Here is a 72,089-nt window from a genome sequence, read left to right as displayed (position 1 = left end):
ACTTCCCCAAATGGCCTGCTTCTCCAGGCAACTCCATCCAACTGCTGCAGACATCAGGTATGCCTGAAACAGCAGGCCAGTCCCAAGGGAAGCATCAGATAGGTGAGCTGGCAAGAAAGCTGGAAGCTGGAAACGTCCTCACAAGCTTTACACCCTGCTAATGTTCCTCCAAAGCTAACACATTTCCACAGAGAACTTCACTTTCACCCAGTCAGCGTTTTCCATGCTCCACGGAGAAACTTGTGACCAGATCTCCTTGTTCCTATAAAGGGCCAATTCAGACACTAGTAAAATTAATTTGGGTTCTTTGACGGTGGGAATTCCATAGGGACCAGATTATTATATATATATATATATATATATATATATATATATATTTTTTTTTTTTTTTAAGAGGAAGTTCCCATTGACTTTGGCTGACCTCAGGTTTCAGCCCTCAGAGAGGGCAGTATCAGTCAGAAAGTTCTCAGTTACAGGGTTTCCCACGTGCTAGAAAGATAGCCTGGAAGGAAAGGGTGGATAATTAAGGAGGGGATGGTCCTAGCTGTGGGGTAGATGTGAGAGGAAAAAGAGAAGCAGAATGAGCGGGAGAGTAAGCTACATACAAGGGTCTAGAGAGTAAATGCTGCTCCCCTGGGTGATTTGGGTGAATCAGTGCTACATAAAATGATCTAAAGAATAAGCACTGCTCTCCTGCTTTACGTGAAATCAGTGCCTAGGCCTGTTCCCTGGGATACTGCGTCCCTACAGCATGTTCTCTAATGGACCAATTTAGCAATAGTCTCAAGTTTTCAGTTCCTGCAAAACAAAAAATCTCATAGATTCCCAAACCCACAAGGGCCAGCGAAGGGTATGGAGCCGGCAGGAGTGTGTAATATAAGAGAGTGTTTGTTGGTAGCCTGGGATAAGCCCAGACCTTAGCCCAGCCTGTCAGCTCGGAAAGCCACGTCTTTGAACACAATAAGAAAGAGTGATTCATGGTGTATTGATGGTATCACCAATCCGGTGGGGGAATCACCATGCCAATTTGGAATCCCTCTCTCCCTGCCAGCAAAACATTCATTTGCAAGCTTTCAAAGCTGAGGAGGAAAAAAAAAAAAAAGAAGAAGAAATACAGTACGAGGTGCCGGTGCCAGGAGCTGACGCTCGGGGTTGGGCTCGGGAAGCTGGTGGTAGGCGGTGTGCATGTGTGTACAGACAATGACGCAAGGAGGCAGGAGGCTGCGTCTGGGCTCAGGAGCCGTGATACGGGCAAGACGTTGAGCTGTTGAAGAAAGGGAGGAAACCCCATTCTCCCCCCACTTGTTTTTCTTCTTCTGACGTTCTCACCTACCTCTCAGCATGTCAGCCCCAAATTTTGATGAGAGAGAAACTCCTGGCAGGCTCTGGTAGGAAATTATTGACCTTCATGAGTTGTTAACAGCTCCCAGTGTATTTGCAGGCTACCCATAATAGTGTGGGGCTTGGCATGAAGGATTTGTCTCCTGCTGAGAGAGGAAGGCCCACCGTAGAAAGTTTTGTGTAACTCTTTTGACTGACCATTAAGCCACATTGCCTTTAAAATGCAACCTCTGGAGCTCCTTTCTCGATTGGACTAGCTGACTCCAGACTTTTCTTTTCCTGAATTCTGCCTCAGAGGCCCATGAACATTGCCTTTCTGTTAGGAAAACAAACAAACAAAAAAAATCAAAAAAGAAGTAAGTTAGTAAGGAAATTCTTCGGCATTCTTCCAAACACTTTTCATCCTCTAAAATTGTCCTCCCATTAATTTAGATCAGAAGCACTTCTGGAGCAAGAACCGCTGGCACAAAAAAACAAAAGGTGGGATTCATTTTGGCTAAATTGAGTAATCCCACTAGTATTTCACCTGTAAGCTAGTCATCTGGCACTCTCCCAAGTCAATAGAGAGAAAGGAGCCTCCAGAGAAATATTCATTTGAAGTATGTGGGGGTAAAGTGGGTCCTCTAAAGACACCTGTTTCTCTCCATTGACTCTAGAGGGAGCTTAGATGATTGAATTGGCCTTAGGCAATTGTTTATGCTAAAAGAGATTTCTGCATTTGGTCAGCTGAATCACTCACCATGCTCCATTGACTATAATCATTAGGAGCTCAATTCTGTTGCCTGCACAAAGGCCTCTAGTGGTATTTTGGTTGCCCTATGGATTCCCACATGGCAACCAGCTGGCACACCAGGTGTGCCTGGAAGCAGGTCCTGTGGTAGATCTGGCAGGCCCATGTGGGTGTTTTGGGCACTGGTGGCACTTGCATTGTCTCAAGTGCCACTGGATGTCTGTATGTGTACAGCTAGATCAAGCTCCTAGGTCACATATGGACACCAGCTGTAGACATGTATATTTAAGCTGCTTAAGTCGTTAACTAATTAAACCAGTTGCTTTGAATCCCACCTTTACTGAGAACAGTATGCACACCCAGTGAATACATAGTCCCTTGAATTATTCATACATGCAATTACTTGAGGTCCTGGAGAGTATCAAAAACTTTGGGAAAGCATAGGATAGCAGAGGGAAAGGAGCTTATGGAAGTTAGGAGCTGGAAAACTTTGAAGTTCACCTAATCTATGCAAACACTACATCTCACCAATGCTCTATATCATGCTTTCTTGGTTTGGGATTCCTCAGTAGACAGGTTTCTGTTGGCTCAGAAGAAATCAGAAAGTAAAAATATGTCAAAAAAGCTACTGAATACACTAACCCATTTCCATGCATCCAGGCAAACAAAGAAGTCAGAGATAAATTAAAGTTGTAAGTGGCCATTCAAAAACAAATCTTATTTTGATTGATTTGTAAATGAAAAATGTTGTTGTAGCATGGGATGAGACAGTCTGTGGATCTGTGTTAAAAAATGTTAGATGGTCCTTGAATGGAAAATCGAGTGGGAAAAGGTTAACAGGCACTTCTGTGCAGAGAGATTTTCTGTTTCGGCATGATTTGGCTAAGTTCTGTGTGAAGGCTCGGAAAACGTAATGCTGGACCTTGAGCACCGGCTCAGCTCCAGGTTCAAAAAAATGCAGATATTTGATCTGATTTCTGCACCCTATCAGACGTCCACTGAACTGAGATCCTGGTTTGAATCCAACATCTCACTTCAGCTTGTTCGGTGACATTAAGACATTTTCACACCAAATAACAGATAAAGGTGAGGAGAATCCCCTAATCTAGGAACAACTGAGCAAGTACAGCTATATGGCTGAGTGAACACATTGTGGAAACACTGTTAGTGCCAGTACAGCCATATTTAATAGACCTCCACTGCTCCAGGGCATGGAAGAGTGCAGGCATCTCTTTAGGCTCCTCATCACTGTTTGCTGTTGTGCATCCTCAGTGTCTCTTGAGTGTAGATGTCACAGCAAATTCGAAGCCTAAGTAAGGCACCTATATAAAAAGTTGCCATCCGCCAGCTAAACTAAAATAGGTGTTTTGTCGGTTTACTCCTAGACAGCCCTAACTGTGAGGCGAAATACTCTCTATTTTTTAAATATCTATTGCAGTTGATCGTGTGTCTATGGGATAGCCTTGCACCTGGGGCAGATGACAGAAGCTTCTACAGAGGCACACAAGGCCACCTTGCAAGCAAACTACAGCTGTCTGACAAGGAAGAGGCTCTGCAAATAGTTCAGTGTTACGTGACACAGCAGGCACATACTGCACACATCACGGGTCCACTTGTTGGACTGAGGCTTGTCAATTCATATGACATGGCAAGTTTGCAGGGCCTAGAGAAGCGGAGGACCATGAGCAACAGGAACAATTAAGCTAGCCCACAGGTTGCTCCTTGCTTTTAGGAAAGGCCCTTCAAGGGAAAAAGCAGCAGACAGCAAGCTGTGCACCTGAGAAAAGATTTCAGTGATCCAGAACTGGCCTGTAGGATTTAGCTCAGCTACCCTCATATGAAGGTGTAGATGTAGTTAGTTCAATGGAAAAACAACCAATAAAAATAAAGGATTAAATGGATGTAAAACAGTCTATCCTTAAAATATATAAAAGAGTGTCAAAAAGGATTTTTGATAACTCAACTAAACTGTCTTAAGAAGACATGATTTATTTGAAAAGAAAAAAAAAGAAATATTTATGTGGCTTCACATTTACAGTTTTATAATTATTTGAGTTTTATTTGTGCTACAAATGTTGCCATAAGAACATGGAGTCTTTTCTTTTTTCTTTTTTTTTCTCATAGTCTCAATTGTTATGAGATTCAAATATTGATTTACTACAACAATGGGAGGTACAAGACTTCTGTGTTACTTATGTAATTCTGACTAAGGTTCCCTTTTCTTCTGTGCAGCCAAAAGCTGGAAAAGTCACTTCCCAGGGTTGTCTGTGTTTGACATGTCTGTCAAAGGCACTAACATCCCCAAACTGCTACTGTCTTCAAGCCATCCATGAAGAATTAGGTTCAAGATATTTCTAGTAGGCATTTGAAAATCAAAGCGTTCCAAATTAGGAATAGCTTGGGAAAATCTAGCAACCTACTTGACCAAAACCACTCCTTAGATCTCAATTTCGAGACATCAGGACATGGAACACTATGCCCATGACTTTAAATTCCAATTATTTAAAGCCCCATGGCTTCGATTTCTAGAATTTCATTTCTGCTATGTCTTTCTTTTCTCAGTTAAAATGTCACGGGGTGTTTGGGATATGAAAAGTTTCTTGACCTGGTGCTACAGAATATGTCTTTAAGCACATATTTTAGGTCACACAGGCCTCTAGACAACCTTAAAGCTGTAATAACCTTTCATCACTTCTTTCTGTTTCCATTTAGGGGTATGCCTATGTGGGATATTGCCGGCACACAAGAACTTTCCCTGCTTACTCTGTGAGCCAGCCAGATGTGAACTGGTTCTGATCTCAAAATCATGTAACTACACTTATTTTGATACTGAACTTGAAATATTTTGGCTTGCTGAGCTATATCATTTGTAGACTCGCATATTACTTCTAGGAGAAGTATATCTGAAAGCAGAAGAATGGAAGGAAGAGAGGGAGAGAGGGAGGGAACGAAAGGGAGAAAGGAAGAAAGGAAGAGAAAGGAAGATAGGAAGGGAGGGAGGGAAGAAAGAAAGGAATGAAGGAATGAACAAAGGAAGGAAGGAAGGAAGGGAGGAAGGAAAAAGGGAGTAAGAAAGAAAAGGAGAAAGAAAAGGAGAAAGAAAAGAAAGAGAATGAAAAGAAAAACTAAAAACAGTCTTGTCTAAGATATTTTGTCAGTTAGGGATTATTTTTGGTCTTTTTCTGCCTGGCAAAAGTAAATTCCATTTGACGTTATTTTGTTTTTCTGTGTATTGGTCTTTCTCTCTTTCTCTCTCTCTCTCTCTTCCCTCAACTGTTAGAAATAACAGATTTTTTTCCCTCTAACTAGCCTATGAGAATCTAATGGGAACATTAAATACCCTTTGCAGGGTGATTAGTCTGAACAATCTCACTTTTCTATTTCTGCTGGCTTACTATGTGCTGCCAAGTGGAAAAGGGAAGGATCAGTCCAGGGGGAAGAGCAAAGAAAGCCCTGTCCAAGGTTCTAGCCCAGCTTCCAACTAGCTGTGTTCCAGTATTTCCTAGCCCAGTGCCGGATAATATATTCAAGCACCATCTCAGAAGTGTCTTCAGGGAGCACTGTGGTTTCAAGACAAACATCCGAAACATAGTTGGAACCCATGTTCCCTCCGGGATCCCAAAAGAGTGTTAATTTGTTGTGAGTTTAGCTTAGTAAGAAATGGTGGTGTCTTCCTTCAGTGAGCTGGCTAAGAATAGGCAGAGGCGGGCAAGGAATTGAAAGCAGAGCACATTGGCACCCCTAATTTCTGCTGCATCACAACCGTGTTCTTGCAGTATTTTCAGGAGATGCAAAATCAGGAAAGACCCAGTTCAAAGAGAGGGCAGAGATCTTGGCAAAAGACTAACAGGACAAATTTTAAAAGTGCGAGCAAGAAGAAGCAAGTAGCATCTCATCGCAGATGGTCACAGGGTACTTGAGACATGGATAGCCAGGAAGTTAAATTGGAATCATATACAGAACTAGACGTGGAAAAGGTTGTTCAGAAAGAAGTCGGAGTGACTTGGATTTAATGATTAGCATTAAGTGTCTAATAACTGCATGTGGTGAGCTTGCTTTTGGAGACACCAAAGGCCTTTCAGTGACTGAGTTTTCAGCAGGGAGAACCTCTGTGGGTGCGTCCCTATTCTGTTCTAGAGAGGGGTCTGGTATTTCTTCCTCATCTGGCAGCTGCTGTTTGCTACCAGCAGTTCCTTGGTCCAGCACTACCCCCTGCTTCAGCCAAAGCCACCATGAAGATCTAGGCATACCTTCTCTTCTCTCTGCTGAGGTCGCTGACCCCGGCTCTACTCTTTCCTCATAATTGCCATCTGAGATGTTTCAGTGTGTGCTCCATAGCCTCTCTGAGGCAAAGTAAGCCATTTTACCAAACTTCTACTGCTTAATCTGAGCCAGCTCATTTTGAGTGGAAGTTATAAAGTGATAGCGTGGCCAGGTTGGCTGGCAAACTTGAGAGATCAGTAATAGCCGAGAGGGTAGGACAGATTTTATCCTCAGGTGGCAGCACTGCCCTTGGAAGAGCCCATGTGCCTGGGTCCTGGAACACCACCCAAAGAGAGTGGAGTGAAGTCCCCCCTCTATACCTTAGCTCACACATTTTGTGTCCTCTGCTGAACAGAAATGTCCTACTGTGCTCATCTCCATGGATCACAACAGTAAAGATAAACAGAGACTGCTATTGTCCCTTCCCAACCTCCCTGCTTCCCTGGATGAACAGAACAGAGGAACTGTGGACCATCAAGGCATCTTCGTCCCAGATGCATGTAAAACATGGAACAGAGATACTCTGGGCAGAAGTCCCCCTAGGATTACCACACTACCAGCAGTGGAGTTGATTATGCCAAAGTCTCCTCTCTCTGGAGTGAGACATGCTCAACACAAGGTGACCCAAGTCCTAGCTTCATTGCAGACCTGGTTTTGAGCAGGAGGATGGACTAGATAGGGCCTCCTGAAGCCCAATTCAGTCTGGATTATGCTATGGTCTTAGATGCAGCTGGGGTGAAGGGTTACTTAAGCGAAAAGAGGGGTCATGTGACTACTTAATGTGGCAATTGCAACCTACCTGCAGGGAAAGAGGGAGGAGCAAGAATAGGGAGGCAGGTCTGAGCTTTATACTCTGTGTTTCAGAGTTGGTGTCTCTGGAGTTGTCTGCACCTGTGGGAGAGCTACAAGGAACAGTAGTCTGTTCTGGAGAGAGTAACATTTGAGTAAAATTGTGGCTTCATTAAAGCTTTCTACCAATGCTTAGTAGAATCCAATAGGTCCTGATTTTATATATATATATACACCACAGCAAGAATGCATGAAAGATTATTTGTTTCTAACTAGGCCTTCTGTTTAGAGGATTGTCTTTTGTGTAATTAACACGTGCTTCAGTAGAAACCCCTGCTTATATGAGAATAGACATTGTCAAGGTTTCTGGGGTATTTCAATCTCCTGCTCCTTCTAATCTCAACTTTTAGGTATAATATGCATAGCCACGTTCCAGTAGTTCCCTTTCATTGTGTTGGTCTTTCTGGGCAATTTATGAGGAAAGGAAGTAAAAAACTACTGGGAGTGCCAGATGTTACTCAGAATAGTTGCTTTCATTGGTGGCAACAGCCGCAACCAACTTTTTTCCACAGCCTGGGGATAGACGAACTTGGCACAGCCTGTAGGCAACTTAACCACGATAATTTTCCTCTTTGAAATAACACTGAGCTTTGTCTGTTCCTCAGGCCAGCCCATCTAGAATTTAACCTGTGTTTTCTTATAAATGAGTAACACCATACTCTTGAGTTGACTGCAGTCCATTAATAAAGGACATTTCACATAAGGCCAAAGCAGTCCAAGTCTGGTATAGGCTGATACATTGAACTTTCTCAGTGGGGACTTGATTTTAGGTGGACATTCTTGGAAATGCATGGTATCACTAATGAGATACGGAAGGTAATCCCTCTTAACTAACAAACCTGTAAGAATTTGACCTTTACGCCAACAGAGGACAAATAAGGGCAAAATGGACGACTGCATTTCATATTTGTCTCCCATTTATTTAGGTAAGAATGTCAAATCCTGTACTGGGATCAAGTCCTTGAAGTGAGCAGAGCAGAGCAGAGAAGGATCAAAAGCAGAGCCATGTGTAAAATGGTAGCAGTAGAGGTCTCCTTCATGGTGCTCTGCTGACTGTGGGCCAGAGGGACTCAGCTGAAGACCTGAATGCACCTCTTGTGCTTACTGGTATGGAGTCCTCCTGCTTCCAATTCACTTGCACATCTTTCCTTAGCATCTCATTTCCAGCAGTTGTTTTTCTTCTGCTGCACTGTCTGCTGCTGAGATGATGGCAGTTGCAGCCTGTCCCCAAGTTGTCCCTTCTTCCTGCTGGACAGCACACTCTGAGTAGCAACAAGCACCTGAATTAAATGCTCTGGTTAGTATTGGCTGTGTTCATTTCCTCTCCTACTATGTGGAGCAATTGATTACCTCATCACTGAGCAGAAACAGCCTCATTGCTGGATTTACACAAGCAAACCTTTCATCGTGCCTGAAGGTACTGATGTTCAGGGGAAAGGGCCAAAGCTTTCTTAGATTTTCCCCTTTTCTTCCATGTCTTCAGTGGTGTTCTGATACACGGGTGATGGAAAGGGTGAGGCCTCAGGAAACCTTCAAACCTCCTTGCTGCAAAGTCATCTTCCCAGAATCATCTCCCTGTTGCTGCAATGTGAGAGGGAGCAAACATCCATTTTACAGAGTGGCACTCTAGATTCAGGCTGATTGGAGCTTTGGGGAAATGAACAGAAGTCCGTGAAAGACAAAAAAGTGATTTATGTCACTAAGGACCACCGTGGCAATCTAAATAAAATGGCTGTAGCCTGTCACTGTTTCCCAGCTAAGAGTTAGCATCCTTTCTTTTCTTCATAATTCACTTTAATTTTATTGTAGTATAAACTGAGTGGTTTTGGATTAGAAGTCATAGAAATGAAATCTTTTCCTTCATGCAACTTGTGAGAGCATGGTGTTCTTCTCCAAAGTCCTGACTGAGTGCTGCAATTTTCTTTGCATGATTATTTGTACTAGGACAAACTTAATGTGTAATGCTGCTAAGCATTACATAGATGATTACATTATTGAATATTTGTTAAACCCTTCACAATCCTTGACCTTCCAAGAGTCATAGCCATAGCTAATATGTCTAACTGGAAGGACAGCTTTAATGATTAGTCATATTACCTACCAGGAGTATGTTGGTAATCACCTTCAGAGATGAAAAGTGGTTTTATGGTTTGTAGATAGCATGGAAAGTCAAATGACTTTTATTCTGAAGAAGTTTCCCATGGAGAACCACAGACAAGCCAGACTGTTTCTCAGTCTCCCAGCAGAAGAGTAGTTTGGAAATCATGTGGTATTAGATGTCTCTGATTCCCAGCATTTCTCACCCTCTCTCTGTACATCATGCCTTTCTGGCTCAGCTACTATCAGCAGCTTAAGCATATGCTTCCTCTTTGCTCCAGCCTTTAGGATACTCTGGTTGATTTGTTACCTCCACCAGGATGCAGAACTGTTGAAGGTCACAGGTTTTGCAGAAGCTTCTAGCACAAGGATACTTCCTATTAAATAGGAACATCAACAAACACACACACACACCAACAAATGAACTATAACTCTTTCCTTCCTCAAGTTATTACCCATCTTGAACACACCTTAAACTCTCTTTAAAGAACAAATCTTTTAAAAATTCCAGGATATTTCATCTTCCTCTGCTTTCCCCACATATGACGTATTTGAAAGTTGAGAACTGAGACTCATTCTTTTCAAACATATAGAGATTCTTTCTTTAATAACCTATTTCCTCTTAGATTATCTTAAAGTCAAGTTCCCTAGGTGCTCAGAGACCTTGACCAGTTGTGGCAGCCCTTACATTTATTTCTCTTAGTCTGCCCACAGTTCAGTCTTCAAAAACCTGCTTGTGATGGGATGTTCCACGAGAACTGATGTGCCCTAAGGCCTGATGATCCCCTCCCATAAGTTCTGTTTATGTGTTTGTTTGTTTTTTTCCCTCTTACCTTGAGTAAGTGTGAGTGTAATATGAAGACAAAGCACAGCACAGGAGCCAAGAGAGATTTTAAATCTCTGTGAATTTCCCAGTTTTCAAAAAAGAAATAGAAAAAGTTCTTTGTGTATTTACGAATATTTATGAATTCCCATGTTCCACACAGCCTGCTAACCTGAATCTTTGTGAGATCATTTTGCAAAATGGTTAACAACTTTGTGAGGCATGGGCCAAAAATGAATTGGATTCTACAGTTTTATTCATTTACTAGTTTGTACATCATGACAGGAAGTTCATTTGCTGAGCTGTGGAGACCTGGTAAATGAAAGACCTGCTTCTTTGCTGCCTTGGTGAAACGCTACGGCTTTTCAAGCTTGGAATAGTGTAAACAACTCGACAGCCACCATTTCTGCTGACACTCTGGGAACTGAACAAGTGGCCTCTAGAACTAAAAGCAGAAATTGCTACAACATGAGCTAATGCTCCCCAGGTAAAACTATAATGAACATACATTCTCTAAGAATCAGGCTTCAATAAAGACGTATATGACACACTTACCAACAAGATACGTGAAGGAAAAAGGGTGAAAGGGAATGATGACTAACAACATTTTCTTTTGCCTTGCAACATTTAGGAAACTAAAGTAGTGCTGTGTTGGAGACTCAGAAGTGCTTTCTCTACATAAAGGAGATGAAGAACAGGTCCAGTGTCATAAAAGAACGAGTAATTAATCGGCTCAGAGTGTTTTATGAAAGCATTAAAGTTTTAAGTGCTTCGTGTTTGTAGGGCTTGTTATTCCTGGATATTCCTTCCAAACCTGTTGAGAGACATGAAGCAAATTTCTGGAAAGCTTCCCTAGTTTTTCTTAATGTAGAGCAAACCTTGTTGTGTGTCTGCTTGGCTTCAGTAACCCAAAGATCCTGTGCTGTGGCAACATGAAAGGTGACTGGATTCCAACAACTTCTCATGTTTGTTTAAGGTTTGGGACTAACACACCCATCTGACTTGACTTACTTTTTACTCATCTGTCCCTAGATGTTACACCCACCTCTTGCATTACACTCTCTATATAGGCCAATATTGCTTTTAAAATGTCCATTTTAAAAGATATAGACTGTGTTTTATTTTTCCTTTTCCCCAGTGACACTCATCAGACAGAGACTGGCATGCAACCCCAAGCCTGAACACATTGGAGCCAGAGAACTGTGCAAGGAAAACCCAGAATGAGTAAGCCTATGACCACCCAAAAAGTAAGGTCATCGATCTTTTGCAGGGTTGAGGTGGAATGAAAGCCAGTCCATGAAAGTGAATCGCAACTTAATTTGGTGGAATGGGGACACCAAAGAGCGAAGACAGCAGTGAGGCTGTATGTTCAAAATGAAGGAAACAGATGTGGATACTGAATACAGAAACAAGAAAAAAGACGCTATTCCCCAGATGCATTCAAGCAGCCAATGCCTGAAAAGATGAGGGCCTCGATTCAATTGCCTGAGCAGAGGCAGTTGCCTGTGGTGCTCTGCTGTACCTGACCTGGCTTCCAGCTCCCCATTTCTATCCCTGCATCAAGCTGTGAACTATGGCCAATCCCTACTGCATGCTGGGATGAAACGTAGCTGCACACTACTCCACCTTCTTTTATTTCCATGAAAGGGAAATGGCACAGGGCAGAAAGGGTGATGAGAGGACCAAGATTTCAGGTCACACCGTGGAGTGTGCCAGCTGCACATTTTAGGCATGACCTGGATGGCCAACTTGGTAAGTCCCAGGAGGAAAACTTGTGGTTTAACCCTTAAAGGTTAACAAATATCATTTTTGGAGGTTCCTGTGCAGCCTTCACTTATGGATTTATTCTTATATATTATGATCAAATCTTTTATTATATGATCACAAGCTTTCCCTCTTGCTTGTGGGATTTCTGACTTGTTCAGAGAGCAGGATTCATCTAGATATTGGGAGGAATCAGGTCTGGTTAGTGAAGGAGGTTACTGTTAATAAAACCATAATCCCCCCCACCCTTTTTTTTCCAGAAACTGGAAAGTGTACAGAATTTGAAATGGGGGAAAAAAGCAGAACACAGTTTAATGGTTGAAAATTTTCTCCCTGTCTATGCCTAGAATTCTGATATGTTGATAAGTAAGTAACTTAAAACATTTTTTTCCAAAGTTGGAGATTAGTATTTCTCACTTTCTTGTTAAAGACCTAGGGCTTACTTTGCAAAAGCACCAAACACTCTTAGCTGTGGATGATGCCAAGGAGAGATATTCTTGGAACAGTGCTGAAAAATGCCAAAGATTTTGAAAAGTCAAGCTATAAGGTTCAGACTAGTCTCATCTAAATAGAAATAACTGAACTAGAGAGTCTGGTTGTATCAGGATCTCTCTACAGTCAAAGGAGAGACACAGACCTCCAAATTCAATGCACCTCAGCCTGTAGAGGTTCATACATCCCCCACGCATCTATGCATGCATCTGCATGTATGCATCATCTATGTTTAAATTGTCTCATTTTTATTATTTAGGAAAATATCTGTGCCCCATCACCATTGACTGCAGAGTGCAGCCTGCATGCACATGTCACAGCTCTGTAATGGCAAGCTGTCGGGAATTCCTTATTCAGTGATCCATATATTTCCATTCTAGCTGAGCTGGAAAGGCTGAAAAAACCTTCAGAATTCGTACCAACAATCACACTTTCCTGATGTGTTTACTCCCACTTATCAGCATATGCAGCCTCGTCTCCCCAGAAGAGTATTTTGCTGGCTGCTTCTCCTGTTGAGGGAATCTCTCTGAACGAAGGTTTATTTTTTTCCTTGATGATGACATTATCTCTTGACCGTTGTTGTGCAGAAAGGGTCTCTGTTTAAGGCACATTGTTTCAGTAGAGCTGAAAGAGGGTGATGGTTCTCATCATGAAAAATGTTCCACTAAGCAAATTATTATATTCTTAAAATAGCTTTCAGGAGCTCACTGTCTAATGGATTACTCAGCACTTTAAACAAAATCCTTTTCACAAAAAGGAAGCTCCAGTAAATTCAGCTGCTGCTGCTTCTTTGCAAGCTTACACTAAATCAAACTCTCTGCTGCATGCATCAGAAGTCCTGGACACTGCCTCATGCAAGGGTTCAGCCACTGCCTTCGGAGATAAAATTCCTGAAGCTGTATTCTCTGATACAATCAAGCCTATTTATATCAGTTAGCTGGTACAGAAGAGCTAGCTGATATAAAGAGCTGAGTCTTGGCTGTACTCATACAAGCAAGAGTAGCTTGCAAAGGTTGGAGGGAGTGTAAAACTGGCAAAAATGTTTTTTTATGCCAGTCACCCTCTATCGGCATATTAGCAAGGGCATGTCAGCAGCCTAGAGCCTTGTTTGTGGCTATATCTCAGTGGACTTCTGCTATTCGACACCAAATGGAAGATATTATAGCAGGCCTTAGATTCATGGATGTCTTAGCACAGTTTCAGGAACAAGTAGATCTCTCATTATTCCCCACATTGCCCTACTTGCATTTGGCGGTAGCAAGGAATATGCAGATATATGACAGAACTAAGATCCCAGCTGTTAGTGTGAGGCATTCCACATTTTGGCTAGACAATGTCAGTCAAGCCATTTCAGCTCCTCTGTGCCTCTGTATTTCTTCTTGCAGTAATTACAGCTCTTTTCCTCCTTCCTTCTGGGAGAGTTTGGACAGCACCGTGTGAACAGGTATGGGGTGACCCTATCCTTGCAGGCAGAATGAACTGCATTTCTCAAGTTCATCTTGAGACCTTTAGTGAGAAATCCATCAAAGTCAGCCTAATTAAACTCAGCTCCTTTCTCAATACATCCAGCACTCTATGGAAAATCACCCCTGGCTGCTTAGATGGTCCTGCTTCGCCACCTCTGCAGTGGATGTAAAGTCACATTTCCTCATTTCCTCAGATTTGCAATCACTGTTGGTGCGAGTAATCAAGACCTGCTTCAAAACCTGATGAAATCACACTGAGTATGCATACGCTCATTTATAAAGTAGTGCCAAGGACCATTCCCATGCACCTGAACACAACTGTCTGTACTCTTAGAAGAAGCCATGGTGTGATTTTAGCCCAGGCTGACTACCATTCTCCAAAGCAGTTCCTGGGCATAGCTCGGAGGGTATCAGGAGCCAGGATCCATTTCCAGTCAGCAGTTTGGATGCAGCCACAAAGCCGTCGAACCAAAAACACTTTAATGGTGCACATTCAGGACACCTTATGCAAGTCAGTGTCAGTGCCAGACCATAGTCTGAAGAATATTTAGTTTATTTGTATAAATGCAGCCTGTGAATCTTTCCATTTAGTTCAAAACTGCCCAGTGTGTTTTCAAGAAATGTTCTGCTAAGGCATTTCTAGAGTCCTAGTATTTTGAAACGAAAGTCAAAGACACACTTTCCTTGTGCTTCATATACTAGCTTTGCACTGCTAATCATACTAATGCAGATATCTGGCAAAAACATTGGGAAAAAAAGACCCTGATGGTTTTCTGTGATAAGGCTCAAGATCAGCTAAATTTGCTTAAGACACAGAAAGAAGGAGTTTTGCAGATTTCATTGAATAACAGCAATAAGCGCAGAATATCTTTTGAGTTTCTGCTCCTTTTGAGGACTCTGGTAGAACTAGTCAAAAACTATTCCTGCTAAAACATTTTCCTGAGAGGAAATGTGGTTTTATCTAAACTGTCAGCCTTTCCACAGAAAATATCATTCATGATGAAACGTTTCAATTTTCCAGTGGGACTTTGACTTCTCAAACTATTTCAGCTCAGTCAGAGAGGTAAACACCCTTCAGGAGAGGGAGCTTTCTCTGGGACAGAGACTATCCTCTGGGTATTTATTCCTATAGCACCCAGACAGGTCTCTGATAAGGACTTCTTAACCACAGCACAATGTGGGCAAACAGTGGCAGCAGATGACTGGCTTCATCTGCAATGAGCACCAAGGAGACTGAAGCTTTAAAGCCAAAATTGTCTAAGAAAAAGTAGAATTAGACCCATACTAAAATTTCAAGTTTAGGAATCTTCTGCCTGGATCTCTGCAGGTGGGATACTTCTCATCCTAAAATGGCCATCTATTATACCGTAGCTGAATTGCCCCCTGGAGATGCTTGACTCCATTGACTATAAAGGCAACTTAGATGCAGAGGTCTACATTTGAAGTCTTTGAACTTAGCAGAGATGAAACCTTCTCTTTAGCTCCTTTGAAACCTCTCAAGCTAAGATCACATTTTCATGTAGTCAGTGCTAATGACTAAAGCTCTGGGGCTGATCACACACGAACAGTTACCAACCTAAGTACCAGCAGAGCCCCGGACAGGGGTTTTCACAAGCATCTTGTGTTGCCGCATTTCTTCTCACATGGTTGTGACTTACATGGTATTCAAACAGAGAGTGAATATATTGCATGTTCCCCTGTGTGTTGTAAAGGTTAGGAGGTGAGGGCTGTCACAGCATTCACTCTAGGTGTTGCTGTTTGTGTTTTTAGTTTGGAGCTGCTCCAGTTCAGTTGCAGCCATCAAGACGGTCACTGTCACAGCAGAACATATAAAGTCTCTGTCAGATATTAATGGCTTGTTTAACTCACTGTGATTTAAAATATTGAAGTGTAGACAGGGCTTTACAGTATCCCACCCATGTTGGCATGTTCTTCCCATGGCTGTTAAATAGCTTTGCAAGAAGCCAAGTTTTTTTTAAACATCATCTATAATTACTTTGTATGAGTTCTCTGTTGCCTGAAAGATCCTCTCTCGTTCTTCCACTATGTTTTTCATACCCTCTCCTCTTTTCCTGAGATACTGTGTGTAATGGATGTGGCCCAGACCAGGACAGGAAGCTTCTCCTGTGTCCCTCCAGCCGGGCTCAGCATACCCCCCATCAGGCTGCAAGAGGCTGGATCACCCACATGGGCGCATTAATAATGCAATGAAGGGAAACCTCTATATTGCATGGACACAAATTACAAAGGAACCTTGGCAGATCAGGACGTGTAAAGGCAGTTTTGGCACCAACCTTGGCAAAAGCGGATCGCACTGCTCTCTGTAGCTCAGCCCAATACCCAGACAGTGAAGACCTGAAATCATATCTGTGTTTGTTTGACTAGACCTTCAGGCATGCAGGCTTTCTGCATGGGTGAAGTTAGAGACCTGGATAATGAGGAACTTAGGACACGCTCTTCTTCTTCTGCCCTTTGCAAAGGCTGTCCAAATGCTTATCGCATCAGCTCTGCCGATTTCCAAAGAGAGTTCCCTGGTTTACTGAAATCCAATAGAAATGAAGTTAAAAAATTTTCAGCTAGATCCTCAGCAAGTTTAGCTATGCAAAGCTGTCTATATTAGATTCCCGCCATCCCATCACTTCCAACTGTTCTCAGACATTTCACGTTCCTTATGACTGTCAAAACAGTCTTGTGAAGTAGGGTGATAACCTCATCCTGTACGAACGAGAACATTTGTGAAAATGTTTGCATACCTAAAGATAGGAACCTGGGATGGGTTTATCAAAGGCTCTCAGTATAAAATTCATGGAAATTTGTGGAACTCTAGGCACCCTGGGAATAAGACACAGCAGTCCCTTTTTCAAAGTCAAGATAAATATGGGTTTTGTTTAAATAACATGTATTGGCAGAATTGTTTTTATATGTGATGTATATCTATGAGTGCTTGTCCCTATGTATAAGTCTGTCTATCTGCACGCCAAAAGTTATACCATCCTCCACCCAATGAATCCCCAACTTTTCAGACTGCTGTCAGTGCTCAGAATTTCTCTTTGACTAAAAGGTGAATTGGTTGGTTATTACCAAAATTTAATTGGGAGAAATACTAGTAAGGAAGTAAAAATGAGTGACAGCTGCAAACCACTCACTGTGGCCTGGAAGACTGTTGTTGGTTTATAGGACAAGTTAGTTTTCCCTAACTTAAGCTATAATTAGCCACACAAAAGCTAGTTTTCAAAACTAAAAAATGGGTTTTCTTTCAGTTTGAATTAAAATAAAACATTCTTTTTTGGTCTGAAATGACACTTCATAGCAAAGCTTCTAGTTGAGGGAACTTTTTTGTAAGTTCTGCTTTTTTAACTTGTTTTTTTTTTCCTTTTTAATAAGCAGTCCTTATAACAGACAATATTTGTAATTAAACTAAAAAGTTCTGTTTCATTTCATGACATCGAATAGAAAGGGAAATTTTCAAATTTCCCACCATAAATATTTGGTAAGAAGCCATCATTTTTTCAGCTGAAAAGTCAAAGACTGGACCCTTGTTCTGATGAGGCCATTTCATTTTTAAGGTGGATGATGTTATATTAAGGCACCACACTGTCAGGGTCCAGCAATAGCATGGATTATCAAGTGGACAGAACTGTGCCATTGCAGTGGTATTAGATGATCTGGATCACATGCTATGGACCAGTAATCCTGGTGGACTTCAGGAGCTACAGCTTTCTTAGTTGCCTCAATAGGTCCCTACCTGGCCAGGTAAATCAATGTCTTAGCTCATATCTTACTTAAACCCTTGAACAGGTCATGCAACCTTCCTAAAGCAGAGCTTAATGTATGCTTGGAAAAGCAGAGCAAGCCTAGGTATAGCGATGAAAGATTCAGAATTTATGGGGATGGGATTTATGTAATTTTTCTGGCCTTTGGTACTTTTGAAAACACCACCTGACAGTGCCTCTGAACTGCTGTTTTGAGAGGCCCTTCTATAACAGCTGCTGTGTAACACAGATGGAAGGCAGCATGGGGATATTAGGGATGACTTTTTCCTTTCTGTCTCAGCACAGTGAACTCTGCATTGGAAACCAGCATGTTCCTCTGACCTGGGCAGCTGCACTGCCATGAAGCTTTCCTTCCCACCAGGGCCACCCCATCACCGGAGCGGCACAGTGTCAAATATTGCCCCTGCCTGAAGGGCAGAGACCTTCAGAAATGAGCAGAATTTATATCCCATAATAAATAAGACCCTGTTCGCTTTGCTGGCTTACATGTGTTTTTCATCGCAGAAGATTCATTGAATGGCACATTTCATGGTGTAGTTTCTCAATCCAAGGGAAACCACGTTTAATGTACTGTATTAAATAAAGTGTTTCTCTGACTCAGATTTCTCTTTCTTTCCAGTACCTGCCAGTTGGCATGGAACAGATGCTAGAAGTCAGATGGGCAAAATCTGTTCATGTTGTAACAAAAACTTTTCTTAAGAGCTACTCCAAACTTGAAAAGCCCCCAAAAGAACCATCTTCAAGGTATAGACTGTAGGGTTAATTTTGCCTTTCTTTAAATAAAACCTATCAATCTTTTCCTCTTTTTCACTTTTTCATACCGCCTTCCACCTAACACCTTTTACTTTTTTGTTTAAATGTCTTTTTGACCCTAATTCTGGAAGATTGCTACTAAAACTTTCCAGTCACAGAGTCTCATCTTGCCTTTAAACTGAGTAGAAGCATTATGTCAAAAGCAAGCAAGGCCTGAATCCCGACTTTATACTTCTGTCTCTCAGCACAGGTCATAGTTATAATGGTTGAAAAATAAAGGATGAAATGTTCATGAAACTAATCATGATATTTTTCTGAACATTTTTACCTAAATATTCTCAAACTTGTAAGGAAATGGTATTTATTAATGTAATTTTCCAAAAGATGCCAACTCTGCTAGTAAATATTTTCAAAATTGTTTTATTGACCAAACTAAAGTTTCCACATCCAATGATTAAACTCATTCAATGAGATATTCCCTGCCACAGAAGCTATCTTTGCAAATAGTACCATTTAAAAGTACCATAATCCTCATTTAACAGCCTCATTTTACAGAGATTAGCATCTTGCCCACTGTCATGCAGGGACTCTGAGCCAGAACCAGAAACTTAAGCCTAATCTAATCTGTCTGGGGCCGTACCTATCCCTAAAACCATTTCTCTCCAGATGAAAAAATATTTATGGGAGTAGTTTAAAGTATCATCTGTAATATTTCTCCTAGAATTATGTCCAGATTTGTCATGCCAGTTCTATAAAATAAAAGAGAAAACAGAAAGCAGATATCCATGCTTTCAGCACAGTGCAACAGCCAACGTGTATTTTATCTCTTCCCAGCTCACACACACACACAAAATACAAACACATGCATACTTTTACCTCTCTGAGAGAGGAAGATAGGGCAGACAAGATGTTGATTTTCATACTATGAACCACTGGTTTAGAGCTAGCAGCTAAGAAATGAGGGAAACAGCTTCTAAACTAAGCTCTGCAATTTTAAACATTTGTGATTATAAAAGGTTTAAACAGCTTTGTAGTTTTAAACATCCATTCCCAGCATTTATTATTTAAACTATTAGCTATTTGCATTGAGCCTCTTTCTTCCATTATGTTTGTACAGTACGTAGCACAAGCAGACCCTACTCTTGCTTAAGTCCTTCAGGTCCTACTTTAATGCAAATAATAAGCTATTTGAACACTGCTGATTGGTTTTTTCCCTGGGAAGATGCCATGAGGAATAGCCATGTGTGGAAATCCCCTTCCCAGGGTCAATCCTGGGCTCTTCTGAGTGAAAAACAGTAGCAGAGGGTGTCCCGTAGAGCAAGGTATGGCTCTATCTGCCAACATAGCCCCACGATAATAAATAAAATGAGCACGGAGGTGTTATTGTAAAAGTGCTCAAGGCCCATGTGTGGCCACGGCCACCGCCTTGGTAAGACTTTCCACTGAGCCTGATGCTGGGGGCGTATGCGGCTCGCTTGAATAATGGAGTAATGGAGTGTCAGTGGAGGGAGGTGGCGATTAACTAATCTTGGGTGTGCCTTCAAAGGGAACGACTGTTCAAAGGAGAGATGTGTGGGCAGCGGGAGCCCGGAGAAGACGAGCAGAGAGGAAGGGATTTCTCAAGGAGACAAGACCAAATTATCAGAATGTTCCCTTCTGGCCTCAAAACTGTACATCTCTGGGACGGGCAGAAACACAATCTAAAGGTTATTTAAAGACGTTGAGCTGATACTGTCACACCTCCTGGTATTTGTTCAATACTTCTCCCTCTGTATCTCTGTTTAGTAGATAAGCTGTTGGTCTACGGTGCAGTGATCTAACTGGAAAACCGTGGCATTTGTTGTCATTAGAACACTGTGGACTGTTCTGAGAAGAGCTGCTGGAAAAATGTGAACAACTTTCTTATGGAAAAAAAAAAACAAAACAGAGAAACCCATCAGTATTTTTTTCCTTAAGCATCCCATTCTGAAAACATTTTATTGATGCAAAATTGAAGCTCGAGCCTGTGTTTGCTTTTCTGTCTTTTGAGCTTTGTCAGTTAACATCATCCCTTTTCAGTGAAAAATGCTGTTTTGTTTGTTGGTTTGTTTGCTTTATATCTACTCACACCTTAGGATCATAGGATAATTGAGGTTGGGAGAGACCTCAGGAAGCCATCTAGTCAAAACTCTAGCATTTCTGGTAGCATACATATATTTTTAAATTAAAAATAGAGAAACAACATTTTTTCATTAATTGTTTCTTCTAGATTGAAAAGCTGCTTTTCATCAAAGTTCTATTCAGAAAAACATTGCAAAAGAATTATCTCAGCATCCTGAATATCCATGCTTTTTTCACCAAAATATAGCATAATTAGGTGACTTCAGGTCTCTGACCGTATCATTTCATGGATCTTGTAATGCTATCCATACAGTTTAGGTCAGTTTAATGCATTATTTAAGAGGCCTGCATTTAGATATTAATGAGTAGGAGTCTATTGTCTGGTCTTTTTTTGCAATCATTGGAGGTCAAGGCTAGGATTCAGTTACCTAAATATAGCCATCTGGTGCTGCCTTCAGTGCACTCGTCATGTAGAGATCTAAGGTACCTAGATTATTTCATCATTTCAAGTGCTAAAATATCGCAGTTTAGACAAGTTAATCCCCTCTTTCCTCCTTCCCACAAATATAGTCAGTGGAGCCTAAGAGCAGTTTAGCTCACCAAATGTAGGACTCTACTTTAAGTTGAATTTCATCCCAGGCTTTCAAAACTGAGGCATAGAAGCAGGTTCTTTGAATCAGGCTGAAGAAAGAACTCCATCATTTGCTTGTAACATAAAGTTTAGGTTTCATATTCTGTATTTTAATTTCATCCAGTAGAAATCAGCAATGTGTATGCATGCACCACACACAAACTCACATGTACTCAGCACACATACTCATGCAGAACAAACATTTCCTTGGCAGAGTCAGAAAGGACAGAGATTATCTCACGTGCCTTCAATTTCATGCTTTTGACTTCATGTGAAACTTGTCAGAAATATTCCAGGAAAATTGTTTTCCAATCAGATACTTATTGGAAAATGTCTCTACATTAACATTTTGGTCTTGATTTCTTTTAGAAAAAATAAAGAATGAATATTTGAAAAAAAATAAATATGAGGTCAGAGTACTGCAATTATGATATAATAGCTGAGGGGTTTGTGTGGTCTCTTTGGTATTAGGACATCCAGGTTTAAATCCCCATATAAGGTCAGGATCTTGAATCTCCGTCTTTCTCCCATTCCAAATATATGCTCTCAGTCTCCAAATACTGAAAGTTATTTTTTTCTTCATCCTTCCTGGCAGAACTCTTCCATATCATGTCCAGTTAGGGTTTGAGCATCTCCAGCTTTAGAGAATCCACAACCTCTCTGGGCAACCTGTTCCAGTGCTCAGTCATCCTCACAGCAGGGAAGTGTTTTCTTCTGTTCAAGTGGAATTTGTTTGTGCCCATTGCTTCTCATCCTGTCACTGGGCACCACCAAAAAGAGTCTGCCCACATCCTCTTTACACCCTCCCTTCAGATATTTATATACATTGATAAGATTCCCCCTCAGCCTTCTCCTCTCCAGGCTCAACAGTCCCAGCTCTCTCAGCCTCTGCTCATATGAGAGATGCTCCAGCCCCTTCATTATCTTTGTGCCCTTCTCTGGACTTGCTCCAGTACCTCCATGACTCTCTTGTCCTGGGGACCCCAGAACTGGACACACTGATCCAGATGCAGCCTCACCAGGGCTGAGGAGAGGGGAAGGACCACCCCCTTGACCTGCTGGCTCTTGACTCTTCTTGATGCAGCCCAGCCCTCTGGTGTACCAGCCACTCCTCCCAATCTGCAAACTTGCTGAGTGTGCATTTGATCGCACTGTCCAGGTCATTAATGAAGATGTTATACAGTATTGACCCCAGTATTGTCCCCTGGGGAGAGCGGAGGAGGGTCAACGGGCCTCCAGCTGGACTTCATGCTGCCAATCACAACCCTCTGAGCCCAGCAGTTCAGCCAGTTTTCAGTCCACCTCACTGCCCACCTATCTAGCCCATGCTTCATCAGCTTGTCTGTGAGGATGTTATGGGAGACTGTGTTGAAAGCCTTGCTGAAGCTGAGCTAAACAACATCCACTGCTCTTCCCTCATCTACCTAGCTACTCATCTCATTATAGAAAGCTATCAAGTTAGTTAAGCCTAATTTCCCTTTCATAACTCCATGTTGACTACTCTCAGTCACCTTTTTGTTCTCCATATATCTGGAAATGTTTTCCATGGGGATTTGCTCCATTACCCAGGGATCAAGGGGAGGGTGGCAGGCCTGTAGTACCCCTGATACTCCTTGCCTTTCTTGAAGACAGGAGTGACATTTGTCTGTGTGAAAGAGAATGACTCAGGGAAAATGATTTATTCCTACATGGCTTTATAAAGATTGATCCACCAAGGATGAACTTCATAGTCTGGCTTCTACCTGTTTTCCCATTCTAGTCTTGAATAACATAACCATCAGCTGAAACATCAGGTATATTAGTGTGCATTTTATATCAAGCCTCCAAAAAACCAAAGCCAAAACAAACGAAAAAACTTTGCACATTTTGAAACAAGCTAAGCAACCTGCTGACTATATAGGACAGTTTTCTACAGGTATGTCTCTGGAAATCTACAGTGACAGATGAACAAAGTTTTTCCTACAAGGCTTCAGACACAGAGGGAAAGACTGACTAACTAAGCCTTTGCAAAGTATCTTTTTTTCATCATCTGTACTCATGTCTTCGAGAAACTTGGGAAGCTGTATCTGAGCAAGGGCTGTTTTAGTGGATTGATGTAAGACACAGAGAGATCAAGTCAGCTGGGCTAGATGACATAAATAACTTGTCTTCGAGTTTCCCTTCTTTGAACAGCCTTTGAAGGTAGCTCTGTCCCTTTTAGATCAGAAAGCAGTTTGATCCACGTTGTTGGAATAAGATATGGCTTTATCTCACCTACCTGCAGATGTCTCCAAAAAGTCTCCTCACTTGGATCCTTTGTGGGGATTGGAGAGAACATGGCACCCATACGATGATAGTTCTAGACAAGGTGAATTATATCTTGAATTATATCTTTTCATGACTCCAGGTAGGTCAGATACTAATATTTATAGCTGGTGAGATGAATTCCACCTGCTAAGGTTATGTACATCCATAGGCATATAAGTAGGTTCATGGTGTTGACTTCCACTCCTTTGCATAACAGCTGTGAGATAACAACAATCTTGAGTAACAGTCAGAATGCCTCAAGCACATAAAATACACTTCATTCTTACTATGGTATGTAATATGAGGAGGAAAAGAACATTACGATTAAAGGGTATGGTCTGCCATGAACACACTTTTTAAAACATCTAGACTTGCTTCAAAAACAACAACAATAAAACCCCACACTTATAGCCTAACGTAATTTTTAGAGCAATTCCATAAGTTCTCCTCTTTATCCCTACTCATACGAGCATGGGCTGGAAAGGATCTTGTCAGGTCATTCAGAACATCTCCATATTTCAAGGCAAATACACTCAGCCCTCTGTAATTCCTGACAGAGTTTTATTTAACTTGTTCTTCAAAGCCTCTGGTGAGACAACTGGTCTGCAACAGTTTGCTCCATCCCATAGCTACAGACTCAGAATTGCACCATTCAGCTGAGTGAATGAGGGCCAGTTTCAATCAGCCTCTTCATCCCTTGCCAAACTGTGACACTCTTTAGACTCTCTAAACATGCGAAGTACAAGCTGTGATTTCTAATATAGTTACGGAAACCTAAGCTAAGGATGCATTATTGACATCCAAAGCTTTTGGATAGAACCTGCATAGGATACACTAGACTTGGTTCCTTTTTATGCTGCTGGTCAAAGGCAGATTAAAGTCTTCAGCAATGGATCAAGAACAGTCAAAGTCCCAGCTGGATTTATATCTAAGTGGAGGTATTTCTTTAGTCTCCTCCAAGGGTTTGCTAAAAAGGGAGAAAGCACAGCAATCAGTGGTTGCTGCTACTGATTATGGTCATACAGCTTTGGCCTATTTTTCGTCAGTACCTGATCCAAGCCCCACATTTAGGAATACACAGTACAAATAAACAACTATGTATTTTGCCAGACTATGAGAGGAAACCCTGCCAAATTGCCCTAGAGCCTGATCCCAAATGTGCAGATCCCAAATGTGCAGACATTTCAAACTTGAATAGCAGGATAGAGGTGCCCAGTTCACTTGTTCTCTTTCAGAGCTGAGATGAAGCCTGTGGAGTTCTACTTACAAATCCAAGTAGGTGAACAATTTTTTTTTTGCTTTGCTTTTTCATGAAATAGAAATACACAATACTCTATTGAGTAACATTGGTGATGTTGTGGTGGGGGTCCAGACCTTAGGAATTCACCCAAGGATGTGGAATGGGTTGGCTGACATGTTTGCAAAGCCACTGTCCATTATTTATAAAAAGTCATACTGTTGGTAATAAATCTTTGATGACTGGAAAAAAGCTAATATTTTGCTCATCTTTAAGAAAGGCAAAAAGAGACTCTCAGGAACTAAGGGATGATCAGCTTCCTTTCAGGGCCTAGAAAGATCATGGAACACATTCTCTTGGAATTCAATTGCAAACACTTGAAGAAGAAGATAATCAAGATGAGTTTGCATAGATTCGCCAAGGACAAATCATGCTCAACCAACCTGAGTGTCTTCTGCAATGAAGTGACTGGTAATGTATATGAGAACAGACTGGTGGATGTAATATACCTTGACCTTAAAGGACTTTTGACACCATTTCACAAAGCATTCTCATTTAGAAACTGAAGAATTAGGAGCAGGAGAAACAGACTGTCAGGTAAGTTCAAAACTGGCTGGACAGCCAGAGTCAGCTGCTGTGATACCCAGCTGGTAGCCAGGAGCAACTGGAGTACCCCGGGGGCCAATACTGGGATGATTCATCAACATTCATCAACTAATTCATCAACAACCTGAATGTTGACACACCGTGTGCCTTTAGCAAATATGCAGATGATACTAAATCAGGGGAAGTGGTTGATACATTGAATGGCTGAGCTTCAATCCAGGTGGACCTTGAAAAACTTGAGGACTAGGACAGCAGAAACCTCGTGAAATTCAATACAGACCAATGCGAAGTGTTGGTCTGAGGCAGAATAACTCCCATATATCAATAAAAGCTGTGAAGTGACTGACTGAGTAGCAGGCCTGCTGAAAAGGACCTGGAGGTCCCAATGAATGCAAATTTGAATAGAAACCAACAGCGTGCTTTGATTGTGAGCAAGACAAACTGCATATTGGCCTAGGTTAGGAGGAGTGTGATCAACAAATTGAGAGAAGTTGTCTCTCCGTATTTGGTGCTGGTGAGGCAACACCTAAGCTATGAGGAGAGCGTAAAGAATCTGGGCTTGTTTAGTCTCATGAAGAAGAGGCTAAGGGGAGTCTAATTAAAACCTACAACTACTTAAAAGGGAGTTACAGAGATAACAGAGGCAAATTTTACTTGGTAGTGTTAGATGTAAAAAGAAGGGACAATAGCTGCAAAGTACACACTGGGACATTCAGTTTGGACAAAAGAAGAAAATTCTTCACTAGCGGAGTATTTCTGCATTGGAATAAGTTACTTAGGACCTCCAGAGTCTCCACTCTTGGAGGTTTTCAAGACTTGGCTAGACAAAGTCATGACTGGCCTGATCTAATGCAGAGGATGATAGTCTTGATTTGAAAGAGGTTGCACTAAGGACCTCCAGTTTTACCTTCCAACCAACATGTCTACAGTTCGATAATTAAGGAGACACATGTAAAGGTAATTAACTTAATAAAGAGTCATGAAGATAAATGGTTCTGGGATTTTCAGGAGAGATGAAGAAAGCTGGGATCTCAGCTCTGCTCTTTGGTTATCTAACTCCAATAAGTTATTGTGAAAATCCCACCCACTGAGCCTATAGAATTACGGTTAGGTTTTCCAGCTAATCTTAGGAGAGCATGTGCCTAAATCCCGCTTTTATCCAATGTCAATTAGATATACTGCTTCCTTTGAAAATCCCAGCTGACACCCATGGGTACATACATATAGTCTACCATCAATCAACCGCTTACAAAATATTAGCATGAAAAAGAAATCAAACCTTACAGGATGAAATGTGGTTTCTTTAGTTCAGAAAGATCCAGGACTGTTACTTCTTGGAGAAAGCAGGGTTTGACAGGAAATCAAGGAGAATGGACTCCATAGGAAAATTATATCTTCGTAGTCCCTGGGGGAAAAGATGAAAAAAAATAGGACTGAGATGCAAATCAGCAGTCTTTGCCTTACTTAACAGAATGCCTCAGTCACCTGAGGTACAATAAGAAAGTGAGGCTTGTGCTCGAGGAACCATCTTTCTCTCTTTCTCTCTTTTTCCTTCTTTCTTTCTTTCTTCCTTCTGTTCTGTCTTTCCTTCCTTCCTTCCTTTCTTCTTTCCTTCTTTCCTTCCTTCCTTTCCTCTTTTCCTTCCTTGCTTCTTTCCTCCTTTCTTCCTTTTCACTCTTTCCCTTTTTCTCCCTTTTTTTCTCTCACACTCTTTCACAGGTCTTACATCATGGAATCTGATGACCCGCTCACAGCCGTTTTTCCCAAGAGTCAACAGCAAGATCTGTTTCAGGACCGCCCTTATTTACACGACCATCAGTCATGCAAGGAGCAAGAGGAGCGTACAAGACCCTATTCACAAGACGGGGAGTCCAATATTTGGAATAGCTAACTGCTGAGAGAGAACAGGTGTCCCTTCAGCTCTGACACCTGGCCTGACCACATCAGTAATTAATCACTGGAAAGTGAAATTAAAGGCAATTAATGCCCTCCCAGCTCATCATTATTGTGACTGGAGATTTGCAATACTGGACTGGATCCTGAAGAAGATAGTGCGCCAGCTGTTTAGAGTGTAAACACCAAACACTGTATGACATTTCTACAAATGTGCAAAAGCAGGAAAGGCGCAAATATCACACTGAGTTATGAGCCCCAGTGATGAATTTGTTTATTATAGCACAGCCATTCGCCCTGCTGGGCTGAGCATAGGGTCAGCCTTCCCATAATAAACCCTTATTATCTCCAGGGTTTGAAAACTCAGTTGTTAAAATGTATATGCTGGGCTTTCAACATAAAACAAAATAAAATAATTATAACAATAAGAAAACCAAAACATTCAATTGATTTGACATGAAGACCATTTGTGGGGGGAAGGGAATTGTCAGAGTGAAGCAAAAAGAAGATGAAAATGAACAAATTCTGTGACTTGGTAATGCCATGTATACTTTCATTATGAGATGTGAAGATTTTATATATGAAAAAAATAATTCTTGGGATTCCCTAGAGGCAGGGAATTTGACAATATGTAAGAAAGTCACGTTCCCTGCCCAGAAGAGTTTTCAATATCCATAGACAAACAGAAGAATGGTGCAAGAAAAGTCACTTTTGACTTGCTTAAGCAGATCTGGGATTAAAACACAGAGGGACTAAAGATGCCCTTCCACCTATTTTGCATAAGAAGATGCTGATTCCTTAAAAAAGAAATTACAAAAGTTAGATCAGTATCAATTAAAATTTCATTGGAATTATTCTGGGGGGAACCAGGGCAAGCAGCTTCTGGAAAAGAACAAGTAGGCAGGAAAAGGCTTCGTCTGAAATATTCAGTAACAGAAAAGTTTCCTAGGGGAGTTGTATGCTCAAATTCATCATCTGCATTATGAAGAACAAAGTCTTGGATTCAGGTCATGCCCCTACTTCAATCACAAGAGAACGTCCTGACCACTAAAACATATCCTCATGCTCTGTGGTTTCATTAATGTATTTAATTACTCACACAAACTGGAAAAGCTCCAACAGGAGCAACTAAAAAAGTTCAGTAGTTGGAGAAATAAACTGGAAGACTGGAGAACTTTATCCAGATTCGTTTAGGCAGATCACAGTTTTGAACCTCAGCTCTCATTCTTAGCAGCACGCTAATCATTTGGCTATTCAAGGATCCCTTATTTTATCTCTTTCTCTGTCTCCTTCTCTCTGTTCATCACTTTTTTGTTTTGTTTTGTTTTCCAAAAATAGATAATTTTTCTTTCAAGCTGTCACGAAAATGGGTTCCCAGTTTGTCAATGCCTTTTGCCACTAGCTAGTAAAACAGATTATTAATGAATGACTGGGCCTTCAAAAGATAACAGTAGTATTCCTGGATCTAAAGTTTTCTCTCCATCATTTCAATTCAGAGTTCTCTGAGATCAGTATAATGTGATACATTCAGAAAACTGTCTGGTAAAATGTTCTGGGAAGTAAGCTATGAAGAAAAGGAGTAAAAGAAAGGTGACTATTACATAAATAAACATCATTAAGAGTACAGAGTAAATTATATCACTGAAGAAGAAAGGACCTGTAAACAGAGATGAGCTGGCTAAATCATGGGGTCTTTTTTTGTTTCAAATGCAAGAATCATGCAGGAGAAAGAAAAAAAGTCAAGTTTCTGTGGATGAGCAAAAAGAGCACAGCTATCTAGAAAGACAAAGTCAGAAAGGCCAAGAGAAAAAGAAGACAAAATGAAGTAACAGCTAACATGTCAGACCAATCTAATGTATTTCTATTGACAGTAATGAATTTGTAGCTACAGAAGAAGCAGTCGTTGCCAATACATACAGTGACTTTATTAGCGCTTTTAACACCGTCTCAGATGACATTCTCAGAAATAAACGAGGCAAACATAGTATAGATTAAACTACTACGGGTTAGGGGTAAAACTTGCTGAAAAACCTACTGACAAATAGGTACAAATAGAAATGTGTATTAAGTGGGTTCTGCAAAGGAACGTACTGACAGTGAACAACAAATCATGACAAATAATCATCATGAATGATTTGAGAGTGGAAGAGAGACTACATTGGTTAATATTTTAGATTGTACTAACAGAAGAAGTACAAACACACTGTTGGAGAGGTTCAGTATTCAAAATTTCCATTATAGTCTGATGATTTGTTCAGAAATGAATAGAATCTTATTCAAGAAAGACCAATACAAAGCAGTGTGGATAGGTGGGCTGTAGAAAAGATAAGATCCTCAGAAAGTGGTGCACTTCTGAGGAAAAGTTTCTGGGCATCTCAGTAGATCACAACTAAATGAGAGCCAGAATTGTCTGCCTATGTCAGAAATGGCAAGAAACACCTCGTAATGCATGAACAGGCTAGTAAACATGGGGAAAAGCTAAAAGAAATCGCTCAAGAAGGGTTCGAGAGGCTGGGGAGCCTCCACCACTGGTGATCTCTGACAGTGGGTCAGACAAATATCTGTTAGGAATGACCTAGAAGGACTAGATGCCGCTCTGTATTCCCTTTCTCATAGTGCTGCTGTGATAGCAGTTGCAAAGATATCCTCACATGGCACTGGACATGATGGATGAATTTCCATGATCCCAGCTCATACACTTCTTGTGCTGAACACCAGTGCTTTCCCCAGGGGGAGAGGGGATTCAAAGTAAAACGCTATGCTTTATTTTTATGTGGGATCCTATGTCTGTGTAAGGGACCAAGCAAAACACATGGCTCAAAGCTTGTATGAATTTGTAGATATGGATAGTCTGGATCTGAATTTCATGGCTCAGACCCTCTCTAACTGAGACTTTTAATGTTGTTATGAAAAATCCAACATTCCATCTGCTATATGCAAATCCCTCCTTATATTTTCCTTCTGAGACCTCCAAGTGCTCTTAAACCAGCTGAACTTCTTCCTGAAGAATGCTGTTTACGCTTTGCTCCATACAGTTTCAACCTGATATGTTTCTCAACACGGGACACTCAAGTGTGAAAGCAAACAAGCTGGCAAGTTTTATTAGATTACCTTTTATTAAGAGAAGAAACCCACACACACACCAACAACAATGATTCTTTTTACAACAGTGCCATTCAAACAGCCTGTGTTTCCTTGACAGCCAAAGCTTGCTTCTGCTTATATATTTTTCTCTCTGTCACTCAGCCTCCCAATGTGAGATCATTTGACCTGCTGAAGTTTATTCACTGTAGTTTGTGCTGCCACCTGAAGGCTATAATACAACATGTTGGTTGCCTACACCATTGTGAACTGTGATTTATTTGTACATAACAACCTCACTGGCTGAGTTTACCAACTGCCCCAAATCTACATGGGATTATTGCAGTGGAAGTCGCGAAGGGAAGAAGGGGGAATGGCTGCAGAGAGGATAGTCAGCTTCTCCGGTCTCCTTCCCCACATTCCCCTTCCCATTCAGGGCAAGAGAGATTTGTGCAGAAATCAAGCCACTCATCACTCCTAATGGAAGACCAACTGAGGGAAAGGCTGGAGCATATGATTATGAAGCAAACACAAAATGTCGGTGGATGCTTTACTGAAACACATTTAAGGGCAAGATATGTCTTATTTCAGTTTGGATGAATTATTCAGCTCTGAAAGAAATTTGACAGTGAAAATTGAAAAAAAAAAAAAAAAAGGCACCAAGCACCACCTCATGTAGAGAGGTTACTTAATGTAACCACCCCTGGGCCATCTCAGACCCCTCAAGATGAAAACACTGGAAGGCCTAAGGCAGGAGTTTTAGAAGATCCGTAAGAGAAGAATCTGCAGCTCCACAATCATGAGTGTTAGGTGATGTTGCTAAAGACTTGCTTGCACTTTTAAAATAAACATGTAAGAGGGAAATAACACTGTAGGAGGATTTATGAAGGAAGGCAGCAATAGGTTCTGTGGACCTTAGGGAGATTTCCTTCTAGTGTTCTTCTCTAGAGCTGGTTGAAACAGGCCAGAAGATCCGTCAGCAACTGAAAAGACCTGTTTTGGTGAGAAAGTTGGCAAGACTGGAGTCCAAGCATCAGTCACTGGAAGAGGAATCTCCATGCTTTGGCTTCCAAGCTTATTATGTCAAGAGCCCTGAAAATGGGACAGAACCAGAATAATTTTATTTCTCTACTCCAAGGCAAATATCAGTGCGACTGAAGCCAGATCATAGGGCAGCTGGAAAGTAATGTGGTTGTGAGGACTTCCTAACATGTGAATGCTGTCATCTCCCACAACTGTTTTGAAGAAAAATCTTACAGGAACAGATGATGCTAGGAAGCTTTACTGACCTCCAGTTTAGACAATATATATTGTTAATGTTCAAGGATGTCTGTTTCCCACCCTCATATTTACCCATCACCATCACTAGAGAGAGAAAAAGAACAGAAACTCAGACGTATTTTCAACTATTCTTTTGCTTTTTATAATTTGTTTTGATTTGAGCTGTCCAACTGTGGGCAAGTCAAAGAAGCTTACATTTCTGATAATGCAGAGCACTCATCTTCAATAGTCAAGTTCTGTATCTCTCTTTTCCCCCAAAAAAAGAATCACCTGTAGTCATCTGTGAGAATCACAGCCAATATGTCATAGATTGCTGGAGTCATGTGCTGAAGGAAGTAGTAATTGCTATTGAAAAACAACTTTCATTTAGTATCCTTCCAAGTGCTGGATCTCTTTGTGAGACTGGGACCACCATTGCTGCAACAGAACATAAAACAGGGAAGGGGAGCAAAACAAGAAAGAGAAGAGAGGAAAATACTCCCTCAGCAGGGTACGAGTTTACTATGGATGTTGTCCTGGGAACGGTGCTCCAACAGAGGGCTTTTTTATAGTCAATGTTAACCTAATTGGTTCTTGCTAATTCTGACTGCTTACAGCAATAATTAAAAAGGGGGGGGGGGTGAGTTACAGAAAGAAAGTAAGAAGAACAAAAAAGAAATTAATAATAATAATAATAATAATAATAATAATAAATCCTTGTGGTGAAAAAGAAAAAAAAAATCTGGCGCTAACTCTAAGCAATTTGCACCTTGTGCCCAGATCATAACTCTCTGCCTCCACCGCTTCCACACCCCATGATTTATGTTTGACAGTCCCAAAGTGGTTTGGAAATGGCAGAGCACCGAGACTTTGTGGTAAGGCTAACTGATGTTTGAAAAAACAAAAATGAGTTAATTTATGGGAGCGTTCCTTTGGACTGGAATTCCAGACCAACACAGTTCTCTTCTAGTGGAAAAGTTTTGCACACACACACACACATACACACACAATATCTCCTCTTCTTTTTCTAATTCAGTGTAGCTCTTTCTTTCCATTTATTCTCCCTATTTTTCACTCTTCATTTTTTCTTCAGAACCTCTACTCAGCTGAATGAAAATTTCATTTTATTTTCTAAATAATATTTTTTTAAAAAAAAATATTTTCAGCTAAGAACAATATAGTGTTCTTGCTTTTTTAAGTTCCCTTCATTCTGTCTCTCACCCTCCTTACTCCCATGCACCTTGGAGGTTTCCTTGGACGACAAAAATATGCCATGACTTACTAAATTCAAAAATAGTGATTCTAACCGCCCAGCCTAAGGCATTTTAAGGTTACTGAATTTTCAGAAGATCAGAAAAAAATCATTGTTCCTTTAATCTGGAAAGTTTTGTCTTGGGAAAGAAAAAAGTATAGAGGTTCTTCAGGTCATTAGCTACACTGGAAAATCTTGCCTATTGTTTCAAGTTAGACAATTTAATGCAGCAAGTTGAATCAGGAAAATAGGAGTTAACATTTTGGTGGTTGCTGACAGTCTATCCTGAATAATAAAGGAGATAAACGAGCTGTACAGCTTTGACTTGAGGGGCTGTATTACAAGCAATGAATATTGACATAGCTGTCTTGACTACGGTGGGATCAAACAAGTTTGCACTAGTTCTGGATCTGGCCCTTGGCCACCTTAGTCCTTGTGTCAGCTTTTCTCAGATACCACCTTGTCTGGGTCATGGTAATGAATAAAAGAGTTGAAAGGTGGAGAAATAAAGTTCTGCTTAAGTACATCATCTGCAGTGGAGCATTGTGTGTTACTGCACAGCAGAAGACATAGAGGGGGGGAGGAGGATTTACTAGAAGAATAATTATAGAGCTCATGCATTTTCCAGCTTTCACTTATGTGATGGATGCTGTTTTGGCCAGGATCATGGTTTCTATGGGATACCACAAGGTTCCTACAACTTATGATAGGTAGCTAGAAATCTTCCTATAGCTGTCATATGTTCACCACTTCTGTGGATTTAATACAGAACGCAAGGGGAGGTGGAAGGAGACAAATGTGGAGTTGATGCGTTATGCTTCCTTCTGCATACTAAACATTTGTATACCAGTTAGGAAGAATTGTCTAGGTGCTTGAATTTTCACCAGGAGGACTGAGGAGATGTAATATTATTTGTCACTGCAAAAGGAGATACTGCTCTCCAGACTCCTCCTTGGGATTCTGGCACAAAGGCCAGGTAAAAAAAATTACACAAACAGTCTGACTGACAGCCTGTTCTTGGTCTTGCAGGTGCGAACCACATATGCAAAACTCAGGTGGGCCATAAAAGATCTCAGCTTTTTTAATACCAGCCTATCCATGTTTTGTCCCTCCCACAACGATATCCACTGCCCCAGATGCCTTATTTCCTCTCCCCCTTCCTTCCCTCCTCCCATGAGAACATCCCCAGTCTACCCAGCCACCTAAATTACCAAGAGGCATATATGCACTGATGACTCAGATGAGAGATATACATGTTGATTTGGGTAGTTGAGAAGAAAAGGCAGGCTAACCGGTTGCCTGGAAGACTGAACAAGGTCCTTGTAGGCTGCTTGCAGCCCAAGAACCATGTATTTTGTGGGCCTGATGGAGACAGTGAAAAGGCATTGTCTAAATACTTAAGGAGCATGAATGCTGCTTTCACAGTTTGTTGCTTTCACCACCCTGGGCAGAGGACACTATATCTGAGTGTGTGTTCAGAGCTCCAGGTGCAGGTATCCACTCATCAGGTGAAGATCTTAACAGCCAGTGTATCTTTGCTTCCTTTTCTCAGTTTCTGAGGGCAAAGGATGGATAAGAGTTAAAGGACTTGGCATGGGCTCTTTACACAAGAAAAATGGTAAATAACTGTGTGCTCCTGACACATCCATCTCTGTTCTGATCTGTTCTGTTAATGACTTGTACTTTTAAGGCACCCCGTGGAGACACCTGTCCTTGCCCCTGACTACTCCCACTCCATCTCACTATATTTAAGAGCACTTAACAGAGACACTAAACAGTCTGCTGGGTAGTGCGAGTAAGATCAGCTGCTCTGCTCACCTAAGGTCCTGGCACCTTGCTTTGAGATCCTCCCCTAACCCTCTGTGATGCCAGGGGGAAAGCAACCTGCTGGTTCTGGGTATCTTTGAGAATGAAATACATCAGGAATGAAATGGGCAGGAGCCCTCCCATGTGAACCACCTTACAGCTTCCCATTCATCCCGACCTCCTGCACTGTCTATATCTGGCACCAGAGCCAGTGCTTCACCATGGCCCTTCCTCCTCCTCTCCTATCAAAGAGAGGATGTTAACTGAGGCCAGAGCTGGGTGTAAAGCCTCAGAGATAGCACCACTATCACCTCTCTCTGTGGGTGAGAAGAGGCGGTATCAGCACTTCCAGAGATAACTAGCTATTCAGTGAGTGACAGTGCAGAGATAAACCTCCCTGCACTGACATGCTGATAACATCCCACCTTGTCACCAAGGGAGAGCCCTGATCCACGAGGTGAAACACAGACGGTGTCGTGATCCAGGACAGCGATTGCACTGGACTGCTGCAGTTATTTTTGAGCACATCTGAAATAGCTTCAAGACAATAGCAATAAGACATTTTTCTCCATTGGCAAGGCTTAAGCTCTCACACTTGAATCAGCTAAAGTGGGATGTAGAAATCAGTTTAGGCTCCCAGGTCTTTAATTTCCCAGTCAGCAGGATGGATGAGGTCACTCTGTTCTTAGGAGAAAGGGAACTCGATCATATGAAAATGAATTTTGCCATGCCTCTTGACCTTAGAGCCCTCTGCCCTCATTTAGTTTATGAGCAAGCATGCAGCTTTAACATCCAGTCAGCTTTTAGAATCCCAAATGCTATACTACTAATTCTGAAAGCCTTTCCTAAGGCTTTCATGTATTTAGAGGTCTTTCAGTCTTCAATCTAAATTTTCTATTTCTTATTTCATTAATTACAATCATTCCCCTATGAATCACACCAAATAGCTACTCACACTCTCCAGTGCTCCCTGCTCGTACTAGATTTGTAGACTATCATTTCTCTCCATTTCTTTTTATCATATTGTGTTGTATCTTTAGCTGTTTTAGTGTTTCTACAAATTTTGACAGACATGACTAATCTCTGAATTCCTTCTGCTTAGTGTGTAGGTTGCTCTATAAGCTGTGTAAGGTCTTTATACAGGGCACAGAACTGAACTGGGCATGTTTGGTGAATAAGGGTGATCCAAAGATTTTAAGGCCAAACTCTAAGTCCATTGCATTGTAGTCAACAATGTGGAAACTTGCAGACTAAGACATGTAAATTTAGGTATCTCCATGTGAGTTCAGTGGCGATCTAGTCAACGCAGTCCGTGTTCCTCAGAGAGTGATCCAGCTCACCCTGCAGTAGATACCTACCCAGGGTCGAACAAGAAATCCTTCAGACTCCATTGGGCAGGATTTGGTCCCTTTCAGGACTGAAACAGTATTTTACTTATCCCTTTCATCTGACAGTGATTAAATTATTTCCAAATAGTACCATTATTTTGAAGGATACAAAGGTAGAACTCAGTTTTCAGTTAGCTTGGTCAGAATTACCTCATTATTTTGGGAGATAACATAATGAAGTCTCTGCTAAGCAACCAGAGATCAAGTCATGACCTTTTCGTTTTCTAAAATATTTCCTCATGTCCTGAGAAGTGCTGATCTGGACATCTTTTTTTTTTTTTTTTTCATAATGTTCCAGACTGAAGTCCTCTCCATCATAAAGATCTGATGCTCTGCAGAGATTCCCCCTTGATTCAGACATTGCCAATAATGTAGATCTACACTGCACTCAGATGGAGAACTGCAAGTTCTTGAACAGGTTATGGTCTGATTTGACACTAGCTAATTCTGAAGTAACTACTGAAACTTGCAGTTTGAAGGAGACTGAAAAACTCAGTAAATTCAAATGTTCCCAGAGAGTTGTCCCATAAAGAAGTTTTTTTCTAAGGCAGCTGCACAGCTAGTGGTACCCTACCTTTTCAGCAAGTGCAGATTTCTCTATGCTGCTTATAGCCATGCCACAAAGCAGTGGTTCATTTAATTTTTCCATGTGATGAAGACTTGAACTGCAGAGAAAACTTCTGTTGAACCATTTTTCATACAGCCTTCACAAACCCCTACTGCTTTCCTCCCTAAATGTTTATTTTGTGGACCACCACAATGGTCTGTATGAATTACTGGTGGTCTGTGCTTTTTAATGTGGGGAGTTACTCTTTTATAGTACACTAGTAATGATTTTTTACATTATTTTAATTCAATAATTTCCTTTTTATCAAAAAAAGACTATTAACTCAAAAAATGCCAACATCAGTGGAAGAATATAATTACCATGAAGCTTTCTTTCTTATACTAATTTTAAAAATCACAATTTTCAGACAAAAAACATGAAGTACTTTCTTTTCAATATAATTTCTGAATCTATCAAGTCTTTTGGTTTACTGAAAAGCTGCTTTTTAGGCAGTAAAAAGTGGTTTTCAGCAGCAAAGAAAAAAAAAAGAAAGAAATTCATGCCAGTTTCAAGAAAAGGAAAATTGAGAAATGGACACGAGAATTCTAGCAGAAATGATATTAGGAAAAAAAAATTATTAGAAAAAGGGAACTGGCTTTCAACACTGCAAGGTGGTAATAAGGTGCCAATATTGAAATTGTGCATAACATCAGCATTTCCATTTTTGACCAGTTTTGGTTTTTCGTTCAGTATGATTAGACATCTTCCAAGCTTTAGATACTCAGCAAGAAGATTTTAGCTGACTGGTCTTCTTTTTCAAGTAATGGATAATGAGAGAAAGAAAAAGTAAGAAAGAAGATGATTTGAAACACCCCGACCAGGCTTCTGCTCTGAATCATCCCTGTGTAAGCTCAACAGTTGCATGGACAACAGGAAGTCTGGGCAGCTGAGTCAGCTAAGACAGGAACCCAAATTTTGCTTGTATGAGTATCCACTTGTTTCAAATTTTGGTCTACATTTTCTGTTAATTACTCCTGCAAAAAAAAAGTTGTTTTTTGTTTTTGTTTTTTTTTTTTTTTTTTTTTTTTTTGCTACCAGTATTAAGTGACAGCTTTCATTTATTCATTAGGATAAACTGCTAAATTTATTCTTTATATCAATACATTGATGCCAATGAAATTACCACTAAGCATGAATTTTTCTGTAAGTGTGTGTGCCTCCATTTAAATGAGGCATGTGTGTATATATACATATATATATATATATGCGTGTGTGTGTGTCTCTCTCTCTCGCTGCATAAATAGACACATGCACACATATACTGTGTTTTAAAGCTCAGGCAGAGCAGAAAGGTTGGCTTCCTAAGGCATTTTCTGTGTTTTCTGGCAGCCAGCTATACCCAGGTTAACCTGATCTTTACCACATAATTTCAGTCCAGGGAATGTGATTATAAAACTTTCCCATCCATGCAGCTCTTTAACCCAAACTCATGATACTGAAGGATGGATAGATTCCATTCTCAGTGTGTTTGTATGTGATGAATCCAATGGATGGGAGGACTTCAGAACGACCATACGACATTTTTACTTCTTCTTTTTCGCTTTTTTTTTTCCACAAGTGAATTAGCAGAAGGGTAACCATTGGCCAAAATAGTTGGATCCATCAGAGCTAACCGGGATTGATCTCTCAGAGCCAAATATGAACCTCACGGACCCACCACAGTCTTACATTTGAAAAAAAAAAAACAAAACAAAACCCTTAGCAACACCCTCCTTTTTTAATGGTGTTTTGCGGCACCTGAATCATAGCAATGTAAGCGCATAATTCTGAAAAATAAAATCAGCGTTCATGGAACAAAATATACAAATGGATTATTTGAGCAGAGCTGTGAAATGCTCCATTCAGGCTTAAAGGTCTGAGTGAAAACCACAAAAAACAGAGAGTCAAAGACCAATTTTCCCCCAGAGCAGAGCTTAATGTCTTTTTTAAGCAGACCTCACACGAGAAAATCGATAACATTCTGCAGCTCCCTTTGTTGTTCGAATCCAACACAGACCAACAGAAGTTGTTATAGTGGGGTCTATATCATGTCCTACCTACAAAGTGCCTGTCCCACCAGCAAGTCCTATCTGGGAACTAATGGCCTAGAACCCAACTGGAGCCTCATTCAGTGTCCCCTGAAATCATTATAGGAAATCCCAGTGACTCCAGTCATCATGGAGACAGGCTCTAGGTCATGCCCTTGGATCAGCTACCAATGGTACAAAGGATAGTTGCATCCAAGGCATTCAAGAAAGACAGAAAAATGTTTAGGCACCCCTTCTTTTTAGATAAGTTCATCATCTGTGCATTCACTTCTATGGCTTGAAGGAAGAGCAGAAGCATGGCCTTGTGTTTTCACCCACAAGTGGGAGAAAAGATATCCATCCCCTTCTTATATTTTTCCTAAAACATCCACTTTTGGAGACAAGATACTCCAGAAGATGGACTTCTGGTCTGGCTCTGTGCAGCTGCATTTGTTTTTAGCTTAATTTAAGGTTCAGAAACACATAGGCAAAACACATGTATTTCTTTTTTCTTATCAGTATGGATTTATTTCTATTTTTCAATTTTTGCTCTGAGGAATAAACACAAGGCAGAGGCCTAAAAGAGATGTTTGCCAGCCTTGCTGCCTTTGTTTTGTTATCTTAGAAAAGAACTCCAATTCCTCTCATTTCTTTGTGGTCCTTTTTTTTTTTCTTCTCAAATATGCAGGGAGCAGTACTTGCCCTTAAAATAATCAGCAGTTGTATTGCCATGATTGCTGGCTGTACTGCAGGGCTCACTGAATTTCCCAGCAGAAGAAATGATGTAGATCTCCATGATGCTCATGGCTGGTTCTTCTATCAGCCAAGAAATGAACGCAAATCCTATGTTGACTTCCAAACGCACAATATGAGCCTTTTACCTGATAGTCATATGCATGGGAACCATCCCAAAACTTTGTTTCTCTGAAGCTGTTCAGTCATATTAGATACTTTGCATAACTGGATGAATTGTTGCTGGTATTATCTACTTTTCAACAACAACAAAAAAAACAATGTCAAAAGTGAAAGTGATCAATACTGGCAAACTAAGATGTCAGACAGACTTAACAAATGGGTAGTAACATGAGTAGTTACTTCATGTTGCTGCTTTGATGTTTTACTTCTGTAGAAACCACACTGATCAGTTCAGGAACTTGAGCAATTACAGTATATATTTAAACAGATTTTTTCTTAGCAATTATTAGAACTGACTAGGAAGTTTTCATCCTTTTGTTTTTTTGTTCCAAAACAAAATCCCCTAAAAAGCTACTCTCAACAGGAAAAGCTAGTTTTGACAGATTTTAGAAGGAAAATGCATTCTTAAAGCATTAAAATTTTTTCTAGACAAATATTTCAACATTTGAATTTGATGTCTGAAGCCAGCAGCTCTGGTTCTCTTGAAAGTCCTTTAGCCGCAGAAGATCAGAGAGGGTATCTGGGGTAAATTGCCCTTAGGTTTATTCTTAGGCATCTGCTATGGGTCTCTTCCGAAATAGGATGATGACCAAGACAGGACTTTGATATGGTTACTGTTATGTTCCTATTTTAATAAATTGCTTCAAAACCATTTTGGCCAGATTTAGGAACATTTCAAAAAAAACCAAAAAAAATCTCAAACATGAGACATAGCTGAGCAATCTGTCTCCTGTCTTTAGTAATTACTTTTCAAGTGTAATCAGGCATTCTGAAGTTCTCAGGTGAAGTTCTTTTCCCTAACTTTAAACTTCAGGAGACTACATGTCCCCAGAGGAGCCAGTCACTCCATGCTCTTCTATCATAAGCAGAAAAATAAGCTCTATGGAGCAATTCACGTGCTCCAGGCATCTCTGAGGGCCTCCCTAGGCCCTAAGGGAAGAAAAAAGGAGAATGGAGTGGCTGTTTCAGAGGTACAGACCTCCACCTCATGGATCTATCTTCAGCCAGATGACTTCCAACCTTACCGTATCAGATATCTTACTTTAATCACATAGGTCTTCCAGAGGAACCAAACCGAACCAGACCAAACCAAACCCAGAAACAAACCAAAAGAATAACATCTCGTATCACTGTAACATCTTGGATTTGCTTTTCAAACTTAGACTAGACACGTGAACTTACTTTCTGCTTTGCTCTGAGTTCTGGTTTGGGGGGGTGGCTTTTCCTTTTTTTTTTTTTTTTTTTTTTTTTTTGCTTATTATTTGCTTTGTGTGTGGATGCACTTATCAGCAGAGGGCTAACGTAAGCAATACAGAAATATTTTCCTAGTAGGTGGGTAGGCAGAGCAACGGACAGGGAAGGCAATAGTCTGTAGAACACTTTGGGGAATCTCACTAGCATCTGATCCAGCTATCTTTGACTTCCCAGCCCAAATGACCATTTTGAAGCATCTTGATACAGATCCAGCAATGTAAATTTGAGCTTTGCTGTGCACTTGCACTGTTGATTCAGCTGCAATGGGTATCCGGTCATTTGGGCCGAGGAGTTAAAGGCAGATGGCCATAACGCTAGCCAAATTACTCCCTTCTGTACTGTTGGCTACAGAAACTGGCATGCTTTAACCATACTAGCCCAGTAGGCCATCTGGATTCAGGCAGACCTTTGACCTGCTTTTTGGCATGTTTAAGTATTGTAAAACTTCTCAGCTTCTTGGCAGTCATGGGAGTTCCTGCTTTTTTTTTTTTTTTTTTTTTTTTAAACAGATGTCCTAAGGTACCATGAGCTGACATGTCATTTGCTGTCCAAGTTTCTTCCCATCTATTTCGAGATCTTGTGAAGTAGACATAGCTGCGGAGCTGGTTCTCCTATGCATCTGAAAAATGTAAAGCCTGGGAGGTATAATCCAGGGCTCATTTTGCAGCCAATTTTTCTAAGCATATACAGCAGTCTGGCTGTAGAGACATGGTTGTCCTTCCGTTGGGTGCTGTTTCAGGTGGGAGAGACCGCACAGACCTCCACACATGAACACAGTGACTTAGAGCCCCTGAGAGCCCTCCAAGCTAGGCTCTACAGCTAGGCACTAAAAGGGAGATGCATGTGATGGTGTGAGTTAAGGAAAGCAAGACTGGGAGGAAAGAGTGTGCTTCAGTAATCTACATTTTAAATTTACAAACCTAAAATTTCAACTAAGCCCTCAAGTAATTTTGTGCATCTAGTCTGTTGTGCTTAATGAAAAAAAAAGTGAGGGTACTGGAATGAATTATTTGGAGAAATGCTATGAGGTAAAATCAAGGCACAGGATTCATAATAATTAAAATTTTAAAAAGGAAGAAGAAGGAAAAGTCAGCTAAAAGCCTACATATGGTGGGAAAAACAAACAAACCAAAAAAAACCCCACCTTCTCTGCTCCCTGACCCATAGATAAACATTAGCCTGTAAAATTATCTCTTAAGGAAAGCAACTTCTGTTCTACCCCAACAGTGTTCTATAATTACCCCTGGCCAAAACTGACCAGAGCAATAGCAAATATAGTATACCTCACTATTTGCATTACCAAGGGCATTGGACTAATGACCAAGTAAACCTTTTTGCTCTTTTACTTTTATTTATTTATTTATTTGCAAGGCTGCACTGATATCCCCATCCCAGGCTTGGATAAGAAAATGTTTTACTCAGTTATGAAATTAAATACTCCAAAGCTCATGAGATGACAGCCATTAGAGCACAGCATGACTAAATACTATTCACCTAACATAACATTATCCATCAAGAATCCAACACACACACGCACAAATGGCCCACACCCAGTGGTCCCAGCCAATACCTAATCTGTTGAAAATTAAGCTGGTAATGTGTGTTAAAACATTTGTGGGAAGTTTGGATCCTGAGATATTTTGCTACAGTCTATGAGCCTTTCAATTAATTCATTACTCATTCTTCCCACTTGCTTATTCATAACCAGAGGCTATTGTCTTGTGTTTCTGACATCACAATCCGTTGCCTTAGGAACAGTGATGATGTCACGAGGGTAGAATTAGCACCTATTAATATGAATAGGCACATAGAGGAGATGAATAATGAGTTCAGGGCCTGAATTAGACACAAATTACTAAGAATTTTTTGGACAGGAAAAATACTTGAAAGGTAAATGGGGCTTATACTTAAATATTATGTTTTCATTACACTTGGACAGTGAACAAAAGTTGATATTTGAGTAATAAAATTATAAACGTTGGGGTGAGAACAGCTGTAGGACCATGAATTTTTTTTTCCATGCAAATGAGCCAAAAATCATGACTTTATTTTGAATGCTAATGGATAAGATTGTGTGTCCAAGAACCCAACAAGGCAAGGGGTTCACTAACACCCTAGTTGTTGTGGTTCCCAGAATCCGATAGGCCATGATCCAACAGGGGAGCGCGTTATGTGTAACCGCACTTTCCTGCATTTCCCACTGAGATGACTTTCCAGTCACACTTTCCCTTTTCTTCTGGATCGACACTTTTACCTACCGCTGCGTTAGACCACAAACCCCATTCTTCTGGATTAGTCTAAATTAACAGAATAATCATGCACCCACCTGCTAACCAGTGTGAATAAAGCAGATGCGGAAATATTGACCTCTATGGAAAGAGGAGAGCACGTGTATTCTGGTCAAAACCAGAACTGTGAATGTTATCTTTTACTTATTCCCATTCTCTTTTGTTTCCTGTGAAAGAATGAGTCAAATAATCAAATGAGTCAAATTCCTGTGTCAAATTTACTTTTAACTGTGCAGCTTATATGCATATCACCAGCTATGGGCATCTTGCTCACTTGTAGCCAGATTTGGGTGTAGGAGGGTCAAATCCTCAGGTCAGATCGATCCAAGGGAAGGAGAGAAATGAGAGTGAGGAAAGGTGTTACTTGCTTCTGAGATGTGGGCCATGGTCTCTTTGAAAAGGACACGTGGACATTTCTGGCTTAACCAAATTCCTGTTTTTAACAGGCCTCAGGTATTTTTTCCACCTCGGTTCTCTTGGTTTCCTGTTTCCTGGCTGTGCTCATCATTTAGTTTTCTGAGTCCTGATTAACCTCGTCTAACTGGGGCACCCAAATGAAGTGTCTAAATGAGGAAGGGAAAAGAGATGCCTCCAGAGGCTGATTCTGCTGATGTGAGCACATTATATGCTGACAATTAAGAAGCATGAATCTCAGCCAGGACATCTGAAATGCTTTGGGTTTAATATCGAGTATTTGATGAAATATGATAGCCAATGTTAGGCACTTGCTCATCTGACCACTGCAGCTGACTCCCCATTCCACAAAGCTCTGAAATGAACCTCTGAACAGTGCAATTACTTCTCCACTTGTCACAACTTGCTTGCTGACTTCCTTCCTCTCCTGTGTTCTCAGTTTATGGTACTTCTTGGCATTTATTGTGATATTTTGCTCCTGGTACAAAAATATTTTATTGTTTTTCTTTTTTTTTCCTGTAACAAAATAGTGAAAATGTTCCGTTTTCCATTTTGAAAGTTTCTAGTGCTTTTATTTTTTCCTTTTCTCTTTCTCTCTCGCTCTTTCTTTTTTTAATAATGAAAGCCCAGCATTATATTGCATTGAAAAAAAAAAAGAAAAAAAAAGGAAAGAAAAACAGAAAATCCTTTCCCTATTCAGCCATAAGCTGCAGTTATGACGTGGCTCAGGCTCTATTGCCACAGGGACTTTTACACCGGGACTAACACCAGTTGAGATTTTCTCACTCCCCCACCCCAAGTGTACTACCAGAATGGATTTTAAGTCAAAACTGCCTAATCTTTCCACTCTGCCCTTAGAAAGGTAACACCTACACCACTGCCTGAGGCAGGATTCACTTTCTAGCTCCTCGGGAATTACCGGTGGCAGGAACGCCCTGTCCTGAGCACCTTTGCTTGCTGAGTGTTTCTGCAGAGGCGGCAAGGCTGTCCACTCCATCTTTTGGCAGGTGATACGCGATGCCAAATCTTACACGCAGGAGGGTGAAAGCCAAGTCTCTAGGACCCTGTCAGCATGGAGGGATGTTCTCCGATGGTCGGCTCCGTGCCCGGCCCTGTAGACCCACGGCAGGTGGCAAGCAACATATTTTAGGTCCTCTCTCTTGACATGAGGATCAGGCAGCCTGTCTGCTTCCGCCGCGGGGTTTGATATAGGTCTCCATGGATTTGGTGTGGAGCCGCGCTGGCTTCGCTGGGGGAGATAGCGGTGACCCTATGTGTCCTCAGCTTGTCACTCTCAATCCTGACGCTCCCAAGGAGAAACAGCTTCCCACCACAATGACGCTATGGGAATCGCAGCTCCCTGAATTATGAACATATATGTGCTCACTGCATCTCTTTTTCCCAGCCAGAAAAAAATCTAAAATACACGTACTGACCTCACCTGGGTGCCAGCAGTCTGAACAAACATCCTAGTGCTTCATATATTGAAAATAGAAAGATTTAAAAAGCCAGGTAGCCAAGTTCATGCTTGCTTGCAAAAGGTATTGCTCCCTAATATGCCCATGCATGTGTTGGTTTATAAAAATACATACATGCAGCACTTCACAAACATGAACACATATGATTCCGTGCAGACAAATTCTCGGACTGTCTATACAAACATGTACAGACATTCAAGAGAGTCACTGCTTTCATCATCCTGTATTTTAAATGGGGAAAGACAGCATTGGCTTTATCTTGTTTTACAGATGAGATGAACTGACAGTCAGAGAGATTAAGGGCCAAGTTTGCAAAGTATCTCAGCAGCCATGGGTGAACAAAGCCGAGGTACCCGTTTTTGATCATCCTTCCTAGCACTCCTTTGAACTTCTTGATTCCTAAACCAGCCTGGCCCTGACTCACTCAAGGTCACTGTGGCAGATCTTGTGCTTCCTCGGAGATGCTTTTGCCACTAGGTTGACCTTCAAGAAGCTTTAGCTCAGTTGTGTAGCTACTTTTAAGCAGGATATGTTTGAATAACAAGAAACACCAGGCTGCAAAAGATCCACTTTACGACAGGAGCATGTGCAACAGGGTTGATGCATCCGTCCAGCAACAACAGAGCCCGCACACACACACAGAGCACCAAAGAAAACAGCAGTACCGGGCTGATCCTTGCCAGGCTCTGCTGCTGCTCATGTTTTTACGGAAGGCTTCCTGCCTCGGACTCCAGGAGTGCGATGGATCACACAGGGTGACTCACTCCACACCGAGGAGCCAAAGCTCCCCACCTCTCGGTCCCTCATTTATCACATCCATCTCCTCCTAGCTGTCTGCAACTGCAGAGGCGTCATCACTTCAGATCAAGCTGGGAAGCCAGCATTGCTGGGCAGAAGACAGAAATGGTGAAACGGACAATGGTTTTGCTCACATTTCCTCCTGTCTACATCTCATCTTGTATTTAACACCAGACTGGATGGTCATAACAAATCCCTCTGGCTCTAAAATCTACTCATTTCATTGAAGGCACTATGTGGAAAGTATTTGTCCTTTTTTACCTATATAAATATATAGGTATAGATAGATATATGCACATATATATATGTAAAGTATATATGCCTGTACACACACATATGTACTTTATGACCCTTCACCTAGATATCTATAAATCTCTAACCTCTTCTGTTCATATTTTCCCTAGAGTTAAGCTACAGTTTATTAAGGATAAAATATGAACTAATGCTAATGACATCCCTGTGTAATAAGAGTGGGATTTTATTTTACTTAACATTAGCCTACTATAAGTGAAATGTTAAGCCTAGACTAGTTTTCTGGGCTTCTTTATGATCAATAGAGAGACAGGCACATCCAGAGGGCAGTTTGGCTGATCTGTTTCAGTATTTATTGACCAGATATAGATGTCAAGTGAGAGTCAGGACTAGGTGAAATAAATTGGAAATGTCCAGGATGAAATTCAGATGTAGATTCAGGCACCTAACAGTAGCTGTCTTCAGCGCTGGTGTATTCATATGAGGTGGGTCTGTAAGTCCCCATTAGAGTCATTGGAGACCTACTCCATGCAGTCAAGTGGAGCCTGAAGAGTCATACAATACCCTAAAACAGACACCCACCAGCTGATGAGCTGAATTTTGTCCTCACAATCTAGTGACTTAATTGAGAAGAGGCAAGATGCAATTGCCCAAATGCACGTATCTAGAGCCACTCTAGAAACTATAGGGTATCTGGAATGTCTGCACAGGGCTCACAGACATGACACAGGACCTCTGGGAGACCTGTGTCTTTCCGAAGTGGGACTGGAGGACAGGTGAGTTAAACTAAGGCATTTCAACATTAAACACCTAGCACGGAACCAGCCTCAGATTTCCAAGGACTGTGAGGGAAGGTGAAAGTTAGATAAACAGCTCACAGAAACTTGGAGCTCAGCTTGGCTGCCGGAGTCTTGTGGCATCTGAAGTCCCACTGGGATCTCACTGTGCCTCTAGCTGCCTCTCTAGAAGAGCAGAGGTCTCCTATGGCCTCTGTGTCATATCTAAAAGCCCCATGTAGACACTTCAGGTATTTTAGAGACAGCTCAGATGGTAGCAGAATACAGCATCCTTAACAGAGTATGTCTGAGCATGAGGGCAACCTTTAAGCTAACCTTAAATATTCATATCAGTAATCCAGAAAGCTTAAAAATGGATCTAATTTAAAAGGATACTTCTGTCTAGGTGAATGGAACCAAGAACAAGCCGAAAGAGAGATTCCCTGGAACATTTAAGTGCCTTTTGAATGTCCCTTGCTTAAAATTATTTTACCAGAACTATTGGATGCTTGCCTCCCAGTAAGCAGAAAAGCAACACTTCCATTTTGCCAATGGGGAAAATGAACATGAGGAGTTTGAACGAATCTGTTGCAATCATATAGAAGTCCTATAGAGAATCATAGAATGATATAGGTTGGAAGAGATCTATGAAGGTCATCTGGTCATCACCCACTCAAGGCAGGACCAAAAAGCCCATATTTCCAACCACCAGCTTAGAATCTTGTTCACAGAAGGCCATCCTTCTCCATTAAAGCTTAGTCTCGTGTTTTTAGTTACCGTCCTTTTTGCTCTGCAAGTAATGCCATATCCTTCTGAGAATTTGGTCTTTTTTGCCTGGGCTTTGTCATGACTCCTGGGTCAATGATGCAAATGCTCAGTCTATTGAAGAAGAGAGCTTATACTACTTCCGAACAAAGTTCTTCCCAGGCTTTAAGGGTTGAACAGCAATAGTAATTAAGGTCCATTTTAAGGTTTCCCTCATACCCAAACAGATCATTGATGCCATATGCATCTTAGCTTGAGTAGACGGCTGCCTAGTCTTATCCTGGGTTCTCTGCTGAGTGTCATGTACAAGTTCAAACCTCGCTCACCTCTCAAAGTCCTATTCCTCAAAGGAGGTGTCAGCAACTAACTCAAACCTCTAAGTCTTTAGTATTAGAAGTCCTACAGCATCAGTCCCAATGAATTTTGTTCCTTGACTTCTAGATTCCCTCTTCCCCTTCTTAAAGTCTATAAATGAAGTGCAGTAGAGGGGGGAAAGTAAACCATCTGTGGACCCATTCCTAGAGGGCCTCTTCTTCACAATAGCAAGATAGCATGTATAGCTTTGGGATCATGGCAAGTTCAGACAACATAACTGTGATGTGAGGCAATTGAAGACAACGTCAGAAGAAGGTACGGAAGCTTTTATGCCTGATCCAAATCACTGAAGGCAACGGGATTGCTTCCTTTCACTACAATGGGTTTTGGCCAGGTCCTCATACTGCAATTATCCTCACTATATTCAGTGCCTTCTTTAGTGCTTGCATACTTAGCGTAAATGTTAAAATGCATGCACATGGTTTATTTCAATCAAACAACTAAGAGTATAAATTAATGCATATTGTTATCAGTCTATGAGGAGTGGAGGTTGTCAAGAGAAACAGTTAGCATTAGCAGAAAAAGGGAAGCAAAAGAACTAAATAACCTGCAAGATTTAGTACCAGTGTCTTCCTTAGACACTCACAATCTACTGAGTTCATAACTCTTGATTTGTAACACTAACTGTTTATGTTTTCAGCTGGATACTGAATTGCTTACTGGTTATTGTTTAAGCAATAATTATTAGTTATCATATGGAGAAACAGATATGGGCATATTTGAAGGTATAACCTTCTTTATTTGAAAAATTAATTAATATTTCCACAGTTCTTTGAGATCAGCAAAGAGAAAGTTCTCATACTGTATGCAAAGTAGTATGTTTGCTATTTGGAAGAACAGCAGAAACCTCAGTTTCTTTTTCTGGGACACTGCAGGCCTTCTCATAGAATTGGGTGGAATGACAGCCCCAGTGCTCCTCAGTTACAGGATACAAAAAATATGGAGACTCCGGTATTTCCTTTCCTGGCAGGGGAATTCCACAGTCATTATGTCTCTGGTGCAGGAGCTGAGGTCATTGGTGTGATTCAGCGGCGATGAATTTTGTAGCACAGGGCAGGGCTCTCAAAAGGTTAAGTTGATGATTGGGCAGCAGCCTATAGCAATGGGAAAACCACACACTTTCCTGCCTGGGTCGCTGGCAGCAAGAATTCAGTGTTGGAGAACCAAGGCTGAGCAAAAAGCACGATGCAATGGGCAGGGAGTCCTGGAGAGTGTGGACGTTTCAACCAGAGCATGAAGTTCACCTCAGGGTCATTGCAGCTGTCAGCTGCTTCTGAGGCTTGACCTAAAACTCACTGACCTCAATACAAAGACTTCCATTGCTTTCCATATGGCAGGCTTTGAATTAGTCCCTTGGCGCTAAAGTTTTGAAATGATGAAAAAATTAGCAGTTCTCACCTGTGGTTTGCCCTATTTTTATAATCTGCCACGCACTGAGATTAGCTGTGCGTTTCTGTTTTATGGAGTGGCCTCTAATCTCAGCTCAGACATCTTTGTGCCTGTAACACAAATGAAATATGACCATAAGACATGCAAGTATCTAGTAAGTCTGTATATTCTCCAAATTCTTGGTGGGGTGGGGGCACAAAAAAACCCCAAAATAAATTGAAAATTACATGAAACTATCTATGGTCACCTTGCTTAAAAGCAATGACCCTTCCATTCCCTTCTGCTGAGCCCAAATGACAGCTCAAGACATCTGTGGTTGCTTTCCTTTTCACTTTAGAGATTTTCAGACTTCATCCAAATCTGAACATGGTAACTATGCAGCTCTTAGGCTCTCTTTCCTTGCTGAAATGGTATAAAAGTGCGTAGTAAGTGTAGTGTGAGTCAGAACCAAGCCTTATATCCACAGCTGGATGAACTAGCAGTTGATCTCAACACATTTGGAACCGATTTTATCTAAATATGCTCAAAGAATGTGTTTTTACTATTGGAGGTTGAAACAGGGATATGATCTGAATTAAAATTTAACCAGAGTGAAATCTTTTGAATAATTCTTACCATTTGGCCTCTAGCCATAGAAAACTCTCATATCATTAGCTGATTTTTCAGGAGTTTTTCCATTTCAGGGTGAAACTATCTGAGAACTTTCAAAAGATTTTAGATGATCTGGTCTGGACCTAGTAAAGGACCTACTAGTATGAAATCTGTCCCTTCTAAATATCCTCTTGTCCAAAAGCATCTTTCACACAGAGAGAGAGAAAAAAAGTTTGACATGAGAGAGCCTCTCTTTATGAACGTTTATGAGAAAGACTATATAAAGAGAAGACTTCTCTGAAACACACAGGTTTTCCTAGCAGTCTTGGCTCAGAATCTAAACTATACTGGTTCAAATTTTCAGTCTACAGTCTTCACTATGAGTTGGGATGGATTATGCCATATTAATGGTAAGATAACAGGTCCACAGCTAGGTGTACTTGGGTCCCTCCCTAAAATTAGTATCTAGCTGGAGGAACTCATTGCAGTAAAAAAGAAATAATCACCTAATTTGTTACAAACTGAAGCAGAATAAATATTCCCTGAATAAGGCATCCCCCTATGCACCTCTTCTCTATATGAGAAGGTGTCTTTGCTACCTCTTTGATAACACCAGCAGGGGTACCAAATTAGGCAGACATGATTCTGTGCAAACTGGTGTTGTGGCCTATGTATCCATCATATAGGACTATATCTATATCGATTAGGACCAGAACAATCTTTTGCTATCCTGAGCAATCAAAGGCTTTCATGTAGACTTAAAAAATTCTGTTCTTCCAATTCAATCTCCATTGGCAATCACTCATTTTTCTACAGTGCAAGCTGAACCAGAATGTAATTTCCAGTTTCTAATTTAGTCTAATTTAGTTTCTAATTTCTAATGTCACAGGTTAGAAACATTTTTCCCATTTGCAAAGAAACTTTAGAGAATACTGGGCGGGGGGTTGTTTGTTATTGCTTTTGTTTTTTCATATGGAGACAATACTCAAGATCTTTTGGAGGTTTTTGGTTTTGTTTTTAGGAAAGCTGAGAGGAAAAGACCAAAGTAGTTGGTAATTCTCCTGAGTTGTGAGAGACTCAGGTCTAAAGTGCTCTTCAGGCACCAGTGAGTTCTCTGAGGTTGTCGCTTATTCCAGGGTCTTCTCATGCTGATGGAAGTGTTACCTCTGCCCTCAGACATCTTTTCTATGAAAAATAGACTATTTTCCAGTGAAGTATGATTTCACTGAAAAAAAAAATCATTTCTAGGTATAACTGGATACCAACAAGGGATCAGTGGCAGGTCTCATATCTCTGTCAGTTACTGGACACGGCAGAGTCAAAGTTGCCCGCAGCCAGAGGGCATTGGTAAATGCTTTATGAAATGGGCAAAATTCCCATGTTATGATTCTTTTTTAGAATACCTCAAATCCCTGCTGTCAATGGAAGAGCCAGTGATGATCCAAGATGACAACTTCATCAATCTGCCCCCTTCCATGACCTGGCCTCCACAGTGTTTCTTGGTGACACACCTGACAGTCATCCAGGGCATCCACTGCCACTCACACATGCAGAAAAACACAGTCATACACAGAGGTAACGGGCTTGCAAATGATTAAAACAAAGCACTAGTCTGACTTAAAGTTTTACGCCTGCTGAGCCTTCACGCTATGTAGCAATAATATTTACAAGGTGCATGTACTCCGTCGGCCAGGCTGCCTCGCTCCGTTACCCGCAACGCTGACGTACATTCTGCACGGTCGGGCGCGTGACGTTACCCTACGGCTCAGGCCCTTGATTTATGGCGTCTGGTAACTTCTCTCACGTGCTGAAATTAAAATGTCTGTGGTTTTTGGACTCTGAAGGAACATTGGGTTTGCTTTGACCTGGGAATGAAGAGATGGCAATCAATCTTTTTTTTTTTTTTTTTTTTTTTAATGAAAGCCCCTTCTCATCTCCTCCCTCCTCTTCTCCTAGTATCTACCAGCCTTATAGCTATTCAAGTATTAACTGCATGAAAAACTGAACTTTTCAAATGTCACAAGTGAATTTAAATGTTCATTTGGGTGGCTAAATCAGAATCAATAAGAGGTTGTCCATAGGTGAAAATCACCAAAATACAGACAATCTATACAAAATATAGGATTTACTTCATCTTGACCTTGCTGTATAAAGGGCAGAGTTGGGTAATTGTATAGGCTAGAGTCAGGCATCTTGCAAGGAAATATCATCCTCTCCTGAGCTAGATAGTTAAGAAGTGGGTGGAATGAATCCCATCTTTACAAGGTGTTTGGTTTTTACCATTACCTATAGAAGGAATGTAAATGAATCATTGGCTTAGACTAGACAGCAACCTTTGTGATACCTAAATGGAGATTTTCCCATTCAAGGTCTTGTACACAGCTTAAGCTTTCTCAGGGCACACAGAGGTCCTTCCAGGATGACACGTATGAATACACCCCAGCTCTTCTTCCTGAAATGAACCTTATTTAGCAAGGAAGAGGATAGCTTCACAAAAGTATAAAACAATTCTGTCTTTAAAGATCTGTGTGAAAAAGGAATAGTAAATTCTCCATGAGCTGAGGTCTTATACTCACTTCAGTCTCTGATTGAAGGACTTTCCCATCTGCAAGTCTTTGGTACCCAATATACAAAATCTTGTTTAGTGCATGCAAAAGCATCCTCAGCTCTCATACATTGTATAAAAGACCTCAGCTCTAGCTTCGAATTGTTGTTAGCTCAAGTTAAGATTGCCATACTTTATGTTTTCTCTCCTGGCTTCAGAATTTAATTTCTCTTATGTCATATCCTGTCTCTGTAACTTACTGTAACTTAAAGTCACTCATACAAACCCTCTCAAACATGGCAAAATCTCCACTCACTTTCTCTGAAAATTTTCTCATCTGCTTTGACATCAAGCAGTATTCAAAGAAAATATATATTTGCAAAAGAAAGTACAGCATATAGAAATTTAATGCTGGAATGGTGAAGTAAAACTTCTGGAGAAATTCTCTTAATGGCTGGCAACTACTGGACAAGTTCATTAATGATGCAAATTGATACTGCTTCTTTGAGATCACTGGAACTGTGACCAGCTGAGGATTTGTCTCTCTGAGTCTTAGAGAGGAAGAATTAAACTTCTCACTCCTCACTTGTGCCTTAGAAGAAGGAATCAAAATATTATCATTCTTGTAATTTGGCTTTAAATGATATTTTTTGAGTTTTCTGCCTCACAGCAGTGATTTATGCCCTTTGTGCTCAGACTCGTAGATGTAGAATTACTCTGCCTTGAATTGTTTTGCATTGCAAGGAACTGCTCATTGAGAGGTGTATGTTGACCACCAATTGCATAATAGAAAATGTACTAAACTCTCTGATTCTTATATAAATTATATAAATAATCTATATATTAACTCTCTTGCCTCTCATTTCAAACTTTTTTTTGTTTGTTTTGCAACTGTAGAATTCTTCTCTTCCTCTCATATTTTTATGTCCTAAGTATAGGGCTTTATTGCAGGCTTTTTGGAGATAATTTATTTTTTCCATACTAGTATAGGTACGTTTTTTATTGAAATATGGCTTTATGGCACCTCAAGTGCATTGTAGTGGTAGCTGGGAAAATAACTTATAAGTAAAATGGTCCCGGTTCTTACTGTTAAGAAATATTCAAGAAGGGTTTTTAGGAGCTTAAGCAGCCTGGAACAGATTTGTATAGCCTATCTGAAAGGCTGCTGTGATATGTCTTTTTTATTGCTGATACTCTGAAATGTATCAAAAAATGAATGTTAATTCCCAGTTTAGTGCTTCATGACAAAACTTTGTCCAGGAAGAAATTATGGTCTGATCCAAAGACCAATGGAAAGACTCCTCCAGGCTGCAGTGGGCTTTCAAACCGTCCCCAGTGGCTTGCCTCAATTTAATGTTTAAGGAGGCAGCAGTTCTTTTAATACTGTGAACAGAAAATCTCAGTGTGGATTTTGTCAGGAAGCTTCTTCTGGGTCATTTAGGGCTTGACTGATCCTTCAGGCTCACCCTGAAGTGAGGCACACTGGATAGTCATGGTATATAGATATGATCTCTCCAAGGTCTAATGTTCTAGGGTTGAGGGAACAAGTAAAGAACTGCAGCCCGTGAAAGCCATTTCCCCCGAGATCTCATCACAAGCACTTTTCAGGTGAGTGAAGAGGATAGACCAAGCATCCACCATTCTTGTTTGTCCCTTGCTTGTATTCAAGAAACATAGAGACAGGTATCCAAACCCGATCTGATGAAGATTTAGGTAACTTCACTTCATCTTTGCTTCCAAATATGCCTCAATAAAGCAAGGGTACTAGCTGCCCTTGAGAAGGATATGGAGCCCTTTTTGTTCTGCTGCTTCAGAAGAATCCTGGAACAGGTTTCCCATTCCTGTCTGCAGCAACCCCATTCCCACAATGAGGAATCCTCATTTTCCCCAGAAACAGCACTAAAGCACTCACAGCCCCAGTCACTGTCATGAACCAGGTGTCAGCAGTTGCAGGGACAAGCTTTGAGGCACAACCGCTGTTCCCAAATAGCATATAATTTAAGTACATAAGAGAGATAAATGGGGTGGCAGGGACAGAGACCCTGCCCAAGGTCACATGCCACAGCCAGTTCCATCATCCAGGTTCCTCTGGGCAGGGTTATGTGTGTCCCAGGGAGATGAAGTCTTACTGTGAAGGACTAAGAGAAACTGAAGATGTGTGCCATGGAAGAGCTGCTGCCTTAGACTGTTCAGACCAGGAGCACACACTGTATAGCTAGGAGCAGTATTTCAGGGCTGTGTGACACAGAAAAAGCTAAATGCAGCAATGCCAGAAAAAATGGGCTTTTTCTGTGCTCAGGAGACAGAGAGGGAAAAAAGGGGGTCAGAACATGCTAACCCAAGAGGAGATAGGATGTACAAGCTTTATATATACTACTTTCAGCTGATAGTGTATTTCAGCACATATATACCTTCCAAGCCTTCTACTAGGTGCCTCACAAAAAGCAACTCCCAGTGAATTTTGTGTGTCTCCAAAGCACGATTGATGGATCTTCTCAAAAAAGCTGTTCCAGAACTTTTTTGACATGCTCTGTACTTTCCATGTACAACAAACACACACATATATTTATGCAAAATATATGCTATATATACATATACTGTATGCTACTATATGTTATGTGAATTTATATATAATCATGGACTTACAGAGTAGCTGGGGTTGGAAGGGACCTCTGCAGATCACCTGGTCCAACTCTCCTGCTCAAGCAGGGTCAGCTGGAGCACGTTGCCCAGGACCATCTTGAGATGGGTTTTGAATATCTCCAGTGATGGAGACACTGCAGCCTCTCTGGGCAGCCTGCTCCAATGTTCAACCACCTTCACGGTGAAGAATTGTTTTCTTATGTTCAAGTGGAATTTCCTGTGTTTCAGTTTGTGCCTGTTGCCTCTCATCCTGTCACTGGGCACCACCAAAAAGAGTCTGGCCCCATCCTCTTGACACCCTTCCTTCAGATGCTTATACACATTGATGATTCCCCCTCAGGCTTCTCTTCTCCAGGCTCAACAGTCCCAGCTCTCTCAGTCTCTCCTCATATGAGTGATCCTCCAGTTCCTTCATCAGCTTTGTGGCCCTTCGCTAGACTCACCCTCGTAGCTCCATGTCTCTCTGGTACTGGGGAGCCCAGAACTGGACCCAGCACTCCAGGTGTGGCCTCACCAGGGCAGAGTAGAGGGGCAGGATCACCTCCCTCTACCTGCTGGCAATGCTCTGCCTAATGCAAACCAGAATACTGCTGGCCTTCTTGGCCACAGGGTCACATAGCTGGCTTGTGATCAACCTGTTGTCCACCAGGATCCCAGGTCTTTCTCTGCAGAGCTGCTTTCCAGCAGGTCAGCCCTCAGCCTGTGCTCGTGCATGGGGTTATTCCTCCCCAGGTATAAGACTTTGCATTTCCCTTCATTAAGTTCCCCTCTTCCCATTTATCCAGCCTGCCAAGGTCCCTCTGAATGGCAGCACAACCATCTGCTGTATCAGCCACTCCTCCTGGTTTTGTATCATCTGCAAACTTGCTGAGTGTGCATTTGATCGCACTGTCCAGGTCATTAATGAAGATATTATACAGTATTGACCCCAGTATTGTCCCCTCGTCTACCAAGCCAGTCGTATCAAAGAAGGCAATCAGGTTGGTATGTCTACATTATCTACCTAAATAACATATCTTCCTAACCTATTCCAAGATAACTGGACCATTTTGTCTGAAATATCTCCCTCCACTCCCTTTCTATCCTCCTCCCCAAAAAATTTGGAGGAAGAAATCTGCAACTGAATAGGATTTGCTACATGGGAAAAGGCCCTGTTTTGAGCAAGGGACTGGACCAGATGATCTTCATAGGTGCTTCCAACAAAATTATTCTGTGGTTGGGTTCCAGATTTGGCCATGAGACTTTTTCTAAAATTGTGATAGCCAGACGTCTGCTGTGTGTTTGCATGGCTTTGCCCGGTCCTGGTATGAGCCAGACCACAGCTGCAACCTTATATATACAGGGGCCTTTTCAGGCTTGTGGAGATCTCCCTTCTTTTCCTGTTAATCACTTTAGAAACAGCAAAGGGAAGTCCAAAGGCCAAGTCCTTAACTGGCATAAGCTGCTATGGCTTTACCGACTTCAACAGAGCTTTGCTAGCTTGCAGCAGCTGGAGATATGGCCCCTGTCAACAGGACTTTTCATAGAGACCTGGTACTTAATGCTAGTCATTCAAAGGCAGTGTGTGTGCACTTAAGGTGGTTTGGTTACAGAGATGAAATATATTGTTTTAATATACATTTTAAATGTGCTGGTAATTTCTTTACTTTTCTTTAAAAACAAGGCAGAAAAAACTAATGGTAAGTGGAAATCCATTTTGCCATGTAATAGCAGTACACTGTATATTATTACTATCCTGCTATTCCACAGGGAAAGTAAATGCCAATAAAAGGGATTATAAAGCAACATGCATTTTCAATTAGGGTCTGCAGTGCTGCTCAGCGCGAGCCTTGCCAAATGTCTAGCTGATGGGACATAGCTCACAGCAAGCTCTGGACACATGCTGAGCAGAAGGCGAGAGGAGGGTGCCCCTCGACTGCCTGACAGCATGCCTGGCCAAGCAAGCTCTGCAAAAGCTTCTCCACCTCGAGACCGGGCACCAGGAGGGCAGGAGCATGGGCCGAGGGGTCTGTGACTTCCATAGCTCATATCCAAGGTAAAGCAGAGAGGAGTGGGTATACTGGGACAGGGCAGCAGGGCCAGTGGGATGAGACATGATTTTCTCAGACCTAAGGGGCAGGCAGGGGCCATCTGAATCTCATTACATCTCCTGGTCGTGTCCAGGGGCAGTGCAATTAGGGGACACCCCTCACTCGAGTCAGGCTGGAGCTACCTGTAAATAAACCAATGCACGTACACATACACACTCATTGCTTCTTGGCTCTTCCAGCTATGCAAACCCAGTTTGCACTCACTACACACCAGACTATTAAGCTATACACTACAGTGAGCATGCATATATGCAGCACACTGTAATTTATGTCTGTGTACGTAAACCTACACATTATATAGTATATGCCCGTATATGTGCATCTCCATGCCTGTCAATCTAGACACAGAACCTTTAATTGTATAGTAAGTTTAAGAAATCTGTAAAGTTTAAATATATATACATATACACATTCATACATGCCTACACATATATATATTATAGCTATACACACACACACACGCACACACACACACAGATATACTATATCTATGTGATGCCAGGCACAGAAAAACAAAACAGGAAAAAGGAATGTGTGATAGGTCGGAGGCAGGAGAATAAGCAAGAGAATACAGTGCTTACAAATAGATGGGCCATCAAAGATGTCTTTGTCCAAAATTATCAGTTCTTCTTCTAATACACACACACACACACACGCCAGTTAAGTAGAAGTAAACCTTTCCTATCCTTTCTCCTATACGGAATGGGGAACCATCCTCAGTTGCTATCTGAGGCGGGATTTGACAGCTTACATCGGGAATGGGCGTGAAGTTGCCCAGATGTGTCTGCTGAAGGAACCATTTTCCTGGCGATGACAGAAGTCTGGCAAGATGCCTGATAAAAATCTGAGGTGGATTTTTTTTTCTCTCTCTCTCTTTCAAAGCAAAAAAATGGGGGAAAGAGAAATCCATACGCATCAGCCACACATATATGAGAAATCCCTGATTTTTTTTTTCTTTTGGGTAGAGACACTGAGATCTTCAGAAAAGACAGGAAATCATAACATTGCCCTCCCCAAAGTCTCATGCATCAATCAGGTCGTTCCTTTGGCCCCAGAATATTCAATCTCTCTCTCTCTTCCTCAATTTGCTATATCTTGTACAGGAACCCGACGCCGTGTTTAATATGTTTGTTTTTTACGCTGACAACATAGAGGTCAATGTTTAAGTTAGGTTACGTAATCAGATCAGTCCCCAGTGACTAACCACAAGCAAAATAATTCCCGTTTAATTGTTTTCTTCTCCCCCCCCCCAATCCTTTTGGAAAGCAAAGTTCTGTTATTTCTTCCTTCCCTCTGCCTTGGCATTACTTCAGTGCTGATCTCAGGTTTGTCTGAATCTGGGATCAAATTTTCAAAAACACTAGAGCAAGGCTTCCTTCATAAAGACTTTTTTAATGCTATTGCAATGCAAAAAGGATACAGAGGAATTCTCAGCAGGAATTAGACATACTGGTCTTGTTTGCATTTTTATGTAGCAAATATTTCTTGTGAATATTGGCTTTACATAGTGAAAATCCACAGGGGTATAGAGGGCCAAAATGTGTCTGAGTTCTCTGATTTTGTAAGAAAGAGATATGAACAAATGTAATCTATCTCAGAGTCTGGCTTCATATTCAATTAGAACCATTTCTGAATTTGGAAATGTCAGACTGAATTAACCCCATGCATAGGTACAGGCTGGAAAATGCCAGGCTGAATATTAGCCCAGAGAAGAAGGACCTGGGGGTGATGGTGAGCACCAAGCTGAACATGAAGTAGGAGTAAATATGAGTACTACCTGTGCACTTGCATTGTAAATAAGGCAAATCACATCCTGGGCTGCATTAGCAAGTGTTCAGATAATTATTCCTCTCTATTCAAGTGCTGCTGAGGCTGCATCTGGACTACTTCACCCACTTTTGCATCCACAGAATAGGATGGATTTGGAGAATTTGGAGGGATGCACTGGAGAGTTACAAAACAGTGTGGGACGTTGAGCATATGTCCTGTGAAAAGACATCGATGGATCTTGGCTTGTGAACTGGATGAAGAGGAGGCTAAGGTGGGAGCTAATAGCTACCTACAACTATTTCAGTGGCAGCTACAAAAACGGCTAAGCAAAACTGTTCTTAATAGTATTAGATGGTACAATAAGGGGAAGCAGTTGTGGTTGGGGAGGTTCAGTCTGGATGTTAAGAAAAAAAATTAATTTCAATGAAAATCCATTTCAGCACTGAAGCAGGTTATCCAGAGAAGCTGTGGCGTATACATCCTTGGAAGTTTCCAAACCTTGGCTAGGCAAAGCCGTGGCTGAACTGATCTACAGTTGGCCATAGTCCTGCTCCAGCTGGGAGTTTGGATTAGAAGTCCTCCAGCTGTCCCTTCCAATCAGTTTTTACATGATTCTTTGATTCTAATTACAACATATTTTTTTTAGACATTTCCCTCCCCGAAAGCACACACTGTATCTCCCTAAATCTTGAATTTGGTAGAAGAAATAGGATAGGTTGTTTCTTTCACCTAAATTCTTATGCCATTACCTACTATGGCTTATTTTTCACTAAATAACTGAAGGGCTGGCTTTCGTTATGTGCGATTAGAGAAAATCCCACCACCCATGCCTAGCGACCAGGATGCATTAGCAGGGAGAGGGAGGATCACGTTCTGTACCAAATGGCTTCAATGTTAGCGAATGTCTCTGGGAGTCTCTGGCCACTTTTGACGACCCAACTCAAGGGTCAGGTATTCATTTATAGCTGAGTCAGCTGGAGACATGTTTGGAAGAAGTCCAGAGCAAGGCTAGAGCATACACCTCTGGAACCATAACAGAAGGTTTTAATCACTCTGCCGACCAACCCCCCATAGGTAAGTACAGACTGGTATGTCACTGAAGAAGAATGGAGATCAGCAGCTGAGAGCAGCAATAATGTTTCCTTTATTCAAATATAGAAAAAAAATTCACAGAATACTCTCAAAAAAAGTTGAATATTTTATCTCCAGTTATGAGTTCCTTAAAACTATCTTTGACAGCTTAGTAGTTACTCCTAAGCTGAGCTCTTCATGGAGAGAGAATATCTTGAGTCAACAAGGTACTTAAACGAATAAATTGTCTGGATCCTATGATCCCCAGTTTGCTGATATCACTTCAGTCAGCATTTTCTTCTTAAACTCAGGTGCCTAGTGCCATCTGAATACTCTATAGCATCGAAAATGTCTATATGGGCTTGCTAGGTAAGACCCAAGTTCTGTGGGCATCCCATGCCTTTCTGGAGATGGCCTCTTAAGTGGCATTAGATACTTACCTTCAAGCAACCGAATTCTGTCTCTAGTACACTGGTACAAACCTCCATGTAGCCTTCTGGCTATGGAACTGAATCCCACCAATACAGTTTATTGTGATGGGAGCAGAAATCAACCTGAAAATTCTTGAATAGTTTTTTTTTTTTTTTCCTTATTTTCAGTCCAGATTATTCTCACTGGTTGAAACACATTTTCTTAGAGGAGTCACAGTAGGGGACTATTACAGTTACAAGCAATGGCCTGCTTGTATTCAGGAACTTCACAACCATGACAAACTGGCAGAAGGTGACCTTGGAGTTCTACCTTAAATTTCTACATTAAATCTCTGTCTTGGTGTTGAGTTGTTGCATAGTTTTAAGGGAGATATCCAATAACAAGGGAAATATTGCTATTGACTGTAGAATTGTATAATACAGAATTATGCCTTGAGCAGATATCTGGGGGAAAGGAGCTCTCTACTTTCATTATTTTAGATGTGCTTTTCCTGAAATATTTCATTAAAGTCCACCGCTGAAAGTAGGATAGTGGGCTAGGCTGGATAATTACTCTCATCCTGATGTTTTTAAGCACTTTAGCCAATTCGGAAAGAATTAGGAAGGAAGCAACATGGCCCAGTGAATGAAGGAAGAGACTGAAAAGTTAGAGAACTGGGACATACCTGAATCTGCCCTAAATGATACAAATTAAGTGAGTCCTACTAAGTACCCAAGTCTCATCACATTTAAAATCAAGAAAGTAGAAGGAATATTCCCTTAGTAAAGGGACTCAAGCATGTAAAGAGTCGTGTCTAAAATACAGCACACTGTAGCTAATGGCAAATTTATACAGATGTCTGCAAGCGGTTTTTCAGGCAGTATGATACTGAAATTTTATATAACAAAAGTTTCTCCATTTTATTAGTTTCTTCTTTAGTGAAATTCAGATAAGAAGACACAAGAGCCATTGAGGAGTAAAAGTCTCCGTGGGCAGGGTGTACCCCCTTCAAGTGTGAGGGATATAACACTGGATTTCATCCATTATTCCCTGCTACAGGACATGCTGCTTTATCATAACTGATGGGGAGAGAAACGTTTGTTGACTAGCTATAAATTGAACACAAAAAGGTGCATTCAGCAGCCCATTACTGTAATGTTGTAATAGGACTGGAGAATACAGAGAAGGATTAAGCATTCTGAGTCAGAAACATAAAACAATATGAAACACATAGAATAACAATGCAAAAAAAGAAAAGGAAAAAAAAAAGAGCCTTCAGACCATGCGCACAGTAATTCAAAGCAAATGTGAAGCCATTCTCTTCAGCAAGACAACCGCAGTAGGTCACACGAGTGCTTGTGTTTTTTTGTTTTGTGTTATTCATTTTTATTTTTTTCAACGCACAACGTTAAGTCAGTGTTCTTGGACAGTATTAGTCAGAAACATCTCCTGAATGACTGTTCTTGCCAACTGGCTGTTTTGTATTTACTTTGTAATTATTCTGATTATTTGATATGTGCTTTCTGTGCTTTTTCCCCCCTACCAGGAAAATAGAAGCATCAGCTCCCCACACGTTTCTCATATTTGTGATCAAATACGTTCATGGAAAATATGGTTTGCTGAATTGCTGTGGGCAGGACTCATACATACTTTTCTAATGCCGGATGTTTGGAGAAAGGTTTTAAATATACACTCAAACCTCTACATTTTTGGGAATAAACCATACCCTGGCTATGGAGACACCTGACCGGCCCTGAGCAGGCCAGCTTGGCTTTGGCGAGTACTGTTAACTCCAACAGCTTTACATGCTCTGCAGCCCTCTAAGAGTTGGCATTGCCGCAGCAAGAAGCAATCCTCTGTCCCCCCACTGATGCCTGCTCCCACTCCCTTTTGCCAGCCCAAACATTTATGTATCTACAAGGTGGAATGAGAGAACAGACTGAAACCATCCCTGAAAAAAAAGGCAGCGTTAAACCAGATTGGCTCCCTGATCTGGCCCAGGCTATTGCCACACAAGTGTTTGCACTAGATTTGGCTCACAGACTTAAGAGAATGCAGAAAAATATGGCCAAGATTCCTCCGGGCATACGCTGTCTCTCTGTGCTACTCACCCTGAGCTGATAGACCCACCCAAGACCATAAGGACAAGAGTGCAAGGAGACCCACTCTGACTCTGCACCATTTTGTTTATGTCCAGGTTGTTTGGACATTATCCATGTTATACACATGCCACATTACCTCTGACATTGCAGAGCTGCTGCAGCTTCGTGGTAGTTTTAAGACAAGACCTGCACCCGGAGCATCTGGGCTCTTCCCAGTTATGAGGCAAAGAAAAAGAGTCTCAAAAGGGAGCACTTTTATATATGTTCTTCTCATTTTCTTCATTTTTTACTAGCCTTCTCCATTAGCAATAGTACTGACAGTATTCTTGTTTCCCTTAGTCTCGCTTGTGTGTGAGGGACAGCGAGTGAAATCAGTGCACAGACCGTATCTCACTCTTCTTCAGTCTTTGGCTGTTATTAAACACATGGTTAAAATCAGATTGTGGTAAACCCAGAACTGGTTCTGGTATGCTGCTGTGGACCATGGTCTATTTTTGTACAGTTTTCTCTCTCTTAACCATCTTTGATGTCCACGACATGAAACTGCATAGCACTGCCTTGGGATATTTGAGGTCCAGGTGGGATTACCCCCTACTGGAGGCAAACTTTGATTAGGTCATATTTACAGCATCAATTCAAGCCTCAAAGTATTTTCATTTTGATTTTCTTGTGCTCAAGGCTAGCAAAGAGCTTGCAGGTAAACACCCTTCTTAGGTCTTTCCTCTTCCTGGGACAACATGAAAAGTGATTTAGAGAACACAAGTAGAAACCTGCCTTCTCCCTGCTAGCAAGTGGGAGGGGGAGAGAATGCTTTCCATATCATGCTATAACAAATCCAGCCCACATTCAAGTATGTAAGGAATTGAATTATTTCGCTTTGAATTCAGCTGCTTCAGAAAACGCAGGACAGAAAGTTTATAAAGCATGGTAACACCATGCAAAGTCTGTGCTATAAATAGACTCCATCTAAAAGGCGTAAAGAAGGGAAACAGAAGCAGAAAGAGAAAGAAGACAAACCAAGTGAATCCAAACATAACTTGGCCTTTTTCTATTTTGTCTCCTTTTTTTTTTCTTTTTTTTTCTCTTTGTATATCTGATTATTGCCCAACTGGATATTTCCACTGACATTCAGCCTAGTGCGCAAGTATTTCTTGGGACTCACTTCAAAGGAAATGGAGCACTACACAGGAAAAAAAAAAAAAAAAGACTTTCAGATATGGTGTCTGCAGCTAGGGCTAAAGTCCATAGACTCCAATGAGACAGTATTCCAGCTGAGAGCCCTCCTTGTCTTTCCCGCAACCTTCCTGCCTTTCTCTTTCCCTTGGTTTCGATGCTGTACAAGTCAGTTCGATCCCTCACAGCTCTCGGCAGGGTCGTACGGCTACACCCCGTCTCCTGCCATTCCTCTCCTCCGCCCTCCATTTCAGACTGTTGTAGCCTGAATTGCATTGTTGTGCAAAAACCAACAAAAACACCGAGTGCTTTGATTCTTTCCCAGCCGTGACTATGAGGATGTATCCAAAATGAAAGGGGCAAAAAAAAGGAATGAAATAAGGAGACAAGCAGAATTTTATTTTCTCTCTCTCTTTTATGGAAAAGGAGAACAGAGTGGAATGGAGAGGAAGAAATCTAATGAAAATATAGTGACAATAAACAAGCAAATGTTCATAGTAGGTCACCCATAACCAAGCTTTCCTGGAGCATACACAAACATATAAATGTATCCTTACTGCCTTCTCTAGCAAAAACCCAGTGAGAACATGAATCCATGTGTTGTAGCTCTTCTTAATGACCAGCCATCCCACAGGCAGGAGAAAGAACATTTATTTACGTTTGCTACATAAAATTTTATCTGTCCCTTGCATGTATTTTCTGCCTGGCAAAAGGCCCTAGCATTTTTAAGCTCTTTGAAGGAGGCAGGTCCCAAGCCAGGATACAACCACAGGACAAATAGGGATTCTTGCTAAGAGGGATCCTTAGACAGAGGTTAACAAAACGTGTTGGGCACCAGAAAAACTGGATAGTTTTTAAATTAAATAAAAGATATAGCAGGGGTATGAAAAGCTTTAAATAAGACACCATAAAAAATTAAGATCTATAAATATACACATACATATACGTGCATGCATGTGTGTGTGTGTGAAATAAGATGATGGCACAGATGCAAATTCTCAAGCTACAAGGAAAGGACATGGGCAAAACCAAGGCTAGAAACTCTGTCAGTTCATTTCCCAGTTAGCAGCCAACGCATTAGAGTACTGCAGCTCCTAGATGATTTTTACACAATCATTACAAGAATGGATAAATTCCAAGCTCTTGGCAACACTTCTCTTCCACTCAGGAAAATGGAATCAAAAATGTTGCAAAATGAGAAAACACGCTTGGCAGGTTCTTTCTTGAATTTTGGTATGAGTGTATCCATCACTCTGGGCACCCCTCTAACATGAATGCCTAAAAACTAGGGTCCTTAGTCTTCTCTTCTAGTCAAGGAAAAGCGATAAGCTCATCCTGAGGAGGATTCAGATGCCCACTTAATTTGCCACCTTTTTCCACAATTTTTTTTTTTTTTTTTTTTTTTTTTTTTGTGCAACAAGAGCTAGGTTTAAAGAGCATCCCTTAATTTGTCTGTCTGGATGGATCTCCTGGGTCTTTCTTTCTTGCTTTGCAGCTCATGGTGCAGCTTCTGTTGTCCACCTAGCACAGTGGAGCTTTGTTTTGTGGGGTAACAGAAGTGCCTATAAGTATGTAATCTCTCAGCTGGAGAGGTTACAGCCTCTCCCCTTGTGCATGCTAGAGATCCATCGTTTTACAACTGGGTGGAGCAGAGTTGTTCTCTGTCTCATGAGTCCCTACCACCCTCTGATGAACGTCCACCCAATCATGCTGCCTTGCATGCCTCCTAGAACGAATTTTCCAGGTGAAGTGAGATCAGCCTGTTTGTGGACACGTAGGTCCTGCTTTGGCCTGAAGTATTCCCTGTGAAAATGGTCACTGATTTGGAAATCTCATTCTCCGACTGCTAAAAGAATTTATTGTGGGAAGGCAGTGTACTGCACTGAGGGTGTTTCTATTTAAAATCATTTTGAGCTAAAAGGAGTCAAGGGAAACCACAAGCAGAAAAAAAGAAAAAAGAAAAGGGAAAAAAAAAAGGAAGGAGGTCTTGTGAGTAGATGTTGCAGCCTGTTTCCACGACACATGAAGTGTGTGGCATGCGATATAAATACCATGACCTGGTACCACACTGACAATTGCACTTCTGGAACAGTGGAAACAGTAGCTCAAATCAATGTTGTAAGTGGAGATTAGGGGACTGTGACAATTTCCCTTGGCTAACTCCTTACCCTGAACTTTTCAGCAGACCTGGTGGGTTTTAAATATATGTTATGGTTCCCATGACCTGCAGATAACCCAAAAGGAGGCGTCAGCGTGTCAGGGCATGCACAGATAGGAGAGCATTTGATTTTCTAAGCAAGCACGCCGTGGAGCAGCTCAGGGAACCACTCTGTCATCCTAATTCCTAGTGCTTCCTGAAACGGAGAAGGGCACTGAAAAGCAAGTCAGGGCTGACGGGCTCATCTTGAAGACAGAGATGAGTAATATCAATAGCATGAAAATTATATTGATTACTGAGGACAGAGAAGAGGTGCATATGGATTATGATTTCAGTTGCCACATCTCAGACCAGAAAGCCCCTAAACGCTGAGTCTACCTACCTGTTAAGGAAAGCACTCATATTTACACATAGGTTTATGCACCTGCTTTCTGTCCTGTAAGAGCAGTTTAAACATTTTTACCATTTCTGGAGAGTTGTGAGTTGAAGATTTGCCCTGCAGGCTGGCCTAAAACTGTTTCTACTTTACTCCAATGTTAAGAAGCTGATGGTCATCTGGGATTTGTGTGTCTGCACATGCTGCTGGTATCTCGCTCCTTTGTGGACCACTGTCTTCAGCAACGGAAACACTGTGACCCTGGTAACTCCAGGAGGCACTTCGTTTCAGATTAGATCTTTGATACTGAAGAACACAAGATGGTAAATGAGTGTATGCACCAAATTTTTCTGCTGAGTGGGGATGGTGAGAGAGCTACAGAAGAGTAGAGTCCGTCTATAGTTGTGTAATTTAAGCTTCCACTGAGGGCTTTGATATCCATTTTGCCAGATAGTCTAAAAATAAGGTACTGCCATACTCCGGGTTGGACTTCTCAGTTTTCCAATAGAAATCCAGATTTCATTCTCTTTAGGTCAAATCATCTCAGTAGCTTTACGCAGTGTAGACCTCTCCAGCTGAACTGGGCAGCCCGCATTGCCTTTACAGCGAATTAAGAGAAACAGGGGCACTTCTGAAGAACTGATTTCACCTAACTAGTTTTATATGTCTACTTTAGGATGATATGAACTAGACTGAAGACTCAATTGACTATAGCAAGTATATCTCTGCTGAATACAGGAAGGGAATATGTGTAGCTGGTTCAGACATAGACATCTATAGCAAGCCAGACAAATCCTGTCCTTTGGCTTGATACATATAGGATTTAGATATGTGATATGAGAGATTATTCTCTCAGAATTTTAGAGATGGGTCTCAGAACCATGTTCAGGCACCTGACTGTGTCTGTCTTTGTGTTCTCTGGATGTGTGAGCTTACATAATCAATGGATATCTAAAGATGGTTCTGTTTCAAGCACTGTAGGGCATTCCACCTGGTTTCTGGCTGCCGTTTCAGAAGGGTCATACATCTTCTGCAGCTGCTGTGCCACATCCTGTGATGAAACTGTGTAAATGTCTCAGAAATCACAAGAGAACAACTCATTTGGCTAAATGTAGATGTCAGCTTTAAGGTGAGATGAATCACTGTTTAGATTCCTTTGACCATTTTGAGTAGTGCCCAGATTCACTTGCACAAAAGCAGGTGCCAGGTGAGACACTGGAGATACTGTAGGGATGGCCAAGACATCTACCCGGGCCTGGCACATACCATGTGGGACCTAGGAGAGACCTGTACTTTGTTATCTCAAATGGCGCTAGCTATGTTCAAGTGCTGGACTTGGCCTCTTAAACTGCAAGATGTGAGTCTAGATATCCAGTGCAGAAGCAGAAACTTCCTACACCTGAGCGTCTAAAATAACCTGTCTTAATCTGCAGTCTGAATTTAGTCCCTACGCTGTTAACCCATAACGTTAGACAAGACGAATCCCATAAAAACTCATGTCCAGAAAGCAAAACAAAGCTAGTATTCAGGTATCCAGAGAAATAATCTAGTAATATTTGAGATGCCCCAATGTACTGAAGACGTCTTCAAAAGAATGGCAGATGTGACACAGGACCAGCGCAGCTCTGGGCTGGCAGGTGACATGTAGGTGAGATACTTAGCATGGCTCAAAAGCCAGTGGTTAACCACCAGGGTCACCCCACAGGAATCTACACTTTTGGTAGACCTGTTTTTTGTGTCTATGTTAGCTTTTTTCCAAAGAGCATCAGGGATTTTCCTTGGAAACTACATAGAGCACTGAGGGAACTTACAGGTAAAAAGATTCATGAAAACTAATTTTTTCAAGGTACAGCTGGACCTAACTCCCACTGACTGTAGTGAAAGAGGAAGGGCTATGCATATCTGCGGACTAACACCTAAAAGGAAGGAATTTTTCTTGTACTTCCCAAGTGTCTTGCTTGGAGCTGGGATTGGCCATGCTCAAGCAATGTGCTTATTCCTTTGGCAAAAAATCTCCTCCACCTGCGTTTGCTTTAAACTCTGCTTCATTCTGCCTTATTACCACCTTAATAAAAAATAATATTAAGGTCTTCATTTCATTCTGTAGGGTTTGGGATTATTAGACTGGCAGCCAACCAAACTCTTTGCTGTAAATTACAATGCAAAGGTTATGTGCAAATGATATCTTGCTCCTTGGGTTACAAGTAAAGGGATTTTTCATAGGCATACAAGGGAAATAACTGTGTTTTTTAAATAAAAGAGGTTAGCTAAAGTGCTACCTTTTTGTGACCCAGAACTGCCCAATAGAACAAAGCTTTTAAAAATTATTTTATTTTGCTTTGTTTTCCTCTGGTTAGGAATTGGAAAATATTCTGCTATCACAGCATACATGCCAGTGTGAGTCCAGTGGTTGTGGTGACTCTTGTGCTTTTCTTGTATAGGGTCCAACATTTAGTATTTTATTTCCTGAACAGCCAGCTCCAGGAGTCATGTGATTATGTGAGACTCTCAGACAGTGGTTTTTTTTTTTTTTTTTTTTTTTTTTTTAAGATTATAGTTCTTCCTTGCAGGAGCAAAGCAACACTTTAAAACATCATTTCCTAGAGGCTATACAATCAGAAGTACTTTGCTCCTGCAGTGATGGCAGAATCAGTTCCCTCTCTGAGATGGTGGTACCTAAGCAAATGAAAGCCTTCTAGCTATGTCTATAAAAAAAGTGCCCAAAGTTGCTGGATCTTTGCTGAGTGCTTTGGTGAAAGGTTGTGTTTGCACCTAATGTCCCAGATTTGAAGACTTCTCGGAAAGTTGGGTGCTTATGTTTACATACCTAGGGACTTCCAAAATAGCCATGGGAACAGCCAATAACTGCTCTAGGCTAAAGCAATGCTGAGGATGGGGGCTTTCTGCAATTTTTTTTTTTTTTTTTTTTTTGACACAGACCCTATATTGTGTTTAAATATTGAGAAAATATGGATCTTACTCTAAATTTCATTGAAGTCACTTTTTGTGACAAACTGTCTTGTTTTCTATAAAGCAGCTCAGCTTTCATGTACATGACGTTGTGGTGAAAGGAGCAGCACCAGCACCAAGAGGTCAGGGCTTTATGTCCATTTCTGATGCTGTCATGCATAAGACTTCAATGAAGTTACCTAATATATGCTCCAGATCGAGCATTTATGGTATAGTTCTCTGCTTTTCTTAGCATGGAGAGCTTCCCAGAAGACACCATGAGCCCATGGTGAAGGGCTTTGTGTAAGCCTAAATAAAGACCATCATCTCTTTTTTAATGACTTTTTAATTAAAAATAGATCAGAAAGGGCAGGACAACTTAGTAACCTACCCAGGTGACACAGGGGGTCAGTGGCAGGAGCACTTGGGCCCTGCACCAGCCAAACCATGTTCCTGACTCCAGCTATGGAAATGCTTTTGGAGCAGGTCCCCAAACCATCCCACATTTTTTTTTCTTTAATGTTCTGTCTGGTGAGGTCTCTGACCTCTGAATTTCACGCTTCCATTTCCAGTACTAATGACCCTGACTTGAACAACAGGATTTTTGATCTAATAATAACAGGGTTAGTGACACACAAATTATCGAGAAAAATTGGTCTGTTTCCCTTGACTCTTGCACTCGGTTTAGTAACATTGGACTCTGCTCATGGTAGTAGGAGCAGTGAACTCTCGCCATACAGTGCTGCGAGTGTGCTGCAGGTCTATGTGCTGACATATCAAGCGGAGGAGTTACACGTTCTGCTTTAAAAGCACTAGCTTGGCCTACAGTAGCGTTTGCTTTTAGCTTTGGACTCCACTGGCTCTGTCAAAAAGGTTGCTCTGCTCTAGCATCTGGTTGCTTAAGGTCACATACTGAAAAGTATTGAGCCTTGATTCTTCATGGCTTGTTTAAATTACTGGGGAATTGTGTTTCTGATTCCAATGAGGGCAAAATTAGGGCACTGAAAACTAAATCTATTAATCTCTCCCCTTCACTTCCTTAAGAAAGTTATAGTAACATACCAAAGAGGCTATAAAAGCTTTTGAAAGAACCTCGAGCATAAATCCATTGAAGTGTCAAAGCTGCAATTCGCTGAATGAGAAACAGAGCAGCCCCCCTCGTTTTCAGAGCGTGGCCATCTGAAGAAGCTCTCTGAAGTGGTCGGGCTCCTCTCAGGAGTTGATTAGTGCCTTTTCGAACTTCTGTTTGCAATGAACATAAAGTGCGTTCCTAGGCTGCCGCTCTCTCATTACCAATTTGGGGTTAAGGAAAATTAAAAGAAAAAGAAAAGGGAAGAAAAAGCAAAAGCAAAAGAAAAAAAATCTTTTGATTCAATTTCCTTTTGTTAAGACTTCCTTAAATATTATCATTAGTTGATGTTTATTTTACTAGGATTGGAAGGGGCAATTGTGGTCACACATTTGACTGCTGGTGTAATTCAGACCAGAGAATCCCAGCCTGCAATTACTAGATCCTGCTCAAATGTCTGTAATTTAAAATGAAGCAAACCTTTTGTTTTATGGTTTCTGACTCTGTCAATCCTCTTGAAAAGCTGTAATCTTACCTGATTGCTGCTGCTGGCCTCTGTTGTGCTGTCACTTAAGATCACCGGGAATATGTTTACAAACAAACTGGGATTCTACAATGCTTTTTTAAGCAGGACTAAACCAAATGTGCTCTATCCTGCACATATCTACTTCCCAAGGTCACCCAACCCCTGCCTGAGCAAGCCCTCTATTTACGGCACGAGCGTTGGGACTGAGACAATACAGGCAGCTGAGACTGTCTGAGAAATATCCAGGCAGCAGAACATGCTTCAGCTGACGTAAGTTTAGGGATGCTTACCTTGACCGTATAAACTCAGTGGCATTTCCCACACCAGCTCTCCGGGATCGAGTATTATTCCATTTTTTTGCCAGCATTTGTTTGTGCAAAATTCTCACTCCAGAGATAATAATGTCCCCAAAGTAGCAGCTTACCTAAATGGGGGTTAGGAAAGGGATTTCTCAACTGTGGGAAATTTTGCCGCATTGCAGATTATGTTTAATTTTTGCTTAGTATCAACCATTCACTGAAAGTTTGGTAGAGAAATAAAAGCTAGAGTTCTATAATCCTATAATTCTCTAACTAGCTACAGGCCATTCATTATATATCTGTTTAAACCACTGAGAATTTATTTGAATTTTCTATGAAATGAGATAAGGAGATAAATTCCTTGAGTCTTTGGTATGCAAATTAGTGCTCGTACTGACCTGGAGTGTTCTTGGTCCATCTGTATTCATATGAAAGAAATAAATGCACATGCAAATTAGCATATACAAATTAGCACATTTCTACAGTAATATACTACAGCATGATAATAAGCATTTAAACCCCTTCTCCTTGCCCAGTTCTGCCCACCATTCCCTCCACTTTTACTAAGTTGGTTTGGAGTGTGTAAAAAAATTCAGTGAGTTCAGTGGCATACTAGGAAAGCTGTTTCTCCTGGTATCGAGAAGAGGGTAACCTCTTGTGTCTGAGGATAATCAGCGCTGCAGGTAAATGTTTGCTTGCCAGGGTCGGTATACTGAGGTTAAACTACAGCCCTCTGGAGCAACCTCACATGTTAGGACAGTAAGAACGAGATGGTGGTATTTAGCTAGATTCACAGACCTACATGCAGGCTGCTGTCACAGGGGAGTTTGCCTATGAGCCTGATGTCTTGAGCTCCCGTTATAGTCAGTAGTGATTTAGGGGAGGATTCAGCTGCCACGTTAGGCACCGTTGGGTGCAACTTGGCTGGTGAGCTATCTCAACTCGTAGACTCGCCTGTGTTGCAGACCACCTTGGGTGGTGTCCACTTGCATCTTCTGCTCACTGAAGGGTCAACACTGAATTCAGATCCATTTGCTCAGGGGTTTCTCCAGTCAGGTCTTCAAAACCTCCAAGGATCTCTTCAGGTGTAAAAGCAACCTATTCCAGT

Source organism: Dromaius novaehollandiae, chromosome 2 (genome assembly GCF_036370855.1).
Source record: "Dromaius novaehollandiae isolate bDroNov1 chromosome 2, bDroNov1.hap1, whole genome shotgun sequence".
NCBI lineage: Eukaryota > Metazoa > Chordata > Aves > Casuariiformes > Dromaiidae > Dromaius > Dromaius novaehollandiae.
Note: the sequence above shows the minus strand (reverse complement) of the source record.